The sequence below is a fragment of the Galeopterus variegatus genome, unplaced genomic scaffold (assembly GCF_000696425.1).
Source record: "Galeopterus variegatus unplaced genomic scaffold, G_variegatus-3.0.2 Scaffold1795, whole genome shotgun sequence".
Taxonomy (NCBI): domain Eukaryota; kingdom Metazoa; phylum Chordata; class Mammalia; order Dermoptera; family Cynocephalidae; genus Galeopterus; species Galeopterus variegatus.
In genome coordinates, this window is record NW_007727906.1 from 88,481 (window position 1) to 159,681 (window position 71,201).

At 45.4% G+C, this 71,201-nt stretch overlaps 4 protein-coding genes across 4 annotated transcripts in view; 2 read left to right on the top strand and 2 right to left on the bottom strand.

Moving 5' to 3' along the window:
• Nucleotides 1-10,386: 10,386 nt before the first annotated feature.
• RBM14 (RNA binding motif protein 14) lies at nt 10,387-35,954 on the bottom strand. Its single transcript, XM_008579001.1, has 7 exons — nt 35,485-35,954; nt 28,352-29,816; nt 27,371-27,574; nt 18,275-18,428; nt 17,060-17,483; nt 12,691-13,384; nt 10,387-10,820 (listed from the first exon to the last, which is right to left on the bottom strand). The coding sequence occupies exons 1-6, from the start codon at nt 35,819-35,821 to the stop codon at nt 12,699-12,701; spliced, it is 3,270 nt and encodes a 1,089-aa protein (XP_008577223.1). The 5' UTR covers nt 35,822-35,954; the 3' UTR covers nt 10,387-10,820; nt 12,691-12,698.
• Nucleotides 35,955-51,862: 15,908 nt separating this feature from the next.
• On the bottom strand, nt 51,863-61,704 carry CCS (copper chaperone for superoxide dismutase). Its single transcript, XM_008578991.1, has 8 exons — nt 61,636-61,704; nt 61,279-61,351; nt 57,674-57,811; nt 57,288-57,465; nt 56,703-56,763; nt 52,452-52,529; nt 52,276-52,379; nt 51,863-52,182 (listed from the first exon to the last, which is right to left on the bottom strand). Exons 1-8 carry the CDS (start codon nt 61,672-61,674, stop codon nt 52,029-52,031), a joined length of 825 nt encoding a protein of 274 aa, XP_008577213.1. The 5' UTR covers nt 61,675-61,704; the 3' UTR covers nt 51,863-52,028.
• Nucleotides 61,705-61,933: 229 nt separating this feature from the next.
• CCDC87 (coiled-coil domain containing 87) lies at nt 61,934-64,519 on the top strand. Its single transcript, XM_008579002.1, has one exon. The coding sequence runs from the start codon at nt 61,934-61,936 to the stop codon at nt 64,517-64,519; it is 2,586 nt and encodes an 861-aa protein (XP_008577224.1).
• A 5,458-nt stretch (nt 64,520-69,977) lies between these two features.
• Nucleotides 69,978-71,201, top strand: part of CTSF (cathepsin F) — a 22,630-nt gene continuing 21,406 nt past the window's right edge. The window contains exon 1 of the mRNA XM_008579003.1: nt 69,978-70,163. Within this exon, the coding sequence (XP_008577225.1) occupies nt 69,978-70,163 (186 nt within the window). The remainder of the gene's footprint in view (nt 70,164-71,201) is intronic.

Consider the following 71,201-nt stretch of genomic DNA (forward strand, 5'->3'; position numbering starts at 1 on the left):
TGGTGGAGTTTCCATTAGTTAGGGTTGTTAGGATCACATGAAGGAGAAACCACCACACAACCATTATGGACATGTGGCAGGAGCAAGAAATAAACCTTAATCTCTTAAATCAAAAAGAAAAATGACATGATTTTACAATGTGAAATCACTAGCAACTGTTCCTGCAGTGGTAGAGGTAGAAGCCCGATTAAAGGTTTGAGAAAAACATGGAAGGTGATAATTGGAGACAGAAACTACAAAAAAATGCTTTTGAGGAGTTATGCCACAAAAAAGGACTGAAGAAATGAGTTTTGCTACAAAAAGGAGTGAAGAAACGAAGTGGTAAATGGCAGGGTAGGCAACTGGAGTGAAGAGATTTTCTTTAAATGGGAATAACACAATGTTTGTATTGCTGATGAAACTGATCCAGTAAAGAGAAAAAATGGAAGACACAAGACGGAAAGAACAGCAGGAATAAGAGGATGGGCCCTAATGTGTAAGCAGAGCAACTGACCACAGTAAAAAGTTAGGAGGGAATATGACGGTAGGTGCAGATGTTGCAAGGTGGGTAGACGTGCTAAGACTGCTAGATTTTGCTACAATTCTCTTTTGATTCAGTCTTCTCAATGAAATTTGTAGCAGGTCATTAGCCCAGGAAGCACAACAGTTCCTCTCCTGTTGTGCAAACAAGAGAGCAAATGGACCAGGGATCCATCTTCCGATGCCTAGCAGAATTATAGGTCTATATAAGATACGAAGTTTGTGATCATTTATTTAAAATGAGACCAGTCACTGAAATTTTTCTCCACTCACATTCAGCCTCATAGGGAAGGTGTTTTAATCCGTTTTGTGTTGCTATAACAGAAATACCTGAGACTGGGTGATTTATAAAGAACAGAGGTTTATGTGGCTCACGATTCTGGGACAGCTACATCTGGCATGGGCCTCAGGCTGTTTCTACTCATGGTGGAAAAGTGGCAACAGCCAGTGGGTACAAGCAGATCACTTGGGAGAGGAAGCAAGAGAGAGAGAAAGAGAGGAGGTGCCAGAGTCCTCTAAACAATCAGCTCTCACAGGAACTAACAGAGTGAGAACTCATTCACTACCCCTCCTTCCCCAGGGAGAGTATTAATCCATTAGTGAGGGATCCGCCCCCATGACTCAATCAGTTTCCAACACTGCCACATTGGAGATCAAATTTCCACGAGTTTTGGAGGGGACAACACATTCAAACTCCACCAGGAGGCAAATGAATAGGTAAAGAATTCGGTTTTATCTGGGTTGCAGTTTTGCCAAGTGAATGAATATGATGAAGCTGAGGGGCTAAGGTAGCTTGCAAGGGAATTGATATTGTAGGCAAAGGAATGACAAAGATTGGCCGCGGGTTTCTTTTTTTTTTAAAAGATGACCGGTAAGGGGATCTCAACCCTTAGCTTGGTGTTGTCAGCACCACGCTCAGCCAGTGAGCAAACCGGCCATCCCTATATAGGATCTGAACCCGCGGCCTTGGTGTTATCAGCACTGCACTCTACCGAGTGAGCCACGGGCCAGCCCTTTGGGTTTCGAGTTGGGTAAGGAAGGAAGTGAGGATATTAAGAAGGTCAGGGATAGTGAAAAGTTGGCAGGATCAATGGAGTGGAGGTTACAGTGGAATCAAAAGGATTGTTGGAATGTTAAAAAAAAGCAATCTGGAAAGATAGCTTACTGAGGTAAGGAGCACAGAATAACTTCAAGAAATTAAGAGGCTGCCATTTTGAAAAGGATTGTCTCCAAAACAGAAAACAAAAAAAATCTCTTCCACATCAATTGGTTTAAGAATGGTGCACCAATGATAGGATATACCTATTCCCTCTTGGTAAAGGGGGTAAATACTGCCAGTCCAATTTTTTATCCATCTGCCATCTTAAAAAACGTCTAGCAGTAAAACCTAAAAGAAATTTGTTTAAAGAAACTGTTTAGTGACAAACAGATTTTTGACGATGCCCAGCTATTGTTTTTATTTCATTATTGACTTTGGTAAATCAAATCAATATGGTCCTAACATGACTCTTTCTAAATTGGAAGTCATATGAGTTACATAAATTAGTCTTTGATGAAATATTGGACCAACCAGTGGGAACACTGGTCTACACACATTCAAGCCATGTTGTCAGCCAAATGGTTTAGTGAAATCAGGAAAACATAAGAGGCTGTTCTTGTCACAGCATGAGAATGCATCAGGGGCCGGACCATGGCTCACTTGGGAGAGCATGGTGCTGACAACATCAAGTCAAGGGTTAAGATCCCCTTACCAGTCATCTTTAAAAAAAAAAAAAGAGAGAGAGAGAGAATGTACCAGAATTAGACCCAAAGAGGGGAGAATTTAAAACAAAACAAAAACATGGCTTTGAAGTGAAATAAGCCAGGCACAGAAAGAGAAATACTGCATGTTCTCACTTATTTGTCAGAGCTAATAAAAATAAATATACAAACAAATGGGGGTTGGGGGAAGACAAAACAATCACAATTCCTTGAAGTTGTTAAGTGAGCACATATGATGCTGATGTGGAGGAGAGAGGGAGGGGGGAAAGAAGGAATTGGTAAAGGGACATGAAAATCAACTACATTTGGGGCCGGCCCGTGGCTCACTCGGGAGAGTGCGGTGCTGATAACACCAAGGCCCCGGGTTCGGATCCCATATAGGGATGGCCGGTTAGCTCACTGGCTGAGCGTGGTGCTGACAACACCAAGTCAAGGGTTAAGATCCCCTTACCGGTCATCTTTTTAAAAAAAAAAAAAAAGAAAAGAAAATCAACTACATTGTATATCGATAAATAAGACAAAAACAAAAACAACACATGGCTTTAGACACCCAGAAATTGAGAAATCTGCTAATATACAAGCTATAACTTGACCTACAACCATTACAGAAAGCCAGTTGAGTAAAGGTTCAACAAATCTGCCACCAAGAAGGAAACCTGGGGGTTGAGACCTCCACTTAGGTCAACATACTGAGAGCTCTGGGTCAAGTCTGAGGTGAGTTCTGCAACCAGATAATTTACACAGAGGCTATCAATGGCCTTGATTCAAGGAAAAGATCATGGGACCTGAGTGAAGAATAATTCCTTATGGGGTAGACGGACATAAGGATAAGCCAAATATGGCAACGCACCCAGATGGAATGGAATATTGATTGCAAATCAAATATAATGAACTTTCACCAAATATTAGGAGATTCTCAAAATCACAAGTAAACTTTATCTTGGATTGGTAATGTGGCTAGTTTGCCAAAGAAAATTGTTTTAAAAGGGGTTAAAAACTTACGTGTCTACCCCAAATTTGATTTGCATGTTGTCCACCAGAAATATACACTGTGTTACAGGATGGAGAAGGAATAATAGGTGAGAAATGTCATTCTCACCCATCTTGACTAAGAGGCAGTGTGGGCTCATGTAGGTTCAATCCTGAGATAGAGAAGTCTGGGCACTGTCGCAATTAGATTGAAGAGCGTCACTGGTTCTTCAGCAGATTCTGTAGGTTGATCCTACAGTTGGAGTCCTTGCAAGAGACAGGCATCCCAAACCACAGCACATCTGATTGACACTCCATAAAGTAAAGCATAAGTATATTATTCAAAGAACTCCAAGCCAATTTACAGCCAGGGTTGATTTTGCCCCTAGGCCAACCCCCAGAAACAGTGATTTAATTGGTCTAGGTTAATGGTTCCCCCTGGGTGAGTAGGGTTTGAGATATCTCCTGCTCATTTCAGTCTTTTATCAAAAAGAGTGTTAAAATTTCTTGTTTCATTTTGGGGTTTTTTTGGCAGCTGGATGGTATAGGGCTCAAACCTTGGACTTTGGTGTTATAAAATTTCTTGTTTCTTATAATCAGAAGAGGAGATATGATACTGTCCTAATATCGTTTTTTTTTTTTTTTTTCCCACCCACTTGGTTTCACTGCAGTTAATATTTGTTTAAATTCAGTCCTCAAATGAGTGGTCATCTAGAAAACAAAGTCAGACACCTACTTCATTCACACTTTATATCAAATAAATTACAAATGGCTCAAAAATATAAAGCTAAAAAGTGAAACGGTAAAAGTACCCCCCCCCCCAAAAAAAAAATGTTGTTGTATGCTTGAAGTGCATAATATAACTTTTCTGCATGGCAAAAACATCATGAAGTAAAATAACAAACTGAAAAACAGTAGCAACCCATGTCACAGAGCAAATCTCTTTATATATACACTGCTTCCACAAATTAATAAACATCCAATTAAAAAAAAAGTCAAGGGCTAAAGATATTGACAAAAAGGAAATATATGTGGCTCTTAAAAATATGAAAATGGTCAATCTTACTCATTGTAAAATTAGATGCTAATTATAACTACAATAAGATATTAGGCAACTTAGCTTGCTTGGAAGAGCATGGTGCTAATACCACCAAGGTCATGGGTTTGGATCTGTGTTATCGGCCAGCCACCAAAAAATAAAACAAAGGAGATACTGTTATGGTCTAAATGTTTGTTTCTCCCTGCCCGCCCCCCAAATTCATGTTGAAGTCCTAACCCCCAAGGTGATACTAGGAAATGAGACCTTTGGGATAGGGATTATTTCATAAAGGCAGAGCCTCCATGAATGGGATTTAGTGGCTTTTGTGACCAGCGGTACCGCGCTCAGCCAGTGAGCGCACCAGCCATCCCTATATAGGATCTGAACCCGCGGCGGGAGCGCTGCTGCGCTCCCAGCGCCGCACTCTCCCGAGTGTGCCATGGGCTCGGCCCAGATTTAGTGGCTTTCTAAGAGATCCCAAAGAGCCCTTGCCCCCTTTTGCCATGTGAAGACACAGAGAAGTTGGCAGTCTGGAACCAGAAGAGGGCCCCTACCAGTTGACATCCTTCAGAACTGTGAGAAAAATTTCTGTTGTAGTTAGCCACCCAATTTATGGTATTTTGTTATACCAGCCTGAACAGACTAAGACAGATAGCATTTTTGTTCTTTTTTTGGTAGCTGGCTGGTGCTAGGATCTGAACCCTTGACCTTGGTGTTATCGGTACCACACACTAACCAAGTGAGCTTACTGGCCACATGATACCATTTTTAACCCAAACCTATCAGGTTGGAAGAGATCAAGAAATGCACTGATAAGGGTATAATGGAACATTCTCATACCTAGCTGGTGGGAACATAAACTGGAACGACTTCTGAGGACAATCTGACATATAGCAAAATATAAAATGCCATTCCACCTCTAGGAAGATAGCTTACTGACATATCTACATTCATGCCAAATAACCATTTTTCTTTCTTTTTTTTACTGACCTGTAACGGGATCGCAACCCTCGGTGTCGCACCCATACCGGGGACCGGCAACGGGATCGCAACTCTCGGTGTTGCATCCGCACCGCGCTCAGCCAGTGAGCGGGAACCGGTCTCCACATGGGATCTGAACCCTCGGGATCTGAACCCTCGGCGGGAGCGCCTCCGCGCTCCCAAGCGGCGCACTCTCCAGTGCGCCACCGGGCTGGCCCCCAAATAACCATTTTTCATCTAACTCAGAATGCAACTTATTTTAAGGTACATCATTATTTTATGTGCTACTAAAAATAAACAATTAAACTGTGAGATGCATGGGTATCAAAACACATTCAAATTTCAGACACATTAAAAAATGTGAAAATAGAGGGCTGGCTGGTTAGCATAGTGCTCATAACATCAAGGTCTGGAGTTCAATCCCTGTACCAGGCTAGCCACCCCCCCCAGAAAAAATTGCTTTTGAATGTGAAAATAATATGTCTAAAAACTGATGAAACATTTGTGGCAATAGGCATGCTGATAGTATTGATCTGGCGATCACATCTTGGGCACAAGTGATGATGGTCAACTTTGTACTCCATGAATATGCATAACCAATAAAATAAAAATTTTAAAAAAATACTAATTCAAATGAAGTGGTAACATGAAACCATAGCATGTAAGATGCTGGTTTCTACTTGTTACCAGATGTTGCCATCACTTCAAACCGTTAAATGCATCAAGAGTTTCAGATATATTCGTGTGTGAAACATTTTCTGACTTCTACTTTATGTTAGAGACAGGTCTCAGAAAAATCGTTGCCTCACTGTTTAATAAAATGTCCTTAAGATTGCCAATAAAAAAGTTAATAATTGATGAAATATATTCTATAACCTCATATTAATTTCATTGCATAAACCTTTTAATCGAGGCATATATTCAAAGTTTGGTTCCCTATTTTCTCTGGGCCTTCTGCATTTTATAGGATCTACCACGTTGAAATTCTGCAGGGAACTTTTCTTTTTTGGGCCTCTTATCCCCCAGGCTGCTTCTCTGGCTTTCCAGGAAAGACACTTATTGTTCACTAACATCTGCTCTTCAAACCATTTTGAGTCTATAAATAAATCAAGACATCCTAGTTCATCTCACCAGTGAATAAAAGGCATTTTCCTTCCCTTTGCAATAGCTTGGATGAAAGTGATTGGACTATACTTAGTTCTACACTAAGGAAGCTCCCAACTCATAAATTTTGTGTCAATATTCCTTATCTCGTTTCATACCTAAATACAAACAAATCAGTGGGTTGGACAGAGGTACTGAAGGAAACAGCAGGCACAGTCCTTAATGGAAGCACTACCCCCTAGTGGACAGAGCACTAAGGTTCCCTCTGTTGGCCTTGAATATCTGCACAAAACTAGAGATTTTAAGCTTCACTTATCACTAACTAAGCACTTCCTCTTTTTGTGTCTTGACAAAGAGCACCATCCCTGCTTTAGATCTCAGGGGTGCTATTTATCTACCAACAAGTAATATAAGTCTGTACTCCTGTCAGAAGATATGCATCTGGGGAGAGGCTGCAAGATTCAGTGTATATTAAGCCATCATCATCTGTCTTAAGACTGAAAAGGGAGAGGTTAGCATGACAAAAGTTTTTAATTGAAATAATGCACAAACATGGTTTAACAAAGCAAACAGTATGACTTTTTAAGAAGTACTGTCCCACCCTCCCCAGAAGCCAACTATCTCTTTTTACCTGTTCCTTACCTTTGTTTCTGAATAAGATGCTCATAATTCTCCATTTGCCACTTTAAAAAAATTATCTCTTCTACGAGTTTTGCTGACACATACTGCCCAACCGTCAACACTTCATCAGTTAGATGACAATTTTATTAAATTAATATTCAGTGCTGCCATGATTGTGTCCCCCCAAAATTCATGTTGAAATCCTAATTCCCCAAAGTGACAGTATTAGGAAGTAAGGCCTTTGGGAGGTAACTAAGTCATGAGGGCGGAGCCCTCAAGAACAGAATTAGTGTCCAAAAAGAAACCCAAGGGATCCCTCAACCTTTCTGCCATATGAACACAGTAAGACAAAAGCCAGACACCAAATCTGCCAATGCCTTGATCTTGGACTTCTTGGCCTCCAGAACTGTGAGAAACAAAATTCTGTTGTGTATAAGCCACGCAGTTCATGGTATTTTATTGTAGCAGCTCAGACTAGGACAAGCCCCATATATTATCAGTCGTCATTTACTGTAGTTAATATTCACCTTAACTTTTTTGCTCTTCTCTGTACTTGACCAGTAATTAAGCTCTGTAAGCCAGAAATTTCCTCAACATGCTCAAATACTGTAAGCTTTTTGTCTCTGAGACATCCCCTCGTGGAACTTTTTCTCCTTCAACCTGGACTGTTGTTCTCAAAGCCCACTGCAGAAAAGTAGTCCTGAGCTTTGCCTCAGCATGGGACCATGTGTTAAGAACTCAAAGTACTGAGTTGACTAACCCCAGAAATTTAAAACAGCACTTAATACCCCAGCGCAAATGGTCTACTCCTCACTACTCCACTCCCCCCCGCCCCAGTCTACTTTAACACTGAGGTAGCTCTAGGGTAAAGGAGCCTTGTTTAATTTAGCATTCTTCAAAGTCAACTGAAATTTTGAGGGTGCTCAGAAAACTTTTAAGTTGAGGTTTAACACCTTTTTTTTTTTTTTTGCAGCTGGCTGTTAAGGGATCTGAACCCATGACCATGGGGTATAAGGCCCACTCTAACCAACTGAGCTAACTTGCCCGCCCGTAAGAGGTTTAACACCACATCAAACTACAGATCACCCTGAAAACTCTCCTCTCATAGGTCCCTTGACCCACCCAGAACCAGGCTGGGCCACATGTCATCACTATGAAACAGTGTGACCATTCCCATCCTCACCTGATTTCCAAGGATACATCAATCATTTGTACACCGAGGCAACATGTTCTATTCATCTTTATATTCTTTACCTGGTAACCTTCACCAGAGAGTACTTAGTAAAGTGCAAGGCCAGCTCTCAGGTGGCTACTCATCACATTTTACTGAACAGAACGAATGGTGGAATGTCATGAAAAATCAGTGTATTACAGCATTACTCTTGAAAAATTATATCACTCCTGAGTTAAGTGATGGCAGTACAGCCTTGTCAATTACATAGACCAGACTGTGTAGTTGCAATTCAGACATACATTACGTTGGAAGTTTAAACAAAAAATAATCTCAAAATGCCTTCATGTTGAAAATCATTGATTTTCAAGTCACCTCTTCAAAATAATTTTAGGGGCCAGCCAGTTAGCTCAAGTTGGTTAAAGCATGGCGCAGACAACACAAAGGTCAAGGGTGTGTATCACTGTACCAACCAGCTGCAAAAAAGTAGTAATTTTAGAATTCACTATCTTCCCATTGTTCTTATTTGTTTCTCCTTCCAACAAGTCAATAGTTTAAAAAAAAAGACCTCTAGTATAAATTATAAATGTGGCACTAAGCTGGCCTAGATTGAGTCATGAAAAAACTGCTCTTAGGCTGTCTGTTAATAGGTAGACGAGGCTCTCAAAGCAGAAAACAAAAATGATTTAACAGAATCAAGGAGTTAACATTTTAACCACAACTTATTTCATAATGCAAAAATACATTACACTCATTTTTAATCTACTATAACATGTCACTTCAGAAAAGCCTTCACTAGCCATCCCCATCTAACCAGTTCTCTACTTGACATTTATGTATTTGATCTCCTCCAAAAACACATGTATCCCAAACACCAAATATTTGTTGAATCAATGAATACTCTCCATCTTTTGAAACTTGCCAGCCCCACCCACCCGATGAAGGGCTGTGTGTATGTGTGTATATACATTTTTTTGGATGGATGGCTGGTATGGGGATCCGAACCCTTCACCTTAGTGTTACAAGGCACTCTAACCAACTGAGCAAACCAGCCAGCCCCCAAGGGATATACTAATAGAGTAAGAGTGTGGACAGTGATGGGTCTGTCCTTTAATGAAAAAGGGACCAAAGCAAGTACAACCGTCCTAAGAAAGGTGGCAGTGGCAGTGAGGGAAGGACAAAACTGACAAAAATATGTGCTAGGGGAATTTTTTCTTTTTTTTGCTAGGGGGATTAAACAAGAACACATAAAACACCTAGCACAGGACCTCACATACAGAATATATTCAATAAATTACATGTTATATAGATACAGAGCTGTTCCAATCTTGGCAGTTGAAGAATTATAATGCATCAATCAGGTAGAAGTGTTCGCAAAATCTGAAAAATCATTCAGCCCCTCTATCTTCCATCACTGCAACCCACCTTTCCTGAAAGCATAACACCTGGCATAGAGTAGATGTCCAATATTTGCTGACTGAATGATTTGAGAAATACCCTAGACACAACTCTATATATACTGAAAGTGGAGCAAGAAGGTACAGACAATAAAAATATACGAAAGACAAACACTACTGGTTTTGGTAGAACATGGAACTAAGAGGCAGTGGTTCTTCCTTGCACTCAGCCCCCATCCTCATTATTCAATAAACTAATCTAAAGCTCGCTATTGGGTCCTTTGTGCCTATCATTTAAAGGCTATAAGTAGAAGTAATGAGGTACTAGTGGTACCATTCAGGATTTTGGCAGAGCTAAATGCTCTGTTGGAGCTGCAGTTTCATTTTTCCATATGGCATGAAAAGTGGAAGCTGACCTCCTCTTCCCCCAGATCCCTCCTTTTCCTGGAACTCTTCCCTGGAAATAAGTCAGGCTACATATGTTGACCGGGTGGTTGGAATGGTAGTCATAGGAGTAAGGTGATGATTTTTTCTCTAGCAGAGAAAAATCTACATCTCTAAACTACTAGTAAATAGCTGATTTTATAACAAAGGTGGACCAGTGGGAGAAGTCTTCACTGGAATAATGCTGCTTTGCTTGGGTTCTTCTGTATAACCTCTTTTTACTTTTGGCACCTACAAGTCCTATCTACAATAAAATAACCACAGTGATGTTCAACCAAAGTTGAACATCTTAAAGCTTTACATCCTCCCCTTTGCTTCAAGGTACAAATAAAGAACCCAGAAACAAGCCCGAGTAAGAACTCTCTCAAAGCACACATACCCTAAGTTGAAAAACCATTTATTTTACTGGAAAGAAAAAAGTGATCCAACTCTATAGGTCTAGCCTTTGGGCCAAAAAGAGACCCAGGAGCAGTGACACTCTCAACAAGGTCATTCCCAAATCCAACAGCCACAGGAAGCAGGAGGTGGGAGGACATAGCACAGCTCCCACCACAGTTTCTGCACACAATGAGGCCTGCTGGGAGAATAGAACATGAATGGGAAGCTACAGAAATATTGAAGGACTGGAAGAACAGGAAAACGGGCAGGAGAGAGGAAAGGAAGAGAAGGTCTGAACTTAGCAAGGTAAATAAAGGTCCATGGTTCCTGAGGGACTGAATGCACAGAGCCGAGAACGTCCCGGAGATGGGGTACCACGAAGGGTGTATTCTCATGCACAACCGCAGCTTGGAATTTCAGCCCACACACATCCCACCTGAAAGAGAGCACAATACAGGGGCTTTACAGAAAAGCTCAAAAGGGCTTTCCCACTTAAAACTTCAAAGAACATCTTTACAAAGTCTGATAACTTGACATTCCTTTTAAATTTACTTGTACCCTTCCCAAGTATAATAATCCCCTAAAGTGAAAAGAGCTTGAAAGCCAGAGAATAACTGAACTGGGAAAGCAAAACTATCCCTTTCTCTAAATTAAACAGCAAATCTTCTTTCATGAGAGTAGGCAAAGACATTCCATTGCTCTTGATGTAAACATTAGCATTCCTCAGGGAAGGTAATTCCATATCACAAACTGTCATCAGAGAACAGGAAAAAGGTAAAGGTTCCAATTAGCTCTGTGGGGTAAAAAGTCAATGACATGTTTCAATCTGGGGGTTATTGCCAAGGTCCAAGGTAAAAATCATTCAAGGTCTAGACATTAGTAGTATCAACTAAACAAGTTCTAAGACCTAAGGATATCCAATTCTGCCTAGGGAAGAAACTAATTTTTGAAAGAAGGCAAGGAGGGCGTAAGCTACGTATCAAGTCATCACTCATGTTTCTTTTCCAGACTTATCAGTGATTTCCTATCCAATCTCCCTGGGCAAGTCATATACCTTGTGTCCTAACTGAAAAAGTGACAGAACATCACCCACACTGTTATAACAGGATTAAAGATCAATGGTACTGACTGGGACACACTGGGGCTATTCAAAACTAAGGGTGTTGAGAATTACCCTTAAGTACAACAGTAATCTCAAACACATAGAGTCCAAAGCTGGCAAGCATCAGAAGATAATACATTCAAGTAAAGCCAAAGGGATCATTTTCAAAATGTATGGTAGCAGAAAAAGCCAGAGGACTCAAGGTAGAGCTGGTGGCTCAAGAGTATTAAATGACCATAACAAGTAGTGAAAAGATGAAGGGAGTGATCTGCTTATGGCAAAGCTCCCAACCCTGGATTTCAACATTATCAAAAAGAGTAAAATTAACAGGTGGTGTATACATACTCATATTACCATATACCTCAAGGAGGTGGAGGATGTCAAATCTAGCATTGTAGGAACAGGTAAAAATAAACAACAACAACAACAAAAAAACACAACAAACTAATAAGCTGTTACAGGACAGATTCAAAGAATAGCAATAGAATGGGTACTCTTCAGGGAATGAATCTGACCTGAGTAGAGAAGTTTGATTTTGGAGTCTATGCCCAGACTTCCTTGAACTTTACGAAAGAAGATAAGTTTTCTACTTCTCTCTGCCCCAACTTACCATCAAGTAAGTTTATAAACTCATAGGGGCTGAACTGTTCAGGAACCTCAGAAATACGCTTCAAGATTAAGATGATGCCATTTTGGTAGTCTTCATAGTAACTGGGACCTGAACAGTGATAACCAGTTAGCTACAGTTATGAACTTTCATTAGAGGTCATTCAGACCTTTAACAGAGTACCAAGCAGAACAGCAAACTTGAAGACCTTAGTAATGTCGCAAACCTAGGAAAATCAACAAAGGCTCTGAGAAACAGCACACCTGAGTCTGAGTATCTGGGTCCCAGGTGCAGTTCAATTATATCACATAGGTGTGACCCAAGATTCACCAGCACATCACTCTTTGTTTTTCCAGGCACAAATAGAATCAGATTGACTTCCACTACCAGGAGCCCTGGAAAAATAGCCATGAGGGCCAAGGACGTTTATATATTTCAGTTTAACAGTTTAAGACTTCTCCCTAGCCTCTAAACCATGCTAGTCATCTCACCCCAACCCTGCAAAAGCAAGCAAGCAAGCAGGGCAGCCTAATTGGAGCCCTTTAGGCTGAAGGAGGGATGGCAAAACCAGAACAGGGGACACCCCACCACTCTCACCTCAAGCTTTAAAAGGCTGAGTACCGCGCCCGATCCGCATACTGCTCCCGCTCATACCGGGCCATGTCGTACAGGGAATTCCGCGCGGCTGCTGAAGCTTGGGACAACTCACTCTCATGCCCGTAACCGTAGCCCTCTCCAACAGTGGGGACTGGGGCTGTAGCACGACGCAGGGGGCTCCGATCCCGCCCGTAATATGAAGTGGAAGCTGCAGTAACAGCAGCAGCGGCTGCTGCAGCAGCAGCAGCTGTGGCAGCAGCAGCTCCTGAGGTCGGCAACAGGTGTCTATCGTAGGGATCGAGAGAGGTGGAGGTGAGGTGACTGGCCATGGCTGTGTTCTGGACTTGTGGCAGCTGGGACAGGGTCTGCTCTGCGTAATTATACGCGGAGGCAGCTGCAGCCGCCACTGCCTCATAGGACCGGGCAGCACGGCAGCGCTTGTAGTAGGCATCGAGCGCTCCGTACGCGTTGTTGTAATACAATGAATCCCCATAGCTCATGGTGTAAGGTGTACGCACTGCTCCATATTGGTCATTATATTGCTCGGTCAAGTCTGCCACGCGGCCCGAACGATCTATTGGACACTCTTTGGACCAGTGCCCCTCTTTCCCGCACCGATAGCAGCCGCTCTGGTCTCCCATCCCGGGCGCAGTCCTAAGCCGGCTGGTGGACAACTGCACGTGCATTCGTTTGCCTTGAAGAAACAGACGCAAGAAGGGTTGCTATCACTCTTAGTCACAGCCCCAGCCCCTACCCCAGACACTGGTCATAGCAATGGCTTTACCTAGACAAATGTAATGCAGGACTCATGATCGCCAAAAAGATTTTTTTAAAAAAAGCCCTACATATACATTCAGTATAATGACCTGACTACAGGAAAAGAACAATTAGATGAAAAAACGTTTCAGGGCCGGCCCGGTGGCGCACTGCGCTAGTACGCCGCTTGGGAAGCGCGGAGGCGCTCCCTCCGAGGGTTCGGATCCCACATACAGACCGGTTCCCGCTCACTGGCTGAGCGAGGCGCGGGGGCAGCGCTGAGGGTTGCGATCCCGTTGCCGGTCCTGGTCCGGTACGGGGGCAACACTGAGGGTTGCGATCCGTTGCCGGACACGGAAAAAAGACAAAAGACAAAAAAAAAAAAAAAAAACGTTTCAGCTATAATGCTAGTTTAATGCTTAAGGAAGAAATTACTCTTGATCAAAAACAAGCATCTTATACTCTGCCAAGTAACTGTGGACACAAATCTACTCCAAACAGTGGCTCAATGTCAAAAGAAACCAAAGTAACAGTGCCCCACAAGTTTCTGACACCTCCAGTCTTCACTAGGAAGACTGATTTCATTAAGCAGGACAACTTAAAGACCAGTTTTCCCACCCCCCCCCAAAAGAAGTCAAAGAGAATGGAATAAAAGACTGTAAAGTTACCACCATTAAAGAGTGCTCTAGACTCGAACCATGGCTGAGTATGGCAGGCAAGTTTCAGAGTACATCTTCAGAAAACACACTCGTGAATTGGGGAGGTAGGGGGACACAACAGAAGTTGAAAGACAGTCTTCCCCCTTAACTGGGTCCTTTAAATTGCTGATTCTGAATATGATGCTAACAGGGATTCCTTACAATCTGACAGCTACTTTTAGTGACCCCACCCCCACCCCCACCCCGGTCAAAGGAAAACAGAGCAGACTGTTCACAAAACGCCTGAATTTTTAGGAAGAATATTATAAAAACCATGGAAGGGGGATGAGAAAAGTGAAGATTAACCAGTAATGTAGACAATGGACCAAACTGCTCAGTTTAGCATGATCAAAATACTTTTTCTCCCTAAACTAGGGATCAGAGATCCTAAAAACATGCACCTATTACTAATTTTTCCTCTGAAAATACAATTTGTATTCTGAAAATGAAAAAATACTACTTCCAAAAATCTGACAAAGGAAAAGCAGAATCTTCTTTGGGAAAGTTACAACTAAGTTTTAAATCTCTTCACAAAACAATTTCTACCTAAAATGATCTACCAATTTACCTGTAAGCAAAGTCCACAAGGGATCCAAAACCAGCAAAAACTTCCCAATGCAATTGGCTATGGTGCACCCAAATAATTGAAAAAAGTTAACAGAAAGAACCAAGGGAGAGTCAACAAATGGGTCCTCTGACATTACAGAAAGTGATAAACACACAATTTTACATGCAAAATTAAAGTCAAGTTCTGGGAGACTAAACACAATGAGAAAAGAGGGTGAAAGAACCAATATGGTTAAAAAAAAAATCTGGTTTAAAACATTACCTCTGATAAGTTTAGGTTGCAGGTTATTAAAAGAGATAAAACATGCAATTAAGTACTTAAATGCTCTCTCTGGCATTTATTTGCCCAGGGGGCCACTTTGTCATCTAACAAAATCAGAGAAAACAAGTGCAACCAAGAAACCAAATGCACATTCAAGACATAAAGATCATTAATAAACGTCCTGATCTAAGGATTTGTCGATTCTAATGCCAGAAAAAGCTAAATCTTTAAAAATATCTAAAATACATTTTTTCTTTTTTTTTTCTTCTTTTTGCAGCTGGCTGGTTCGAGTATCTTTTAGTGTTGTAACACCATGTTCAATCAACTGAGCTAACTGGCCAGCCCTAAAATAGACTTTAAGTGGGCAAACACTGAGAATAAATCCTACTAATTAATATTACCTAGTAAATATTACTATTCAACATACACATAGGAACTCTACTAGAACTTTATTAGAAATGAGAAAAGCTAACTTCTTTTTTTTGCAGCTAGCCAATACAGGGATTAAAACCTGGATACTGGTGTTATGAGCACCACACTAACCAACTAAGCTTACCAGATAGCCCTGAGAAAAACTAATATTAGGGAAAATAAGACAAAATAACTTAGCATCAGAGCACCTAGAGTTCAGATGCCCACAATTATGTTATGTTGTAAGGATAATCTGTCCTGAATCAGACCACAATGTCCTCCCCTTACTCATTCAACTGCTACAAGCGAACACCACCTCTTCTATAAACTGGGTTAAAGTATGGAGGAGGGTCCAAAAATTAGGCATCACATCACGAACCCTCCACAACAGCAGCCTTTGCTCCGAATTAAGTTGTTGACAAAATAATTCTCAACTTGCCAATTAAAAAAAGAAAGCAAACTAGACCTGGGAGACCTGTGACACTTTTCTTTAATAATGCACAGCAATGCCCATGATACACAGCACCTATTATGTGAGGGAATGATGATCAGACCTATGGCTCTAAGAGAGGCCCAATTTAAGGGAAATGTACACCAAATAGAGCAGTAATGACTCTTAACAAGGGAAGTACTCAGGAAAAGAATCAGCCATTATCTTGTTCGTATAAATATGGTCAGAATGTAGGTTTGAAATACAACAAGGAGTTATGAAAATGCCCCGTAATTTGAAAGCTAATTACAACCATAGGGAAAAGGCTCTTTTGACACTGGGGACCCAAAGGAAGTGGGAGAAGAGTTGAGAGTTCAGCTGCAATTCACCATGGTTACCACCTCCTAATTGCCACCCTTGCCACAGTTTAAAGCTTAAAACAAGAAAAGATAATACCTTCCAAATAAAGTGACAATCCACATCTTCACCCATGCTGCCCCCTCCAGGCACAAAAACCATTATTCTAGTCAAGGCTCCAAGATAATGTCCATCTAAATGCTCTATTCACGAAGGTTGTTAAAGTCCACCCCCCAAACCAATGAAAAAACAAGTCATTATTACCCAAAAAATCCTAATGCCTCCTCCCCAGAAACTCCTGAAGTCAGCCTTTTAATTCTGCAGTGACCTTATCCTCAAAACACAAACCTTTTGTACATGTACAATACAAAAGCAACAAGAGGTATAGCCCTTTAAAAACTATCCTTATAGAGAAGTTAAGAGTTGGGGTAAACTGGGGGGACCTTAAACAGGATTCTACCCCTAAATGTGTTGAACTGCTTTGTCAGGTTCTTTGTATGTCAAATAATAAATAATGTTGATACTGTGCTGAGGTGATATATTCTGAGTAAAGCATTCTGCAATGTGCTCTACTACCAAAAAAACCCCAAAAAAGATATAACAACTTGGAAAGTCTTCAGAGAAAAGGATTTCTGCACTGATAGGCACAAAAGCCTTAGGGGCTCCAAATGAAAGCATAGTAGTTTTTCCTCAGGACACCTACTTTGCCTAAGATAAAGCCTTTAAATCCCATGCATTCTCCATCTTAAGAAATCCATCACCCATACTTAATCCTTTACCACCAGCCAGCCAACAGCTGTATCTCTACCCAAAACCCTTCCCTTTACTTATCCAGCTATTTTCTGCACATAGTCTTGTGTAACCCTCTACCCAAAGAGGGTGGTTCACCTTGAAACTCTGTGTTATCAAGGCCCCTGATGGCCTCCACTGCATCCTCTGCCCGCTCCATGTGTACAAAGGCATAATCTTTCACGATGTCACATTCAATGACTGGACCATACTCCTCAAACTTGGCCCGAAGCTCCTTGTTGGTGCAAGTGGGACTGATATTGCCTACATGCAACTTTGTTGAGGTTTTACTCTTATTCTTGCTGGCTTCCACGTTGATGTTCACTCCGTGAAGCTTGTAGTGATGCAGGTTGCGTATGGCATCCTCAGCTGCAGTTTTGTCTTCAATGTGTACAAAGCCGTAGTTTTTAATGATGTCACATTCCAGCACCTTCCCATACTGCTCGAAGAGTGAGCGGATCTCCTGCTCCGTGGCCTCCCGGGGCAGGTTTCCGATGAACAGCTTCACCATCCTGACAAGAGCCTGCGAGAGAAGAAACAAGATTTCTAACAAAGGACCTTAGGCCTACATCAGTTATTAAAAAAAAAAAAAATCAATACTGCCATTTCCTTTTACTCTAGCGTATATTCCAAACAGTCTTCTCTCTCTCACACGCCCACCTTCGCACCAAAGGGAAGTGGGAGTGAAACAAGGAGGCCAGCTATAGTACAGGCCATAGAACCTGTAAGAATGAAAAAACGTCTCTAATAGGGGAGTTCTTAAACAAAGGGTTTAGTAATAGTTGGATACTTTCAAAGAAAAATGGGAATGAACTGAGCGCATAATTGAAGAGCTGAAGGTACTGGGCTTTTCTAATCCACTATGAGGACAATCAGAAAACAAGAGTCTAACAGACTGCCTGAAATTATGAATTGGCTCGTCCTCCCGTACTAACCTTAGCAGCCACCATTTCCGGAAATGTGGGCCTTCTAATAGCTACGTTTCGGGTTTCCTTTGGAAGTAGTGAAAGCACGACTTAGCCCAGATAGCGAGGCACGGAGAGTATAGGACGTGCTGGAGGGGAGAACGCCTCTCTCGGGGTACCGTCCTACAAGCTCCCGCAGAATGGAGAAATGCAATAAAAAGGGAGCTTCGGAATCACTGACCAGACAACGATGTCCCAGGGCCCTGAGAAATTCTCGAAACGGAATTGCTAAGCCTAAGGGCAGCGCGGGTACCTCGGTGGAAACCTCGCGGCAGGGAGCCTGGGCAGGGTGGGGAAGGTAAAGTATTCTCGAGGGGAGATGGTGGGGGAAGGGCCGCTTCAGGCTTACCGCGCAATGCCGAGGACTGAGGTCAGCTCTCAGTGACAGGTGCGGACGCCACGACCCCGCTACGACACCCGCTACGCTCAAGAGAGTGAGGTAAGATTTAACAGAGCAAAAGAAAGACAGTGTAAGGACTCGGAGTCTCTCACCCGCACGGAGTCAGCAGGGACTCTTCCTCGCGGCGCGGACGCTTCTCACAAAACGCTAAAATGGCGGCGGCCGCAGCAGTGACTCTGGGTAGAGGGGGAGGTGAGCCGACCACCGGATTGGCCGCTCGACAAAGAAAAGGGCAGGCGTTCCCGCAGATCCTCCTCCTGATTGGTTACCACGAACGCCCATTACCTGAGAGGCCGGGAAGAGGTGGAAACGTCAGTAAGCCGGGGCTTATATGCGAAAGCCAATGAACACCAACGTCGCGAAGCCGAAGTCACTGATTGGGTAAGGGTCGGAGTGAGGGAGGAACTACAAACGTGGGCTTCGCCGGCGGGGTGCGGCCCGCCATTAGGCGGAGCGAGCTAGGGTCCGGTGGGGCCGCGCTTCGCTTCATGGCGGCAACTTTGTTAAGCTTCTACCTTTCGCCATTTACATGTGCACACCCTGACGGTTTTCCGCGCTCCATTTTGGCTTCTCCTCCAAATTCCTCCTCTAAACTCCCTAACGCCACAACCCTCGCAGCCAGGATGCCATGGACAGTAGCTTACGCAGACGCCAGGTAAGAAAAATAGCGAAGCCCCCCACCTGAGGAAACCAGCCTTCTCCTTTGGTGAGGAATCCACACTAGCCCCGAGAGTCCTGGAGCTCCCCCATATTAAAACTACTTTCATAGGTGGTGAAAGGAACTCTGAAAACAGTCAATGGGCCCGACTTCAATTAGGGTGTAATGGCCAGAAGTAGGCCCAGCCAGAGACTTGCACTACCCAGGAGGCGCTGGGGACAAGTTCCTTCTAGGAACCGGCCTTCCAGGGCCCAAGATGAAGAAACGTCTGTGTGACGATGGGGACTGAAAACACACGCCCACCCCACCTTGAGAGAAAGAACTGGAGCAGCAAAGTTTTTTTGTTTTGTTTTATTGGGTGCCATCAGCCAGAGCTGTAGTTTTAAACCTCCTAGAATCGACCTTAGAGGGAAAAGCCTAGTCACAATCAACTACAGACAAAATACGGTCAAAATAACATTCTCTAAAGGGTCCGGCTCCCTCGTCACATTTTTTTATTATCCTCTGGCTGCTTCACATAATCCCACATTCACTAACCAAGCAACTTTACTGAGTCAACAAGACCCTTGGCAAAGCAGCTTTGAAGAGGGAGTTAAAGGGGGAATGGGGTAGTGGATGAAAGAACTTAAGACATGAACAAAACAGGCTAATAGCAGCGAACTGTTTATGAGGAAAGGCATCATCAGGAGTAGAGATGACATAAGTAGACCATACCACTATCCAAAGCAGCACCCCCCTACCCAAAAGAAAGGGAAGGCTAAAATGGCGGCGGCCGCAGCAGTGACTCTGGGTAGAGGGGGAGGTGAGCCGACCACCGGATTGGCCGCTCGACAAAGAAAAGGGCAGGCGTTCCCGCAGATCCTCCTCCTGATTGGTTACCACGAACGCCCATTACCTGAGAGGCCGGGAAGAGGTGGAAACGTCAGTAAGCCGGGGCTTATATGCGAAAGCCAATGAACACCAACGTCGCGAAGCCGAAGTCACTGATTGGGTAAGGGTCGGAGTGAGGGAGGAACTACAAACGTGGGCTTCGCCGGCGGGGTGCGGCCCGCCATTAGGCGGAGCGAGCTAGGGTCCGGTGGGGCCGCGCTTCGCTTCATGGCGGCAACTTTGTTAAGCTTCTACCTTTCGCCATTTACATGTGCACACCCTGACGGTTTTCCGCGCTCCATTTTGGCTTCTCCTCCAAATTCCTCCTCTAAACTCCCTAACGCCACAACCCTCGCAGCCAGGATGCCATGGACAGTAGCTTACGCAGACGCCAGGTAAGAAAAATAGCGAAGCCCCCCACCTGAGGAAACCAGCCTTCTCCTTTGGTGAGGAATCCACACTAGCCCCGAGAGTCCTGGAGCTCCCCCATATTAAAACTACTTTCATAGGTGGTGAAAGGAACTCTGAAAACAGTCAATGGGCCCGACTTCAATTAGGGTGTAATGGCCAGAAGTAGGCCCAGCCAGAGACTTGCACTACCCAGGAGGCGCTGGGGACAAGTTCCTTCTAGGAACCGGCCTTCCAGGGCCCAAGATGAAGAAACGTCTGTGTGACGATGGGGACTGAAAACACACGCCCACCCCACCTTGAGAGAAAGAACTGGAGCAGCAAAGTTTTTTTGTTTTGTTTTATTGGGTGCCATCAGCCAGAGCTGTAGTTTTAAACCTCCTAGAATCGACCTTAGAGGGAAAAGCCTAGTCACAATCAACTACAGACAAAATACGGTCAAAATAACATTCTCTAAAGGGTCCGGCTCCCTCGTCACATTTTTTTATTATCCTCTGGCTGCTTCACATAATCCCACATTCACTAACCAAGCAACTTTACTGAGTCAACAAGACCCTTGGCAAAGCAGCTTTGAAGAGGGAGTTAAAGGGGGAATGGGGTAGTGGATGAAAGAACTTAAGACATGAACAAAACAGGCTAATAGCAGCGAACTGTTTATGAGGAAAGGCATCATCAGGAGTAGAGATGACATAAGTAGACCATACCACTATCCAAAGCAGCACCCCCCTACCCAAAAGAAAGGGAAGTTTTAAAATCCAACATGATCCAGGAATCCAATGGTAGAAACTGGTTAAGAACTTATTCTAGGGTGGAAAAAGGACCTAAAAAAATCAAAATATAATATTTACAGATGTGGTGGTCACTAATCTTGGTCCGTTTCATTGTGGATTCTGATGTGCCTCCGACTGAGTAAAGGCTACAGTGATGAGGAAAACCAATTCCATGTAACAGTCAGTTTTTATGTGCCCTTTGGATGGGGCCAGCAGGGAAATGCATGTGGTATAGAAATCCTCTCATCTCCTTTCAGTTTGATCTTCCAAATTGTGTGTGTCCCAACAGCCCTGGAGATAAAACCTTCTTTGAAAATACCAAAACAAATGAGGTCAACTCATTCTGTGAAACTAAGAATCTCTCTAGGTCCAAAGGAGAGATGGAATATAAATCTCAGGATCACAATTCAAGCCACTGTGCAGACATCAAGACTACTGAGCTCCCCATACCCCCAAAATCTACTTGATTGCCTCCTGAAAGCCCATTAGGTCCAGTTATAGCTCACTATGCAAGCTCATCTAACTGAAACACATTAAACCATCCTGATTTTTAAAACCCATTGCAACTGGAAAAAAATTCAAATTTCTCTTCCCTACCTAATCCAGTTCTTGCTGGAATATCCCAGTCTGTTTAACAACCACCTCTCTTGTCCCCTAACTGTGCTTCAGACACACTGGTCTTCTTGTCCCAAGCTCATTCAGACTGGAATATTCTTTCTTCAGGTCCTTCATTGGCCACCCCATCTAAAGACATCCTCCACTCCACTCCTACCTTAGAACTCTATACCATCACTCGATGTTATTTTTCCAAATACTTACCATCAGTTGAAATCCTATTTGTTCGTTCATTTTCTGCCCTTCCCTTGTCCCTGGCAAATACTTATCCTACAAAGGCAGGAACCTTTTCTTATTCTCTACTATATCTCTAGTGTTAGAACTGCATTTGGCACATTGTAGACACTCAAATATTTGTTGTCTAAGCTAAAAAATAAATGAATGGATGTATGCTTCATGATACCCACATGGAGGGAAATGACTTTGGATTTTCAGTCAATATCAGGTTAGGAACCTGGACACTTACCAGTTTTGAGAACACACACCTTTACTCATGTCACCTAGTACATTTTCCAGTCTCCCTCAAACAGAAAATCACATGGCCCCAAACCAGACGTAACTTATGCTAACAGCTTTTGATCACCACTTTAACAAATGTGGCAAAATGAAGCTTTAGGTAGAGGTGTGTAGCTTGAACATCTTCATATGGATGTTCATCTATCCAACTGTATTCTACTGAGTACTAAAGGAGCTTAATGTTTGTCCCTTAAAAAACATTAAAGGTTTTCAATTAATGGTCAAAGACATCTGAGCCAAATCCTCTACCTTACCACCCCAACTACAGAGAATGGCACTGAATGGACTGTTTTAAATACATTGTCAGGGCCGGCCAGCGCTTGCTCAGGAGAGTGTGGTGCTGATAACACCAAGGCCATGGGTACGGATCCTACATAGGGATGGCTGGTTCGCTCACTGGCTGAGAGTGGTGCTGACAACACCAAGCCAAGGGTTAAGATCCCCTTACTGGTCATCTTTTTTTAAAAAATAAAAAATAAATACACATTGTCTAGGGCTTGCTTGCAAGTTAGCTCAGTTGATTAGAGCACAGCCTTATAACCCCAAGGTCACAGGTTCAGATCCCCATACCAGCCAGCCACCAAAAAGTACTAATAAACAAATAAATGCACTTTGTCTGGAACATTTTAGTGATTCTTAATTTGCTGACCAGGCTTGCAAGCTCCTTAGAGGTAAAGTGACTTGTCCAGTCATCTAGAAAGATGACATTTTTGTCAGAGCCAAACATAAATATGTATTCTGGCTCAGATTTTCAACAAAAGGGATAGTATTTGTGCATATAATAGATCTCAGGGCCTACACTCTTGAAAGGAAAATAAGGGACAAATCCAACTTTAGAGGTAAACACTGGTGTCAGTGAAAACTATTTAGACACGAATAAGCAATCTGTATTAGCATCACATTCTTAGGGGTGAATATATATAATTTATACATCTAATAAATAACACTGGCTCCTGGTCCAGAAACAAGTTACAGGTCTGATAAGGGCTCAAATTAAAAGCCAGCATTCTCCTATGATGTTCATAGGGAACCAGTAGGCCAAACAAGCTGGCTTCCTAGGCCTCCAATCCCACTGCCAGCTCACCATCTTAGACTTCCCTAATGTCTTTGCAGGTCCCCTACTCTGTACAGTAACCTTTCTTATCTATGACCACAAGAATTTGACCACAGGATAGTGCTGCTGGAGACTGGAAGTGGCCAAAACTGGTGTGGTCCAGTAGCCTAAGTCACTCCTAGGTACCACTCATTACAAAAATTCACTGTGTTCACTGTTACTTATTATGTGCTACACTCACACCTACACCTGAAGTCCTTCGCTCAGTTGTGTGCTTCACTAGGCCATCCCAATCTTCTCAGAATATTCTAACTCCTCATTTCTAAGATGGCTAGCATTTAATGAGCAGTGACTATATGAAGCCCTACACTTGTCACATGTTCTCATTTGACCCTCTCTGCAGTAGCATAACATAGTGATTACAAGCAAAGCCCTGCATGGTTCTAATGGCTAGTTCAATTCCTTGAGCCACCACTTTGTAGCCATGTGCTCTTAAGAAAAGTCATTTAACCTACAGCCTTAATTTCTCCATTTGTAAAATAGGTTTAGAAATATTTAATGCATTTGGTTGCTATGAAGTTTCAATTAATAAATGAAAGGCACTTTAATAGTGCTTAGCACTAAAATAAGCATTAGCTATTATCCCCATTTTATAGATGACAAAACTGAGGCAGAGTTCCTGACATATCCAAGATCATAGAGCTAAGAGGTAGAGCCAAGAACTCAAACTCAGGAAGGCTGACTTAAGAGATAACAGTCTAAATCATTCTGTGCCAAGGTAGTTTTCAAATCAAATCCCATCTCCAGAAAATTTTCTCTTAACTACTAGGACAGCCACATCATCATATCCTCCTTCCTTACCTACCACTTATCTAGCATTGCTCATTAACTATATACTAGTTCATTAAGGTAGATCCTGCCTCCCAGACTGTAAATTCCTCAAGGTCATCCCAAGGGCTCAGCTACCTGAGCACTGCATTTCAATCTCTATAGACATATTTCAAATGATATGGAGCTAGACCTGAAATCCAGTTTTAAGAATCCCTTTTCCTGGAAAACTCTAGACTCTAACCTTTTATGACCTTTTTAAAGGTACCTATAGAATTTAGGTGAATATGAATTTTCCATATGCTATACATCTTTTCTATTACCCAAACTCCTATCACAAAGCATACTAGTCCATAAATCTAGCAAATTTATTTTCATTATGACCTCACCCATTCCATGTTACAGTCCACTTACTTGGCTTCATGGGGCTGGATTGGACAAACTGCTGGAGAACCAACAGTCTGTGCACAGACTTTGGCAGAGCTTAACTGATGGGTTTGACTAGAAAGGTAGCCCACCTGTAGAGGCTGAACTGTCAGTGATAATCCCTTTACCTACATTACAAGAAATGGGGCTCCAGTCCTACCCCAGATAGAACTTAAAAGGTCCAAACCTCAGAAGAGAGCAAGGCTGACAAGGCTAGAAGCCTCTACGTGGTCTTGTTCCAGGAATAAACCAACTAAAAAACTTCCCCAATGAAGGCCAAGTTGAAGAGTAATAGGTGCAAAAGTTGAATGATCTGAAGATACACTGAGTCCATTTTCCCGAAACATATATTAAATGTCTGTCCTTCCATTCACGCAACCGAACTTTCCCCAAGTTATAGGACACTGGAAACCTGAAATCTACTAAAAGCAAAGTATGAGGAGTGGGCTGTACAATTAACACAGGTGGCATAATTTAAAAACAAAAGAGGGGAGGGAGATTTTTAAACAGTCTACAAGAGAGAGGAAAATGACAGATGATTTAGCTTTGTAGCTCCTTCTGGCTTGAACAAAAAGAAGCCTGAGAGCCGAGGCAGCAAGAGTATCAGTACCTGAAGATGACAGGCAGTTAGAGTAATCATGTAGGCCAGGTCACTGTGAAAAGCTGGAACTGCAATAAAGAACATCAACACTGGCCCTGAGAGCATATTCTGCTGTTTTCTGCAGGAACTGTGGGATTGGGGCAGTAGCAGTGGCAGTGGCAAAACCCTCACTGGAGAGAATGAAAGATGACAGAAAGCCACATTGACAAAGAAATATTGCAAATACACAGACCACAATCATGGCCTTACTTACAATCAACCCCCAATTTCCCAGGGCAGTAGCCAAAGCTCGGCTTGTCAGATCACCCCACCAACACGCAGAAAAGTAACAAGAAACCTATCAATTGCCTCCTCCCGTTCTTCCCAGTCCTGCAAAGAAATGAAAAGGAGCAGCAAAGCACCTAAAGGTAAAGCAGTGATCAGAAAAAGAAAAGCTATGGCCCCAGTATTCCCTGAGATTATCCCAGTTAGCATCCACAAATAAGAGCTGATGGTCGTTAGACTGTATGCTTTTGCATGCTGGGCAGAGAAGAGGACACCTGGAGCAAACCACTCTGTCACAGGCAATTCCACATGAAGCCAGTGGAGGCACAGCGACCCACCTGAATTCCACCTGACTGACACATACACCTCCCCAAAGTCACCTTGCCCCAGCAGGCTCCCAAATCAAGTTTTTAAAGCTCCCTTTCCCAAAGGAGCATCAGAAAGTTTTCCTGTTATCACCCCACTCAACCAGTCTTCTTCCATTCACCGATGATTAAGCCCAAGCCTCCATCTTGTCCCTGGCTGGAATTATCATATATTTTGCTCAAGTTCTCAACCCCCAGCCCTGGAATAAAAGTATAGAAAGAATTCTCAATTCCTCACTCAATCTCAGCATCCCTTCTTGGTTATGCGTGCACCCTTCCCAGAGTCTATCAAGACGCCTTCAAATATAAATACAGCAGACATCTAAAAACCCTAACAGATGGGGATAGGGAAAGGAGTCTTGGGTTGACTTATAATGGCAGGGGTTGGCAGGACGCAGGAAGGATACTCCACGGTGAAGTTCGACAGGCGAAATACCAGGTCTATAGCCAGAGTGCCCCATACCTACTTCACATTTTCTCCGCCCCTCCTGGAGAACCACCACAGGGCAGTACCAGACACTGACATCACCTCCCACTCCACTACCGCTTCTTTCCAGGTCCTAGGCCTAATACTCACTTGAGCCCACTGCCTGAAGGATACACTAGCCTTGTAAACACAGCGGTCCATTCCCCACTTCTTGAGAATTCAAACCCCGGAATCACTCTGCTGGAGCACAGGTTGTTTCTGAACTGGGCAAAGTCAGGGGAAATGGTGAAGCATAGGTAGAGAAAAATGAGCATTATTTACTGCATTTTAGTGTGATTAAGTTGAGGGCTGAGGAAGTCTAAGCCACTAGGTTTGGACTCTACAGTCCTAAAGATGGCAGGCTAGTAGGGCGACAATGTGCTAAATCCCTCTGGGCAGCAGGACAGTCATTCTAATTCCCACATGCAAACCCCTTTCTTCACCCGCCCTGAGTTCTCTGGCTGCATTCCCATTAGCTGTCATGCCTTCCTGGATGTCACCTGGCTCCTCTGACACTGAGTGCAATCAAGACAATGACAACCAGGTTTCCAAACTGCAAATTGCCCCAAGTTTTATTTGTAGTCCATACAAAAGGGAAAAAAATTAAGGTTTTCTAACACCACCTACTTGGGGAAATGGGGAAGTGGGACTGTGCTGCTCACCATCAGCTAGAACATCAGTGGTCAGTAGGGATTTGGACACATACCAACTGACTGTCCCAACAGGAACTCAGTCTCAACACAGTCTACAGAGGGACAGTCAGGGCCCCCTGGACTGCTGGCACAGCTTGGCGCATAGGAAATGGTTAAGCTAACCCTTTCCTGGCCTCTCTCTCAGCTGAAAAGAAAAAGGCGCCGCCGACCTCAGCTGCAGGTTGCTTCCCCATCCAGACCTTAAATACCGCGCACAAAAATAAAAGGGAGCCAGGAAAAAGTAAAAACATAAAAGAAATTCCCATTCTGTGGAGATGGGAGGCAGGGTAGAGGGGAAACCGCAGACCTAGAGCCAGTAGCAAGATTTGCTGCTGAGGCGAAGGAATAAAGCAGGTTACTGCCCAACACTCAAAAGGACCATCTCCTGGGGTAGGCCCACATGGTAGAGGGGATGAAAAACCGCAACTGGGAGAGGTATGGGCCAGAGCAGTTATAACCTGGGTCTCCTCTCCCTCCCTCCCTGTGGTGCCCCATCCCCAGAATGGCCCTACATGCGGCGCTGGTAGCCAGAGTGCATCTGAGCTGCCCGCAGGTAATCATTATAGGAGCCCGAATAGCGTGCGTAATCGGAATGGGCATCGGGCAGGCGACGGTAATCCAGCGAGGACTTTGTCGGCGAGCGGCGGAACGAAAGCTGCGACTCTGATAAACGGCGGTAATCAGAGAGCTCGGCTAAACGCCGGTCGGAACCATACCTAGTCGAGAGAAGAAGACAGTTGGTGAATGAGACAATTGAGGGGAGGGCTCCGGGTGGGCATGGGGGAGATGCCAATGGGGACAAGGGAGGGTGTGATCAGATTGGTCTCCAACAGATTGGTCTCCTTTTGTCAGAAGGCTCATCACTCTATCCAGGACAAGAAATCAAGCCTGGGTTCAACTCAGTGGGGAGCCAAGTCCTCCACTGAAGCCCTCCCTTCCGAACTGGCCAAGGTGAATTTTGGTCTACATTCACAGACCACAAACAATCCCCATCCCTGGGCCCTTCACAGAAAGACTTTGGTTGTTTATCAACAGAACGGCGGATAAAAGCAAGGTCCCCAACCTCCCACAGAGTGGACGCACCTCATAAACTTGCCTTCAGCCAGTGAGTGCCAAAGGGACTATTCTCTCACACCCACCCCTACCAAAGCCAGGACAACCACATAACAGGATCCTTGAGACAGTGGGAAAGGCTATGGGCCACAATCCTGCAGACAGTAGCTCCAATAGCACTTGGGTTAGCCTAGACAGGTGACACTTTTCTCAGCCTGACTAGCTGGTACCACATCAGGCTGGCTGAGCACTATGCTCCACCTGAACCCTGGTGACCAGAAAAGTTCACAGACACCATTCCCCTCAGCCTCTGGACATCCCATGGGGGTAAAGGAGAGAAGACTGAAGGAGGGGCCAATGGCTCGTTTCCCTCCCATGCCAACCTCAGCCCCTTGCCCTAAGCCCCAGCTGGGGGCAGAGGCGGGGGGGGCATACAATACCTTTTCGACATGGCGACAGCCTTTTTGTAGGGATCGTCGTAGCTGGCCCGGGGTGGGGAGAGGCGGGTACGCTCATAGGGCGGCGGGGTGCTGTTGGCGTTGGCAACGGCCCCCTGGGACATGGACAGGTAGGCTGCAGACGGCTGACCTGCCCCGTCGTAGGCATTGCCCGGCTGGCCACGGTAGGAGGCAGCAGCCTGTGGATGCTGCTGGGCAGCATAGGAAGCAGCCAGTGAGGCTGATGACTGAGTGCGGTAAGGAGCTGCCAGGGTGGCAGAAGGCTGGGCCCCGTAGGCAGCCGCGGCACCATAGGAGCCAGTGGCCGCAGCAGCCGACTGAGCCCCATAGGAGCCTGACAGGCCCATTGATGCTTGAGCCCCATAACTATTCAGCTGGGTCTGGACAACTGGCTGGGCCCCATAGGAGCCAGCCATTGGGGTAGTGGCTTGTGCCGCATAGGCGGCTGGCTGGCTGGCATAGGCAGCAGCTGTGGCTGGTTGTGCCACATAAGCAGCAGGCTGGGAAGAGTAGGGAGCAGCCTGTTGTGCAGCATATGGGGCAGACTGGGCATTGTAAGAGGCTGAGGGCTGGGCATTGTAAGAAGCTGCCTGGGCTCCATAAGCTAGAGAGGAGGCTGCAGACTGGGCCCCATAGGAGGCTGCCTGAGCTCCATAGGAGCCTAAGGAGGAAGCTGCTCCCTGGGTGTTGTAGGAGGAAGCAGCTGCACGAACCCCATACGAAGAGGCAGCCTGGGCGCCATAAGAGGATGGCTGGTTACCATAGGAGGCAAGGGAGGAGCCCTGAGCCCCATAGGAGTTGAGTGAAGAAGCCGCAGCTGCCTGACCCCCATAGGAGGAGAGGGCCGAGGCCGTGGGCTGGGCTCCACCATATGGGCCGAGTGAGGAAGCTGCGGCAGACTGGGAACTAGGGCTAGCCAGCTGGCCCCTGTAAGGGGCCCCAAGGGAGACAGAGGGCTGAGCGCGGTAAGAGGCTGCCTGGGCTGTCATGGGCTGAGTCCGATAGCCAACACCCAAAGAGGCAGAAGGCTGGGCTCTGTAGGCAGCTCCCAGAGACACTGAGGGCTGGGCCCGGTAGGTGGCTGGCTGGGCCGTCAGAGGAGCCACATAGGAGGCTCGGGGAGGTGAACGGCGCAGGGGGCTGCGGTCGCGACCAAAGAAGGGTGGTGTGGGCTGACGGGCTTGCCCATCAAAGCCACCAGTGCTGTTGCCAAAAGCCTGCTGGTAGTCGAAGGTGGCAGAAAAGCCACCAGTTCCAGGGAATGCCGTATCCCCAGCCCCTGGTTTCTTGGTCTTGTCCCCAGACTGGATAGCCAGGCCAGGCCCCTTCTTCTGACCCTTGGTTGAGAGTTCCACGTTGATGCGCTTGCCCTTCACTTCTTTGCCGTTGAGCTGCGCGATGGCGGCTTTGGCATCTGCTTCCTTCTCCATGTGAACAAACGCGTAGTCTGATAAAGCAGCAGACAGAGGGTTAGCAATTAGGGGGGCAGGGCATGCTACCCGATGGGTCCCAAACTGGACACACAACAGCACCCAGCTGTTGCCATTTACCTCCAGGCCTCCAAACCCTCCTCTCCAGGAGTATGTCATAAAATGTGGCTCCCATATAAAAAAGCTTCTCACTATCCCAAGAAGTCACCTTCGCCTATGGCCTTCTCCCCATTCTCCCCTTTCCCCCTGCCACCTCACCCAACTTCCTGGTGAGAGAATAAAGAGCAAAGATGAACTGCAACACAGGATGAAAATCTTCACAGCACCTGTAAGTATAAACCAGCAGACAAAACGCAGAAAGAGTTCCTGGATCACTCAATTATTCAGTGTCCTCACATTTAGGGCTTAGCTCTCAAGCACTGGAAATATCACTCCCACCTACATTTTGGCATGACCCATCTCTAAGCTTAAGCCCAATTAAGGCAAGAGAGTTAAGACTGCAACAAGCAAAAAGTTCACAAAATTCCTCCAATATAATCTCCCCCCTTTTCACAGTTACTTCTACTTTTCAAAGCACTTTCATGCACAGGACCTCACATGGGCCTCACAACAATCCTATGAGTTAGGCAGAGCAAAGGATCCTTATCTCCATTTTATAGGTGGGCAAAACATGCTCAGAGTTTGTATATGGCTTGCTCCAAATCAAAGTGTGTTACAGCGAGGACCAGAATCTCAGCTCTTCCATGCTCCTTGCTATACCAGTCTACTCCTGAGAAGTCAATGTATAAGGCAGGAAAGACTGTGTAACATGACTAAAAATTTAAGCTTAGAAGGGGAGAACCTGGACTCTGTGTAAGCCAATGAGTTGTGGAAACAGAAAGTAAGCCTCCTGGTTGAGTTCAAGCCCAAGCCCCCTTCCCCAGACCACATTACATCCTCCATCATTTCCTCTTTAAGGGACAGAGGTATAGCTTACCCCTTAGGCTTTTGTTCATAGAGCAGACTGTTGACAGAAAGATCTGGTTTCTCAGTTATAGTAAGAAGCTGCAATTACTGCCGTTAGCTGGCTCTGCTAAGTAGGTTACCTCTGAAGCTCTTATTCAAGATCTGAATAAGCTGTGGTGGGAGAGGATCTAAGACAGGATATTGCTCTCAAAGTTCTACTCATCTACCACAGAGGAGATATGTGGGGGGAGGAATGGGAAGAAATTCTTGTTCACGTCCATACTTACAAACCACGATGCAAGAAAGATCTGAAAAACAGTGATAGGATCCTGCCCCTGGGAAATAAGGTCCTGCACTTAACCCCATTCTGGACTTGTGGCTACTTTAAGATGGAATCCAAGTGCCAGGATCTGGTCTCTGTCACATCAGTTTTATAAATGAAGAGCTACCTGGATGGAATTACTAAGATTCCATTCTCCATGATAACAAATCCTTTCAATGGCCTCCAAACAAATGTCCTAATTTTTAGAAACTTTCATACTGAGATGTCCTCTACCTGATCCTACAGAACAAGTCATTTTTCTAGATTTGAGGATAATGTCACCAACCTCATAATAACAGGAATAAACATACAATCAATAGGTAGAAGTCAGAAGTGTGGTGTAGCACACAGGGATCCTGGGCTAGGAACTAATTCTAGATCTAGGTATCACTGACTTGTGATAAGATCTTCAAGAACTTAAGTTTATTTCCCCATCTGACAAATCTATCCTACCTACCTCAAAGTTAGGAGGTTCAAGTGAGAAAACAAAAGTGCCTTGTAAGGTATAAAGAGCTATAAGATAATAAGGAATAATGATGTTTATTCAAACTAGGAATAACCAGAATATTTCCCTACAGAATATTACCTTTCATCTCTACAAAAACACAATGCCATCTGTACATGCAAACTTGGAACCTGCCAGAGATGATATAAGAACACAATAAACTATCAAAACTCTCACTCCTCAACACCCACAAAGCCAGAGCCTGATTCTATATCTATTCACTGTGAAAAGCTAAGCGTTCCTTTCTCCTTTTGGCCTAATCATGGGGCACTAGAACTGTCCTCTGATTTCCCATCTGAGCAGAGTGAGCAAAACACAGCAGCTGGTGGTCTAAGATCTCTTTAAAAGCAGAGGCTGAGGGCCAGCCCAGTGGCAAACTGCTACAGTACGCCGCTTGGGAGCGTGGCGGCGCTCCTGCCGAGGGTTCGGATCCCACATACAGACCGGCCGCTCACTGGCTGAGCAAGGTGTGGGCGCAACACCGAGGGTTGCGATCCCATTGCCGGTCCCGGCCAGGTACGGGTGCAACACTGAGGGTTGCGATCCGTTGCCGGCTACGTAAAAAAAAAAAAAAAAAAAAAAAAAAAAAAAAAAAAAAAGCAGAGGCTGAGCTGACCCTCTCAAATGGCAAAACCACGTGGAGAATGCCACAGCAAGCAGAAAGGCCCACTGAAAGTGAAGAGAAAGCAGGAAGAGTTGCTGGAGCTTGTAGGCAGATTGGGGGAAGGAGGTGGGGAAGACAACTTCCAGGCACTGTGAGGGAATATTAAGTCATACTATATTCCTGATTATTCTATCCACAAATTCCTTTGTATTTTTTCCCCCACAAATTCCTGAGACTGGAATGAGCTAGAAAAAACAAAAATTTCAGTGGGTTTCACAAGAGCCATTGGACATTTCACTGCCAACTCCCTATTAGGTGGGTTTTGAAAATTGAAATTTCATAGGTACATCTCACCTGACCGCTCAGATGAGCTGTATAACTGATTCTCCCCCCACAACAAAAGCCATCTAATACAATTATAACCAAATCATATTAAGAAGTTTCTAAGCCTGCTATCAGAGGGAAGTATGAATAGGTTGTCCAGCTGTCTCAATCACATCAAAGCTAACTAAGCCCCATCACAGTGAGTGCCAAACTCAGACCCAACCCCATCAAAGATGCCCAGAAACGCAACTACTCTTAGGACAAGAAAGAAAAACTAGAGATAAGAAGAACTCCTGGGATCCACTTGCCTGGAGAGCTACTTCAAAGAAACCTCTGAAAGAAATCATTGCACTGGTACTACCAAGTCATGTTTTGCACAGATCTCCTAGTGGTCTGGTGCCATCACAATTCCCCCAGTACTGAAGTTAACAAAACCCAGAAAAATGAATTTTCCTATCCTGAGAACACAAAATCTTGATCTTGAAACTACAGAGCTCTATATAGGAAGAAAAAACGCTCACCCACAAGAAAAGCAGAGGAGGTATTCTCTTCTGCCTTTTAGACCTCCCCTGAAGTCTCTAAGTGGTTCCTGATGCTGTTCATCTTTGGCCATGCAATAGGATGTAGCTATGGAGAGTGGTTACAATCCACTGTTGCTATGGAGATTTTTGCTCTACAAATCATATCTAAGCTCTTGGAGTAACCAAGCAACTATGTTTTTTTCCGTTGTGAAGTAAAACAGAGCTGGTTGTCCTGTGCAATACCAAGTTTCCATGCTTTTCAAAGACCTGACAGCCAACACGAGCAGACAATCATATGCCCATTCCCAGCCCAAGAAATGAGTAAACTATTTACAGAGCCAGAGCCAGTCCCACTACACTCCCAATTTTAAAACCTCACTTTCCTTCACCGCAAAAACACAGAAAAGTACCAGTGGAGGACATGATGCTTAAACCTTTTACCCACATCTCTTACATCAAAGTATATCAGGAACTCTGCTACCAATAAGCATAACTACAAGTTAACAGTTGAACACCACTCCCTGAGGAAGTCAATGCATTTCTGCTAATCAAATGTTTACAAAGGGACAAAATGCACAAAACTTTCAATCTAACTCTCACAGGGAGTCAGCCAGGAGTTCTAGAAACTAGGTGTAGTTATTATGCACTTCATCCCCACCATCACTTGGTGTCAGTCCCAAGCAAATTCAGGCAGGTTTTTGGCTTTCTCTACCACCTGAAAGCAAGCTTCTTCACCACATGAGTTCCATGGAGACTGTTCCCTCAGATGCTGGATTCCAGACTCCCAATCTAGTAGCCACCCTGCCTAAGAACCACAAAAGAAACTTGGTAGGTCAAGTAAACACAAAAGTCTCATGAAGACTCATACCCAATTCATTTGCTGGCCAAGTACCCAATCTGAGACTCTCCCCACTATTTTACTCTAAACAGGGCAAAAATCCATGCACCATACAGCCTGCCTCAGAGCACCCAGCAGGAAAGCCCGATTCCGGATAGTCGTGGAGTTGCATAACCTGAGTTGAGGAAAATAGAACGCAGTATTAATGCAGAACAATGAATTGTTCCCAGTAGTGGAGACTATGACCCTTTTACTTCCCCCACTTATAGAAAGGACAAGGAACGGCCCAAAAGATGTGCCTTTCCAGGTCAGCAAAGATAATATCTTGGTGGAAAAAAATAAGCACCTGCACCCACATTTATTTCTTATCCTCAAAACTTCTCACACAGGGGATGAGCAGGTTATGAATCCAACACCAGGAGCAGGGCATCAAATACTTCCAGGTTGCATCCTCAAAGCTGGTAAGGCAAAGTTAACTCTGATCTGTTCTCTCAAGTGGAACAGAGACGCCACATACACAAGGGCTGTCCCACAAATGTTGCCAACATAAAAGAAAAAGAGCTTAGGGGATAAGAACCCAGACTATGAAATAAGTCAACTGGGTCCCAAAAAGGAAGTCAGGCCTAAATTACGGTGACACATTTTACTCGAAGCAAAGGCAAACCAGGGATTTGCTCTGAGAATTAGACTACTGAAGCAGTGTCGGCTACCGAGTAAATCGTGTTTAGCCAATGTTTAACGAAGACCTCACACACCCCTCCCCATGTCACTCTTACCCAGAGTATGCCCCCTTGAAAAGTCACCAAACTAATAAAAGAATGACACTACCCTGGGGCACGGACTTGGCAAGTAAAGGCTATCCAGAGGGGCCTTCATAAAGCAAGTCTCCTCTCACATGCGAAAAGTCGGGGTTTCCAGTTGATAGATGTAAAATCGAGCCCAAAGAAAAAAAAACCCAAGTTTGAGGCAGCTGGAAAGCACAGAGCTGCCACGCCTAACCCACCTAATATTGAAAGGCCAAAGTGGTTCGGAAGGGGCCCCTCCTGTACCCACGAGTAATTGTACCCATGAGAAGACCCATGCCAGACAACACTAAAAGATCCCAGCCCGAGAAACGTCCAAGGGCCCCGTTACCTTCCGCTTAGGAGCATTCATCGGGAGGGAACACGAGGGCGGCCTTGGGGCATCAGCCCCCACCTTTTCCCTCTTCCCTCGCTTTGACCGACGTCTGGAGAGGAAGTGGGGAAGTGGCGAAATCTTCCCCGCTCCATGATCCGGCTTGTGCCCGTCACTTCCCAATTTCCGCTCGGTGCCAGGCCCAGGAGACCAGAAGAAGGCGCGCCCCCGGTACACTCGCAAGTCTCTGGCGCGTCCCCGGCCCCGTAGCACGGCTCGCAGTGGCCGCCGCACCCACCCAGAGCCGCTTCCTCCCACTTGGTGAATGGTGCCTGGACGGCAGGGGAGGAGGGTGGCTCTACCCAACGCGCCCCCAACACCTCCGGCCTCGCTCCCGCGCACTTCCCCACCCCTCCCAACCGCGCAGTGACCGACCCCCGGGTAAGGGGCGTGGCTAACAGGCAGAGTGCCCCGAGCGCGCCCCCGCCCCCGAGCGCGCCCCCGCGTTACCTTTCACCACGTCACACTCGATGACGCGTCCGCGGCGCTCGAAGAGGCTGCGCAATTCCTGGCTCGTGCATGCAGCCGACACATTGCCCACGAAAATCTTCCAAGTGTTAAGAGGCCTTGGGCGCGACATCTCCACCACGAGCGCGCGCCCCGGCCGCAGCTCGTGGCCGTGCAGGGCCTCGATGGCGCGCAGCGCGCCTGCGTTCTCGCGCATGTGCACGAAGGCGAACTGTTTCATGACGGCGCAGCTCATGACTGTGCCATAGGGCGCGAAGAGGGCTGCCAGCTCCTCTGGCGTCGTGTCCGCCCCGTCGACGTTACCCACGAATATCTTCATTTTGCCGCCCCAGCCGCCTTTCCGGAGAGTCGAGATCTCTCCTCCAGCGACAGGCGAAACGTCCGACCAACCGGCAGTCCTCCTCAGGAATGGCTGGCGACGGAGAACCCCGCCGCGCAGGCGCCCTTACCTGGCCAATCGGGACCCGCATCCCGCGCGTCCAGCAGCCAATCAGAAAGGCTATGGGAAGATGCTCTCGGACGCAGCCAATCCCAGAGGGCCTAGAGCCCGCTCGTTAGCGGAGGGGGTGGGAGCAAAACGACGGCGCGCGACCAACCGCCGCCGCTGGGGGGAGGGGGAAGGAGGGTTGGAGAGGAGGGAGCGCGCGCGGGCGGCACCGGCGGCGCAGAGGCCTACTCGGTGAGGCGGCCTCGCGCCGGGGTGGGGCCCGAGCCCCAAGGAAAAACTTTGTTCAGTCGGAAATCGGGGCTTCTCCCATTCTGGCAGCCTTGGCCACACTAGCGCCTGAAGGTAGCAGCGTAAGTGTCCACGGGAAGGCCGGACCTGACGGGAGAAACCAGGACAAACGCCTTCAGGCTGCAAACGGCTCCAGGGACTGCAGCCTCTGGGACCGTGCTGGGCGGTCCGAGGAGACCCGAGAGGCGTCTGCCCCGGAAAAGCCCTCGTGTCGTTATTTCGTTCTTTGGAAACAAAGTCCCTGGGGCTGCCGAGGTCCAGGCGGACACTACAGACAGTAAAAAAATCATAGCTTGTCTCTGCCCTGATGGAATTTCCAGTCGAGAAATAATGAGAAGACTCTGTTGTATGTCTGAAATTGTTCACAATAAAAAGTTTAATGAAATAAAAAAATTAAATCAAAACGACTATCCTTGAGGAGACAAAAGTGGAGCCTTAAAAAAAGAAAAATTTGGGCCTGCCCGTGGCTCACTCGGGAGAGTGAGGTGCTGATAACACCAAGGCCACGGGTTCGGATCCTCTATAGGGATGGCCGGTTGGCTCACTGGCTGAGCGTGGTGCTGACAACACCAAGCCAAGGGTTGAGATCCCCTTACCGGTCATCTTTTAAAAAAAAGAAAGAAAGAAAAATTTAATCGGCAGATTTGGGTATGTAAATAAAAAATTCTGCATGGCAGAGGACATCAAAAACGTAAAGATGCGACAAAGGCAGAGAAATATTTGCCCACACTTTCATTCAACAAATTTCATTGAGCACCTACCACGTGGAAAGCACCGTTAAAAATATAGCAGTGAACAAAGTGACAAAAATCCCAACTTTCTTGGAGCTCATATAGTGGTGGGGAGAGACAGACAATAAGTAAAACATATAGCATGTTAGGAGGTAATAAAGACTTCAGGTAAGCCATCTTCTGAAGAACATTAGGGCAATAAAGAACAAGTCAAAAAGTCCTGGGGCAAGAATAAGTCTGGCTGGTTCAAGGAGGAGCAAAAAGCCAGTATGGCTGGAGCCTGAAACAGAATAGGGAGAGCAGAAGGGGGAACCAGTTATGTAGCACCTTGTGGGCCACTGAAATGACTAGCTTTCACTCTGAGTGATGCTGGAAGTCTATGCACAGATAGGACAGAAGGGTTGATCTGATATGACTTACGTTTCATAGTTTTATAAGTATCATTCTGGCTCCTCTCAAGATGGGCAAATACAGAACCAAGAAAACAATTGTTTGTTCAGAACAATTGCTGCTACTGCAAAAAGCTCAGTTGCTAATAGCAAGCAGTAGAAGTAACCTGAATGTCTATAAATAAGAGAATTAGTTATTGCCTTATGATGGAATATTATGCTGCTATTAAAAATAGTTCAGACTTATTGATATGGAAGGATGACTTAAATTTAAGAGGGAAAAAATCAATGTAGTTATGTAATATTACATCTTTTTAAGTGATAGAGGGGAAAAAATCTCTCCATATACATGCATATTTTTTTCAGCATAGAGAAATACGGGGGTGTTTTTGGTATACTTTTTTATGATTAGACTTTTTTTTTTTTTGGCAGCTGGTCGGTACCAGGATCCAAACCCATGACCTTGGTCATTAAACTTTTTAACAATGAGGATCTAATTCTATTCTAATTTTAAAAATATATGTTTTAGGGCTGGCCATGGCTCACTTGGGAGAGTGTGGTGCTGATAACACCAAGTCAAGGCTTGAGATCCCCTTACTGGTCATCTTATAATACATATATATATATATATATATATATATATATATGTTTTAAGAATGAAAAGAGGGGCACTACTTTTATATTTCCCCAAATTCAAACTGCTGGCAGAATTCCCAGAGCAGGATATCAGCAAGCACCTAGCTATCCAATAAGCACAGCCGTTTTAAGGGTATCACAGGGGCAGTTCCACGTTTGCTTCAATAATCCTGGTGGGGTTTAGAGTCAAAACACTGTGCAATAGAAATATGAGACCCATATGTGCTTTTACCCTTTCTAGAAGCCACATTTTTATTTATTTTTTATTTATTTTTATTTTTTTAAAAGATGACCGGTAAGGGGATCTTAACCCTTGACTTGGTGTTGTCAGCACCACGCTCAGCCAGTGAGCGAACCGGCCATCCCTATATGGGATCCGAACCCGGGGCCTTGGTGTTATCAGCACCACACTCTCCCGAGTGAGCCACGGGCCGGCCCGAAGCCACATTTTTAAAAAGTAAAAAGAAACAGGTAAAACTAATTTTAACAATATACTTTAACCCAATATATCTAAAATACTATAATTTTACCATATAATCAATATAAAAATAATCACTGAGATTTTTTTTTTTTTTTTGTCTTTTGTCTTTTTCCGTGTCCGGCAACGGATCGCAACCCTCAGTGTTGCCCCCGTACCGCGCCGGGGACCAGCAACGGGTTCGCAACCCTCGGTGTTGCTCCCGCGCCTCGCTCAGCCAGTGAGCGGGAACCGGTCTGTATGTGGGATCCGAACCCTCGGGTGGGAGCGCCGCCGCGCTTCCCAAGCGGCCCACTATCCAGTGCGCCACCGGGCCGGCCCAATAATCACTGAGATATTTTATATTCTTTTCCTTGTACTAAGTCCTCAAAATCCATGTGCACTTTGGGCCGGCCCGTGGCTCACTCGGGAGAGTGCGGTGCTGATAACACCAAGGCCATGGGTTCAGATCCCATATAGGGATGGCCGGTTCGCTCGCTGGGTGAGCGTAGTGCTGACAACACCAAGTCAAGGGTTCAGATCCCCTTACCGGTCATCTTTAAAAAAAAAAAAAAATCCATGTGTATTTTATATGCACAGCACACCTAATTTGAACTAGCCACATTTCAAGTTCCCAGTAGCCAAATGTGCCTAGTGGCTATCATATTGGCCACCGCAGGTTTAGTCTTCCTCTCTGAATGGTCTTCAGATACTGCAGGAACATTCTTTGGAAAAGCAGGGCTTCAACCTTGGAGATGCATCTGATTTTAAAAATAGTCCTGTGTACTTCAGAGCCAAGTCAGGGGGATGAGATTGCAGCAGGAAAATCAAGCTGAGAATTATCTATCAACACATGATAACAAAGCGTAACACCATGGTCAAGGGTTCAGATCCCCATACCAGCCAGCCACCAAAAAAAAAAAAAAAAAGAATCAAAGCTGCCAAAGATTCTTCAAGATCAGCCAGGCCAGGCCAAGCTGATCACTTTATAGTAGTGACCTTAGAAATTCACTGAGGGCCAGAGAAGGGAAGGGAGTTTCCCACTTTGACCCTCAAGCCAGTGGTAGAATACTCTTTCCATTACCCCAGATCAAAGAGTCATCATAATTCAAACTCTAGTGTCCAGATTTGCCAGCTGTGTGAACACTGGCAAGATTTTTGACGTCTATGAGCATCACCTTCTTTACCTAAAAAATAACTGGACTTACCAAATTTTTGTTTTCTTTTTAAATATAATAAGATTTTTTTTATGGTGGTAAAAAATATACATAACATAAAATTTACCATTTTAACCATTTTTAAGTGTTCAGTTCAGTGGTATTAAGTATAGTCACATTGTTGTGCAACCACCATTACAATACTTCCCCAGAATATTTTTACCTACTCCAACTTAAACTCTGTCCCCATTAAACACTTGTTCTCTATTCACCCCTTTCCCCAGCCCCTGGCAACCACCACTCTACTTTCTTTCTCTATGAATTTGACTACCCTAGGTACTTGATATAAGTGGAATCACATAAGTATTTTTCCTTTTGTGACTGGCTTACTTCACTTAGCATAATGTCTTCAAAGTTCATACATTCTGTAGCATTAAGTGAGAATTTCTTTCCTTTTTAAGGAAGACCATAATTTGTTTATCCTTTCATCTGTCAATGGACATTTGGGTTGCCTCCACCTTTTGGCCATTATGGATAATTCTGCTATGAACATGGGTGTACAAATATCTGTTTGAGTCCCTGCTTTCAGTTCTTTGGGGTATATACCCATAAGTGAAATTGCTGGCTTTTGTTTGTTTTTTTTTAATTGAAGTACAATTGACACCTGAATGATACTCTTTTTGGCATACAGTTCTCCGAGTTTTTTGGTTTGTTTTTGTTTTTGGTGGCTGGTCAGTACAGTGATCAAACCCTGGACCTTGGTGTTATCAGTATCACACTCTAACCAGCTGTACTAATTGGCCCTCCCCATAGTTCTTTGAGTTTTGACAAACACATACAATCATGTAACCACCACCACAATTGAGATATAGAACAGTTCCATCACCCTAAAAGGCTTTCTCATGCAGTCCCTTTGCAGTCAACCCCTGCCCCCCAAGCCTCTGGCAAATACTTCTTTTATTTTACTATAGATTTGCCTTTTCCAAAATGTCATATAAATGTAGTCATACGGTATGCAGCTTTTTGAGTCTAGTCTTTTTCACTTAGCACAATGCATGTGTTATTCATTAATGTCTTCGCCTGTGTCAGTAGTTAGTTCCTTTTAACAATCATTTACATTGTGTGGCTGTACCACACTTTGTTTTTCCATTTCCCAGTTGAAGGACATCTGGGTTATTTCCAGTTTTTGGCAGTTATGACTAAAGTTTGCCTACAGGTATTTGTTTAAACAAAAGTTTTAATTTATCTTTGTAAACATCTGTGAAGCACAAGGTCGTTTTGAGCACTAACATGGTACTATAAAGTGCTGAGCACTATTTAAGGCACATAGTGAGAAGCTCAATAAATGGAGCTATTAGGAAAGTTTGTTACAGACTTCTATTATAAGTCAAATGAAAATAATCTATTTATAGCATCCCAATTAGAATTTTAGTAAGCACGTACTATCTGCCAGACATCTTTCTAGTTTCTGGAGGAACATTGGTTTAGAATCATGACGTCCTGTATGTGTTTACATTCAAAAATACAAATCATCAGGCCGGCCCGTGGCTCACTCGGTAGAGTGCGGTGCTCATAACACCAAGGCCACGGGTTCGGATCCTATATAGGGATGGCCGGTTTGCTCGCTGGCTGAGCGTGGTGCTGACAACACCAAGCCAAGGGTTGAGATCCCCTTACCGGTCATCTTTAAAAAAAAAAAAAAAAAAATACAAATCATCGCTCTCTGTTTTCGCCATACCTCATACCCGCAATTTGACCTACTTCTCTGGTAATGATGCTAGATTGTCTCTGCGGCTTTTCAGTTCAAGTTTATTCCCTGTTTATATTGTTCTTTCTTTCAGTAAATTTCTATAACTAATCCCTCATTCTGTTTCTTCCTATCTGACTTTTAAAATAATGTCTCTGGCATAAAAGTCAAGCTGTGTGTCTAAGGTTTTTTCAGGATCATTGGGGTTAACTTGGCCCAAAACAAACCAGACTAGGCTGGCTGACCCTGCAGACAAAAAATGTCTCACCTTTGAGGTCAGAGAGCCAAGGGCTCCACCTCCAGATCCTGTTAACATTGCCGTCTTCTGAACATGCAGACAGCCTGCACCAGGGCAGACAACTGAACAACCCCTTTAAACCCATTGACCAATCATGATCCCCCACACCTCCCACCACCTCTAACAACTTCCCCATAAATGTACCATCCTCCTCATTGGGGGTAAGGTGGATCTGACATGCAAATTTCCTGCCTTCTCATAATGGTGCGATTTAACTTTCTGTACTGCAAAGACATGTGCTTTAGTGATTGGCTTTCCATGGCATGCAGGCAAATGGACCCACTTGGTTTGGTAACATCTGGTCCTTCATCTCTACCCATGTTGTAGCCCAGCAAACAGTTTTCTGATGGATCAATGACAAAAGGTGGTTTCAAACAAGACGGTGATTGTGCTAAAGAATAGGAACTATGCCCCCTATCTCTCTAAAACCCTTCCTTGTACTTTTGTACAAAGATTCAAAGCTTCAGTGAAACATATATTGCACCACTTTCACAAAAAGAACTGAAATAACTTATAATAAAAGGAATTTTTACACAGTCATTAAAGTATAAATTATAGGTCAAAGTCATGAAAAGAAAGAAAAACATGCTCACCAGTGGGCTTGATTTACCTATTAAAGTTTCTCAACCCTTTTTTCATTATCACCCACCTTGAGGAGCCTTCTTACTTATTTTTTTTCCTGTTCACCTCCACTCTCAGTAACTGTTTTTTGTTTTGTTTGTGTTTTTGTTGTTGGTCCAGGGATTGAACCCTGGACCTTGGTGTTCTCAGCTATAACTAACTGAGCTAACTGGCCAGCCCTAGATAGACAAAAATTTCAAGGGAAGTTCAGAGTTTCATGTAGGTTTTGAAACGGTAAAAAGCACATTTATTTAATTCAAATTTCTTGTAAACTACAGCATGGGAGACACAATAGGTCAAGCTGCTGTTTCAAACTATGGTAGAGCAAAGCTTAAATTTTCTTAGCTCTAGATAGGACAATGAAAATAAAATTCAGAATTCCATTTTAACTTAATCTACATCTGAAGAAATTCACACACACACATATTCACTATTTCTTACACAGGCTAAGTTCAATGATTCTCCACAAATATATTAAACAGTGGTTCTCAACCCTACCAGACCCACATCCCATTTTTGTAACAAATATTTTTATAATGCTCTCTGGATATGCTACAATAATAATGTAATCTACCTTCACCCACTTAAAAAAATCATATAATCCTATGCTTACTATTAGTGCTGTTTACCAAATATTTTAAGCTCTCTGCTTTTGAAGGACAAGCATCTTACTTTGAAGCCAGGCATGGCCATGTGACTTACCTTGGCCCATGAAAAGCTAGTAGAAGTACTGTTTGTCACTTCAGGCATAAATTTTCAGAGCCAGCACACATGGCCAAGGTCCCTTCCTTCTGCTGTGGTGATGGTGGAAATACTCACTGAAATGAAGCTTCTGTCACCCTGAATGACTTCCATAGGCAGAGCCCTTGCCGCCCTGCAATTGTGTGTGGTTTTTGTGCTATAGTTAACTTATAGTTAAGTCACCAGCCATGATAGTGGATAATAAAAAGGAGAACTAAACAGAAAGACTTTTCTAATAAAATAATATATATTTCCCATGAAATATGTGTTCTGGTCAGCTACAAATGCAGACTGATACAGACGTGTGACATCTGCATTGACAACTCAAATGGCACTATTTCCATTATCAGGGGTGGTAATTTCCAAAATGGTGAACAACAGGAAAATTCAGTGTATGTTAAAACTGTGCCAAAAATACTTTGTTGCTTATAGGTAAAATAAGTTAGGTTCTAGATGCTAATAATTATAAATGTGTTTCACCTACAAGGGTATCTCGTGAGACATTTGGTACAGGACCATCCTGCACACTGCAGTTTGGCAAGTATCCTAAGCCGTCCCCCAATAAATGCCAGTAGCATCCCCACCCACACCAGCATTGTCACAACCAGAAAAAACTCCCTTACAAACTTCCTAAAGTTCCCTACGGGCTAGTACCGCTCCCATTGACAACCGCTCATCTAAACTTAATGTGGAATAAATTTAACTTTGGGTAAAAATAATCTCTGTAATAAAGCAACTCGATAGGGAAAGTCCTTATCTGTTTACAATGAATGGAAGGAAGAACTAGAGAGAAATTCTATTGTATAAACTAGAGAACAGAGTCCAGTCAAATTTACTTATGAGACCTTTGCCTCAGTTAATTTTATCAACTAACCTTTGGTTTACTAGGCCATTATAGTAGGCTTAATAATGGTCTCTAAAGATATCAGGTCCTAATCTCTGGAACCTGTGAATGTCAGTGAAGATGTGATTAAAGATTCTTGAGATGAGGATATTATCCTTGATTATTCCAGTGGGCCCTTAATACAATCACATATATCCTTGTAAGAAGGAGGCAGCGGGAGATTTGATACAAATACAAAGAGGAAAGGTAATGGGAAGACAGAGCAAGGAGAGAGATTTGATGATGCTGCCTTGAAGATTAGAGCAAGATATGGCCACAAGCCAAGAAATGCCAGCAGCCATCAGAAGCTAGAAGAGACAAGAAAAGAATTTTCCCCCAGAGTCTCTGGAGGGAGACCTTGATTTCAGCCCAGTGATACTAATTTTAGATTTCTGGCCTCCAAAACTATGAGAGAATAAATTTCTGTTGTTCTAAGCTACCCATTTTGTGGCAATTTGTTATAGCAGCCACAACAAACTAATACAATCATGAGTTAAATTTTCTTAGTAACACAGATGAAGACATTTTCACAACATGGACTTACATTATTTTATTCTCTAGAAGTTCCTCCGTAATAAAGGGCGAGAGCTTTTCTCTTTTCAACTCCCCTCCTTCCTGCTTTTGACCCTGTCGTGTAAATGTGTGAGGATGGGAGGCCTGGGGCTGTGGCAGCCACCTGCAACCAGAGAGGGAAAGAGAATGCTAAGAGAAACGTACAGTTCATGGTGACACAGTGTCATGACATCACCAGGCCACTGGACCCACTCTGAATTCTCAAACCTCCAGACTGCTTATCTCGTGAGATAATTAAATAACAAGTAACACTGTTAGGACTGTGTTACTTCCTGCAGAATTCATACTAATATAGAACTCCACAGACTATATCGATACTGAAAATAAGAAATAGAAATTACAGTCATGTTGTCTAAAAATATGGAAGTAAATCCCAGAAGAAATGGCTAAGAGTTGAAAGCAGTTGCCTCTGAGAAGTGGATTTAGGGGAGATGGGAGGGGGATTGCTCTTTTTCATTATAATCCTAGTAGTACTCTGACTTTTTTTTTTTTTTTTGTCTTTTTTCGTGTCCGGCAACGGATCGCAACCCTCGGTGCTGCGCCTGCACCTCGCTCAGCCAGTGAGCGGGAACCGGTCTGTATGTGGGATCCAAACCCTCCATGGGAGCGCCACCGCACTCCCAAGCGGCGCACTGTAGCAGTGCGCCACCGGGCCGGCCCGTACTCTGACTTTTTAAGTTGTAAACATATATTACTTAGATAAAAATAAAAATAAAATTTTAGATATTTTGAATAGCCTTAATGAAAATAAAAGAAAACCCACAGGTTAAAATGGGTATTTGAAAAACCTTTGAATTTCATTTTTAAAGTACTCTGCTGGGCTCATTCTTAAATGAGACAAGATTGGAGAACATTTTTTTTTTTTTTTGAGACGACTGGTAAGGGGATCTTAACCCTTGACTTGGTGTTGTTAGCACCACGCTCTCCAAAGTGAGCTAACCGGCCATCCCCATATAGGGATCCACTCCTGTGGCCTTGGTGCTATCAGCACCGCACTCTCCCAAGTGAGCTATGGGCCGGCCCTAGATTGGAGAACATTAGCATTCTGCTAACCTTAGAATCACAAGAACATGGGCATCTAAAATTGATTTTAGATGCTAAAAACAGTGGGCAAGGGCTGGCTCACTTGATTAGATCATGGTGCTGATAACACCAAGGTCAATGGTTCAGATCCCTGTACTGCCAGCCGACAAAAATAAATAAATAAATAATAAAATAAAATCAGTGGGCAAAGGTATCAGAGTAGCTCCCCATAAGATATTTATTAATCGTAAAAGGGAAAATGCTAACATTACAGTGGAGAAACTCAGAAGACATCACCTTAACCAAACGATCACGGTTAATCACACCAGTAATAAGATATGTCAACATGATGTACTGAGAAGGGCACAATATTACTTCTGTGGTATTCACACCCAAAATACATACTAACCTCAATCTAATCACAAGAAAACATACACAAACGCAAATTGCAAGAGAGTCTACAAAATACCTGACCAGTACTCTTCAGAATTGTCAAGACAAGTAAATGAAAGAAAAGACTGAGGAAACATCACAGACTGGACACAGATTGTGTCCCTAGGGAAACACAACAACTAAAAAGCAAAGTATGATATGGGATTGGATCCCAAAGAAAAAAAGAGATCATTAGTGAAAAATGGGTGAAATTTGAATAAGGTCTCCAGTTTAGTTAATAGTATTATCTCAATGTTAATTTACTAGTTTCGATCATTGTACTACACTTATATAAATTGTTGGGAACAATTATACTATTTTATGGAATAAAGAATTGCCTGATTGAAGAATTGCAAAAAAGCCTGTGAGATCTTCAAATAAATTAGGAAATAAGTAAATAACTCAGGGCCAACAATAGCATCTTTAAAATGTATAAAAAGTAAATAAATTGTTAACTTTAGGAGGAGCTAGGTGAAGACTGCAGTGAGCTCTACTATTATTTTTCTATGAAAATATTTTTTATATTGAAATATAATTCACATACTATAAAATTCAACATTTTAAAGTGTGCAATTCAGTGGTTTTTAGTATATTCACAAGGTTGTGCAACCATAAGCACTATCTAATTCCAGAACATTTTCATCACCCCCCAATAGAAACCCCATCCCCATTGGCATGTACTCTCCGTTCCCTCCTCCCAGCCCCTAGTTACCGCTAATTTTTCTGCATCTATGGATTTGTCTATTCTGAACATTTCATATAAATGGAATCATACAATATGTGGCCTATTCTATCTGATGTCTTTCACTTAGCATAACGTTTTGAAGGTCCATCAAAATTGCACCTTTTTGTTAGTCTAAAATAATTTCAAAATAAAAGGTTTTTAAAAATTGATTTTATGGTTTGATCCCTGTACCGACCAGCTACAAAAAAAAAATTGATTTTAGGGTTGTGATTTTTACCTGAAATATATAACCTTCTTTTTTTTCTTTTTTTTGGAGGGGGAGGAAGGAGCTGGCCAGTACAACAGTCTGAACCCCTGACCTTGGTGTTATAACATCATGCTCTAACCAACTGAGCTAACCAGCCAGCCTGAAATGTATAATTTTTTAATAGTTTGTAAACAGTAGTAGAATTGTTTCACTGTAGGGCCGGCCCGTGGCTCACTTGGGAGAGTGCGGTGCTGATAACACCAAGGCCCCGGGTTCGGATCCCATATAGGGATGGCCGGTTAGCTCGCTGGCTGAGCGTGGTGCTGACAACACCAAGTCAAGGGTTAAGATCCCCTTACCGGTCATCTTTAAAAAAAAATAAAAATAAAAAAATAATAATTACTTTAGTTCTAATTGGATACCAACAAAATTGCTAAAGATCTAACGAGAAATTGGAATAGTGATTAGGCCTTTCTAACTACTCTGCAGAATTGTTTCACTGTAGGGCCGGCCCGTGGCTCACTTGGGAGAGTGCGGTGCTGATAACACCAAGGCCCCGGGTTCGGATCCCATATAGGGATGGCCGGTTAGCTCGCTGGCTGAGCGTGGTGCTGACAACACCAAGTCAAGGGTTAAGATCCCCTTACCGGTCATCTTTAAAAAAAAAAAAAAAAAAAAAAGAATTGTTTCACTGTATTTGTAAGTTTATGATTTGCCAGGAATGGAGCTGGCCAGTTAGCTCGGTTAGTTAGAATGCAGCTTTATAATGCCAAGGTCACACGACTGGCCAGATGCCCAAAAGAAAAAAAAAAAAAAGACTTGCCAGGAAGTATCTTGAGAAGTTTAAATTTAGGCCAGGCATCTTTGGTATTTAAGAAAATTAAATATATTAAAAGGCTGGCCAGTTAGCTGAGTTGGTCAGAGCATGGTGTGGATAACACCAAGGTGAAGGGTTTGGATCCCCTTACATGCCAGCTACCAGGAAAAAAAAATTAAATATATTAAATATACAAATGCAAATTTAAAAGTTTGCGGGAACTTAATGAAATTGCAAATGGATATTAAGATTTAAAGGAATTTAATGTATCCAACCTGTATTTTATCAAAGAAAAATTTATTAGATTTATAAATTTAGATTTATAAATACAACAATGAACTTTGTAGTTTGAATTTAAAGGCTTAAGGAAAACTAGATTTTAAATATTTTACTTTAACAAAATTATGCAGTAATTATATCAGTTTCCTGTGGCTGCTGTAACAAAATACCACAAACTGGGTGACTTAAAACAATATAAATTTATTCTTTCACACTCATCAAAGCCAGAAGTCCAAAATTAGTATCAATGTGAAGAAATCAAGGTGTGGGCAAGGCCATGCTCCCTCTAGAGACCCTAAAGAAGAATCTGTTTCTTGTCTCTTCCAGCTTCTGGCTGCTGCTGGCATTCCTTGGCTTGTGGCCATATCTTGCTCCAATCTTCAAGGCAGCATCATCTAATTTCTCTCCTGCTCTGTCTTCCCATTGCTTTCTTCACCGTATATTTATGTTAAATCTCCCTCTGCCTCCTTCTTATAAGGATATATGTGCTTGCATTTAGGGCCAATCCAGATAATCCAGGATTATCTCCCTATATCAAAAATCTTTAACTGTATCATATCTGCTAAGACTCTTTTTCCAAACTGGGTAACATTTACAGGTTCCAGAGATGAGGACCTGATAAGTTCAGGGGCCATTATCAGCCTGCCACAGTAATTTTTTAAAAAGAAAGTAATTATGAATAATCTTTTCTGTGCACGAATACTCGCATCCTTTGCTGCTGAAATCGTTGACTGCATTATTAGGTAGTGAGAACAAGTGAACCTAGGGCACTTTCTTCCTTACCTTACAGTTGAGCTCTCTTTTAGTTATGGTGTTTCCCTCTCCTGGGTTTTCAGGTATAACCTCCTATCTCTGGCTAAGTTATATCAAGTCCTTTTTGGAAGTAGGTGACATAAATGTTTTTAAATTAGAAGGGAAGTTTTGGAGGCCCGAGTATGGTCCTGAACTCTACTCTGACACCAGGACAGGATGCAGCAGCAGATATGCCTCTCCTGAGAGGATGCCAGGCCCTGAGCTAACATTTATATATTTATCTATTTATTTTTTGAGACTAGTACTTCTCAAACTTTAGCATGCCTCCAAATCACCTAGAAGCCTTTTAAAAACAGATTTCTAGTTTTTACCCCCCAAGTTTCTGATTCGGTTAGTCTGGAGTGAAGCCCCCAAATTTTCATATGAAACAAGCTTCCAAATGAGGCTCATGCTCTGGTCCAGGGACCACAGGGGCCCAGACTCAGAGCCACTGGTGGTGGAGAAGTTAGGGAAGACAGAGAGAAGCAGCAGAGCTGCACTTGCCCGTCACGCCATGGGGCCCTTTGGACACAGCCCTACATCTTCCAAGGACCCCCACCAGGAGCCAGGACTCATTGGGCAAAGGCTCTGCTGCTGCTCTGAAGATGGACTCCAGTTGGACCCCTCTGCCAGGATTCAGTGAAGAGAAGATCTCCCACCTGGACAAGGAGAAGCTTCTTCAGATAGTATGTGCAGCTCTACAAACTCGCAATATGGAATCCCAGGCAGAACTGAGAATAGGCAGGGGAAGGGAGAAGAGCAGAAAAGACAGGAGGTCCCTAAGAAATGGATAATGAGGCCGGGGGCCTCTGAGGAAACAACTTCACAGAAACCACTGGAGGTAACATGATTTTGGGCAGATCATGATGAATGATTTTTATTTTAATAGCTATGCATTTTTTTTTCTAGCAAACTTCTATTTTCAACAAATGAATCTTTCTTTCCATACTTTCCATACCTTATGAAAAATGAATCTTTCTTTTCATACTGGTTAAGAGCATAGACTTGGGGGCCGGCCCGTGGCTCACTCGGGTGAGTGCGGTGCTGATAACACCAAGGCCACGGGTTCGGATCCCATATAGGGATGGCCGGTTTGCTCACTGGGTGAGCGTGGTGCTGACAGCACCAAGTCAAGGGTTAAGATCCCCTTACCGGTCATCTTTTAAGAAAAAAAAAAAGAGCATAGACTTGGAGCCAGAACACCTGGGTCTGAATCTAGACTCTGCTATGTTCCTAGCTTATATGGTCTTGGGCAAGTGACAGAACCACTCTGTGCTTCAGTTTCCTCAGCTGTAACATGGGATAATAACAGTACATACCCCACAGTATTGTCATGAGGACTAAATGAAATACTACATTTAGAGTTTTTAGAAAGGGCCTGGAACTTAATAGCACTATATAGTATATATTACCATATAGTAGTACTCAAAAGTGCTATACATGTATTCACTAATATGACTTAAATTTCCTTTTTAAATAAATCTAAAAAGGAATCAATTACAAGATCCAGGATTCAATCCCTGTACTGGCCAGTTGCAAAAAAAGCAACAACAAAAACAAAAAAACTGAATCGATCTAAAGAAAAGCACTTGGTAAATTATAGTACGAATGGTTTGTGGACAGGGCAAAAAATACCTGAACTTGGCAAAGATTTTCAGACTTTGCTCCCTGGAGCTTCAGGGCTTTGGGGGAGCCCATGGACAGAGCTAAGCATCTCTGGCTGCAGATCCACTTCTGCTTTGCAGGTGGGGCTTCAGGGTGTTTGAACAGTGTTCTGTGATTTAAAAATAAAATTTGAAAACCACACAGCTAAGAGTTCAGACAAGAGAGAGGCTAATGCGGGGGGTTGATCTCTTACAAGTATTAACAGAGTGGGAGGGGGCGGAGATCAGTTTAGACATGAAAGGGTTAAACCCAGGTATAATTCCAAAATGGAGATGAGAGGAAGTCAGGGGTTGGCTGTGGGCAGAGTCCAGGAGTTTCTGCAGTGACCCAGAGGTGGGGAAGGACAGCTTGGGCTCCAGTTTAAAAGTTTTGGCTCCCAGGAACCAAGGGAAGCTGGAGAATGACCATAGGTTTGGAAAGAAAGAGCAGGGTCCAAGGGTTGGGGCTAGAGGTGGAGCCAGCAGCCTTGAAGTGATAAGCAGGCAGGGCCTGGGGAATGGGAGCAGAGCCAGGGGCCTTGAAGCCAAGGCCAACTAACTGTGAAACCACCCACCTGGTTCCAAGCAGGCAGCATACGGGCAAAGTTTGTAGTCTGACAGCTCACCCTGTCATAAAAGCAGCTTTGCCAAGGACAAAGCCTTGACATGGTCTGGTGGGGGTGGGGGACAGAATAGATGAGTAGGGAGGTCCTGAATCTGAGACCATACAGTTTCCTGTTTAGTGGCTATCTGTATGAGAGGGGAGCGCTCATGTGGCCTCAGGATCACGGTCACTACTCCCGTAACTTACTGTGTGCCAGGCTCTGTGCCAAGCACTTTAGTTATTAGGTTAGTTAAGAGTCTTTCACTTGTAAGTAAAAGAAATCAACTCAAGCCACATTAATTTCAAAAAGGGGTGTGGGGGAAATGCATTGGGATTTAGGAGTGTCTCTTGGATCCCATGGCAGGAGGCAGCCGGTCTCAGGGAAGCCCCGCACAGTAGACTCCTGAGCAGCAGGAATTCTCCAGCACCTCTTGGTTCTCTCTGAGCATCTGCCTCATTCCTCTTCCTTGGCAGACTGGCTTTTTCTGATCCTCCGTAAACAAGGCAGTGAGGAGGACCACCTGAAGTTCCCGTATTCCCATGTTATGGGTCCAACCACAGGAAGAAACTATGGTTGGATTTGCTTTGATTCCTCAGGGAAAGCATAGCCCAGCATGGGTCAGGTGTCCATTTGGCTTCCAATTAGCCAAAGTGAGGGGAGGGACTAGGCCACAAGCAGAAACATGACTGCTGAGACCCTTCGTTATGACGCCAACGAGGAAGAGGGGCCCTCGGCACTTGTGTGGATTTGAATCCAGGTTTGTTTGGCTCTGAAGCTAAGGGGTGGCCCTGGATGTGGAGGGCAGGGGCAGACAGACGATTTTCAACAGACTCATTAAGGGACACAGAGACACAGCCAAAACACAAAGTTCCATATGAAAATAAAACTTTAATTTGCCAAGGGAACATCAGGGCAACCCCTGCATACCCTGTACCTAGTTCTCCTAGGACTGGGCAACGAGGACCCTCCGCTCCCTCTGGAATTGGAAAGTGCTCAGCTGGGAAGACGGCAACAGACCCAAGCTGAGGCCATGCTCAGAGGTGGGCAGGGGGCTGGGCCGACTCCTTTCGGCCCTCACCTGCGATGGGCCGACCTCGCTCCTCCCAGATGGTGAGGCCATCACAGGAGCAAATCTGCTTGGGGTTCTGGAAAAGGCCAGAGGAACGTGCGATGATACCACAGGCCAACCTGCAGATGAACATGTGGTCAAGAGTGAGCACTTGTCTGGGCCCCTCTGAGGTTCCACGTGCACCACCTCCTGCTGGGGGCAGCAATACTCACCTGTTCCCGGAGTTCCCTGTGATCTTGGATAAGGGATGGCCACCCCGGCCCAAGTCGTCCTCTCCCTCATCTATAACCAGGCTGCGGCCAATCACATCCCATACCTTTGAGAGTAGACAGCAGCCTCAGACACTGGACCCCATTAGAAAGGGTCCCCACCTTCTTTCCCTCCTTACCTTCAGCTGCTCATCCTCTATCCTGAAGACGGCACGGCCTTCGGCATCAGCATGGACGTTGCCTAGGTCTCCGCGGTGCTGGAATGAGACCCCATGATGGGGAAGGGTTATGTGGGGGCACAGTTCCTATCTTCTGGCTTCCCAGTATCTGATGCCTCTTCCCACTTCCCCAAAGCACCAATTGCCTCTTGTGGATACCGTGTGGTAAGATAAAGGGACAACCCACGCCTCAAGGAAGGCAACTGGATACTCCCTCCCTGGAAATGAAATCCTGGGGAGGATGGTGGCTTGCTGAAATGGCCAGAAACTCCCCTTCCTCTACAGTCATCCCCATGGGACCAGACTGTTTCTCCTTCGAGGCTGTTGCCCACCCTGCTTCCTGGCCTCCAGTGAGCCCAGTTCTTTCCAAGACCAGTACTCCAGCCTCCTGTGGGCTCCATGAATGCTCGGCAGTTGGCCAAACCTGGCTTTCCTGAGCATCACAGGCAGCCGGCATTATTTCCCTGACTTCCCATCTTGAGGAACAGAAAGAAGAAACATGAGGGGGCAAAGGGCCTGTCCTGGCCCCCAGCAGCTGGCTCTGCCCACCGTCTCCCTTGAAAGTAATAAAAAGTGTCCTAACACATCCACTGAGCACCTCCTAGGTCAGGCACACTCTGCCAGGCATGGCAGGGAGTATATATGGTCACTGCCTTAAGGGACTCACAACACAGTGGGAAGCCAGAGATGGAACAGACTAGTGATTATGAAACAGGGCGAGGACAACAGTTGGTGTGTTTTGGGTGACAGGACCTTACTGAGCCTCAGAAACCCACATCTGTGCAAATAAGTTGTCCCTAATCAGACACTTTGGGCAGAAGCAAGCGCCTGTGCCCAGTGACGGCTGGTCTGCATGACCTCACTGTGAATGATAGCACTTCCCTGTGCAACGGGCTGATGAGCATGTGAAGCACCAGTTCTGCTTTATCTTGTTTTCCAGAGGGACATCTGCAGCATGCACCTGGCACTTTTTGTTATGCCCTGTGCTGGGGACTTTAATGTAGAAAGATCAGGGAGCGGGAGTGACACAGCCTTGAGGAGGTTTTTGAAGCTGGGCTGAGGGAGCAGCCTGGGCAGAATGGCTGCAGGCATGACCCAGCAGAGGCTAGGGGACAGGCTGTCTTTTCAGCCCCTCCCCTCAGCAAATAGGCAAGCAGAACATTGGCCAGGGGAGGCCTTGCAGGTGACACCAAGAAACTGGGCCCAGCCAAGACCCTCGGGCATTGGAGCCAAGAAGGGTTTCAGGCAGGGGCATGGCATGGTTACTCTACCCTCTAGTACAGTGTATGAAGAAGGAAGACTGGGGGCAGGGGAGAAGAGAAGGGAAGGAAGTTTGGAGACCAGTTAGGAGACCTGCAAGGGACAATCAGGCTTGGATATAAATTCCTACACTGAATTCATTCCATCTGGGCAAAACCCAAAAGGAACTGGCCAGTCATCATGGCAGCCCTGGCTGCTCGACTCTTCCTCAATTCTTCCTCTGTCTGTATCAAGGGCTTGGGTGCCAACACAGATGCTGACTCCAGCCCCAAGCAGGGTCCAGGCAGAAGGTGGCCTCTCGTGGCACTTCAGAAACACTCCCTGCTGCTTCCTGCCTTGAGGGCTCCGCCTAGGTCTCCTCTGCGGGGCCTGCCATTCCCTCTCTCTCACCTGCCTAGTTCCCCACTATCACCTTCCAAGGCTCAGGGAGGCAGATGCACCTCCTTGTACTCACACTCTTGTGTGATCTACCCCCCCTTGAGCATGGGCTGGACCTAGTGTCACTTCCAAGATTAGGTTACAAAAGGAATGTGGCTTCAGTCTTGGACGCCTTCTTGCTCACTTGCTTTGGGGGAAGCCAGCTGCCAGTATTGTGAGCTGCTCTAGGGAGAGGCCCACGTGGCAAAGTACTGATGTCTCTGGCCCACAGCCAGGGAGGACCTGCGGCCTGCCAACAGCAACACGAGGAAGCTTGGAAGCAGACTGGCCCCGTGTCCAGCCCTGAGATGACTGCAACCCCACGAGAGAACCTGAGCCAGAAGCACCCAGCTAAGCCGCACCCAGACTCCTGCCCCAGAGAAACTGTGAGATAATAAATGTGCTGTTTTTGGGCCGGCCCGTGGCTCACTCGGTAGAGTGCGGTGCTGATAACACCAAGGCCGCGGGTTCGGATCCCATATAGGGATGGCCGGTTCGCTCACTGGTTGAGCGTGGTGCTGACAACACCAAGTCAAGGGTTAAGATCCCCTTACCAGTCATCTTTTTAAAAAAAAAAAAAAAAAAAAGATAAATGTGCTGTTTTTTATTTTTTGTTTTTGTCTTAACGGTGCTAGTTGTTTGTGGTTTTAAACCTCCAACTTTTGGGCTGGCCCGTGGCTCACTCGGGAGAGTGTGGTGCTGATAACACTAAGGCCACGGGTTCGGATCCCTATATAGGGATGGCCGGTTGATTCACTTGGGAGAGCGTGGTGCTAACGTAGCCAAGTCAAGGGTTAAGATCCCCTTACTGGTCATCCTTTTAAAAAAACAAAAAATCAGTTACATGAATTAAGAAATACATAACATGGCTTCATTTGTTTTGTGGCAGAAGGTTGCAAACTTTCATAAAGATGGATAATTTTTAAAAAGTCCTGGTTCTTGAGAGGACGTAAAGAGGAGCTAGCAGTTTCCAAGGATCAGCAACCAGACCTGCCCTGGGACTGTATCTCCAAGTGCAGGGGGAACACACACCACCAGGATGAGGGAGATGCTACTAGGTGTGGGACATTAAGTCACTGAGCAGGACGGCAATCCTCTGTTCAATCATGTCCCAATCACTTGGTAGACATCAAGAAGAAAATCTCTTGAGTTAACAGGTCTTCAGCACCTCTCTAACATTTGCTAATCTTCATTTTGACAAAGATAAGTAGGCCTCAGTCCCCAAACCTTGTGAGCCAGTTTCTAGAAGGGTATTTTTTTTTTTTGTTAAAAGATGACCGGTAAGGGGATCTCAACCCTTGGCTTGGTGTTGTCAGCACCACGCTCAGCCAGTGAGCTAACCGGCCATCCCTATATGGGATCCGAACCCGTGGCCTTGGTGTTATCAGCACCGCACTCTACCGAGTGAGCCACGGGCTGGCCTTCTAGATGGATATTAATAACATTTTTTTTTGGCTTTCATTGATTTATTTTTATAATGATCTTCTTTTTTTTTTTTTTAAAAAAGATGACCGGTAAGGGGATCTTAACCCTTAACTTGGTGTTGTCAGCACCACGCTCAGCCAGTGAGCGAACCGGCCATCCCTATATGGGATCCGAACCCGGGGCCTTGGTGTTATCAGCACCGCACTCTCCCGAGTGAGCCACGGGCCGGCCCAATGATCTTCTTCTTATGGCTAGAAGTGCTGGTTTTTCATTCTCTATGGTAATATCAAGTTTCTTATTAAAAATAAACCTATCTTAATTACATGAAATGATGTCTTGATTTGCCTCAAAATAATGGTGGAGAAGAGCCAGGGGTATGGATGAAATAGGACTGGCATGGATTGGTAACTTGAAGCTGAATGGTATGGACATGGGAGTTCATGACACCATTTCCTCTGATTTGGAATATGTTTGAAATCCTCCATGATAGATTAAAAAAAAAAAAAACAAAAAACACCCAGCTAAATTTACCTAAGGAAAAAAATGAGTCTACTAAATCAAACAATCAACTAACAGTACAACGAGTACTCAGATAAGGAGGAAAAATCATTAAGGCAGCATGTGACTCCCTGAAGATGGAGAAACAATTCTCTGGTAAAAAATGAAACTCCAGGACCAGGGGTTATAGCAACAGGGATGGCCTTTTTTTAGTTCAGGTAAGACCCTCAATTTCCATACCTTCACCTCCCCAGGAAGCTTCCCCCAACTGCCCCTGCACCTGCTCCTCAGGCTAGATCAGGTGCTCACTCTGGGCTCCCAGGGCCTCCTGCAGACTCCTGCAAGGATTATCTCACGACACCACAAGCAACTCAAAGGCAGAATTCACTAGACTGTGAGCTCCTCGGGGGCGGGCCCTGGGCTGTACTGTGTTGTATCCCTAGGGCCTTGATCACAAAAAGTGTCAATAAATATTTCTGAACTGAACAAAATAAAGTGAGAGGAAAAGACCCCACCAAAAAGCAATCACACTCTAAAGCCCAAATAGCTGCCTGCCTTACCTCTAACTTTAAGTTCTCTCTCAGCCCAAGACCAGCCCAGCCCGACACTTACCCGGTCAGAGTCCTGGGGGCCCCCATGAGATGTTCCATCAGGGTTAAAGTGGTCCCCACAGCTAAGAAGGAAAGGTAGCAGGTGGGCAGCAAAACAGCAGCTCACAGACCAGATGGTCCACCCTCTTGTCTACCTATATTTGTTTAATCAATTAATTCATTCATTCAACAAACAGGCCTACTCTGTGCTGGGCTTTGGGCAGAGTGTACTGAGAAGAATCAGACATGGGTCCTATCCTCAATAAGCTTCTGGTCCAGGGGAAACACAGATAAGTAAACAATAATTACATCACAGCATGACAAACACCACAACATGGGGACCCTTCCTGCATCCAGCAGTTGACTTCCATCTCAGAGGCAAGAAGGTGGTTACAAGCAGGAGCTCAGGGTCAGATCTTGATTCAAATCCCAACTCTATCTTTTACATGCTCTAGAGCCTTTGGCAAGTCATCTAACCCCTCTTTGAGCCTCAGTTTCCTCATCTGTAGATTGGGCCTGTGTGTATGTGTCTCCCATGGTACTTGTAAGGACCAGCTGTGAGAACTCGTAGCTGAGGATGCTACCAGGGAGATTAGAGATGACTTACCTGCTGCAGTTGTTTGTGAGATCTCCATACTGATGGACATGGAATCCATGCAGTCCAGGCTCCAGGCCGTCAATGGTTCCCTCAATAAGGCAGCGCTCAGGGGTCAGCTGTAGGAAGCGCACTACCCCCTGCACAGTGCCAGGGCCCCCCAGAATGGCCACTGCTGCCCCCAGATTCTCTGCAAGGTATTAGACATTCGGGCTGGCTTGCCACCTCACCCGACCCCACCCCTTCATCAGGTCAGGAAGGGCATGGAAAGAGTCTCACATAACTTTCACAATTCCCCAAAGCCACTCCAACCCAGAGCCCAAGAATCCTTTGGTTAGATTTGTACAGCTCTTGGCCACTTCCCACCCGGAGAGGCCAAGGCCATAGTGGTTACTCACGCAATTGGCTGCTGCCCATGCCTTTGAGTACTGCCTGCCGTCCCGTGCCTTCCAGGAGGGCCTGTACCTCCTGGCTGGGCAGAGTAGTCTGCACCAAGACCATCTGGTTCTCCAACTGCACCTCCACACCCTGGACACCTGGGAGGAGAGAGAAGGCAGAGGGCAGCAGAAGGCTGGCACCCCTGTGCTAGAGCCAGGGAATACAGAAACAGGAATTCCCCATCTCCATCTCTACCAACCTTTCCATGGCCAGAGGCAAGCTCAGAAACTACCTTCTAGCTGTGTAACCTTGAGTAAGCCTCTTAACCTCTCTGAGTCTGTTTCTTTACATATCAAGTGGGGATAATGCCACCCCGCACCCAGGATTTTTGTGAGTCCTTATTACATGCCAGGCATTATTAATAACTTTTGAAACACAGATCCTTCTTTTTATATTTTTTATTTTATTATTTGTGGTAGCTGGACAGTAAAAGGAATTGAACCCTGGACTTTGGTGTTATCAATGCTACACTCTAACCAACTGAGCTAACTGGCCAGCCTAGATAATTCTTTTATAAAATGGTTTTATAAAGTGGGCTATGGGGCCGGCCCGGTGGCGCACTGTGCTAGTGCGCCGCTTGGGAAGCGCGGAGGCGCTCCCGCTGAGGGTTCGGATCCCACATACGGACCGGTTCCCGCTCACTGGCTGAGCGAGGCGCGGGGGCAACACCGAGGGTTGCAATTCCATTGCCGGTCCTGGTCTGGTGCGGGGGCGACACTGAGGGTTGCGATCCGTTGCCAGACACGGAAAAAGACAAAAAAAAAAAAAAAAAAAAAAAAAAGTGGGCTATCCATAGCAGCATTATTCATGATAGCCAAAAGGTGAAAACAATCCAATGCCCATCATCTGATGAATGGATAAACAAAATGTGGTATCCACACAGTGGAATATTATTCAGCCATAAAAAGGAACGAAGTACTGATACATGCTACAACATGGGTAAATCCTGAAACATTATGCTATGTGAAAGCCAGTCAGGGAAGACTGTATATATTTCGTGTACATATTTCATGATTCCATTTATATGAAGTATCCAGAATAGGCAAATCTATAGAGACAGAAAATAGATTAGGGAGTGGGGGTGAGACAATAGGAGGGTGACAGCTAAAGGATACAGGATTTCTTTATGAAGTGATGAAAATGGAAAATTGATAGTGGTGATGATTGCAAAACTCTGTGAATATACTAAAAACAACTGAATGATATACTTTGGGGAATTTTATGGTATGTGAATTATATCTCAACAAAGCAGTTACACATATAAAAGGGGAGAGGGGGTTATCACCATCATCACGAGAGCTAACATTTACTGAGCACACACTGTGGGCCAGGCCCACTTTTATGTGTTTTATCTGTATTGACTCACTTGATACCCATTGTAACCCCGTGAGTTAGATTATCTCTATTTTACAGATGAGGAAACTGAGGCACAGAGAGATTAAAGAAACTTGCTGAAAGTCACACTATAGTAAGTAGTGGAACTGGAATTCAGCCCAGACGGCCTAGTGCCAGAGCCTGAGCACTTAACCTAGACATTCTGCTCACCCTAAGCAAGCAGCCCGTAGCCTCCGGGCTGGGTTGGGACGCCACCTGGCCCCCAATTCCACGTTGTCCTGTAGCAGCTCTCACTTCCCCAAGTAACTCACACCGCATTGACTACAGTCCTCTGTTTCACTTGCTAGGCTGCCAGCTCTGTGAGGGCAGGAGCTCAGTATGATCCACAAGGGTCAAGTTCAAAAGTCAGTGTATCAGAAAAAAAGCCTATGGAGTCCCTGTTGCCCTCGAAATCCCAGAAGTCACCCCTGTGTACACAGCCTGCATGGTGATTCTCATACACACTCATGGAAAGTGTCTCATAACTTTCAGGCCACATTATCTGAGGTATGATTTTTAAACACCACTCAGCTTTTACGTGGAAAAGCTACTGGAGGGGGCCACAGAGGCAACAGGGAGCCCACAGATGAGGTTCTTGTATGGGTCTGGGAGAGGTGAGGAGGCCTGAGTATGTTTTGCACACACAGCAGATAAGACTTCCTGATGGACTTGAGTCAGTGTAGGTGGCTTCCTGACCTTGGGGTCTCCAAGAGCTGATTCTCTGTTCCTCAAGTGGGAGGGCCCCAAGTGGGAAGCTCTTTGTAACTATGTACCTCCTGAATTCTTGACCCAAGTCTGAAGAAAACTTGTTCTCCAGTTAAGCAGCAGTCCAGTTTGCCTGGTGAACCTCAGAATGTGGCCAGGCCAGGCCTTGGTTAGCTCAGAGCCCAGTGAGGGAGGAAAGAGGCCATAGGGAACTCCAGGATGAGTGATAAGGGTTCAAGGGGGTGAGCCTTGGCCTGGGAGTTCCTCTTATCCTGAGAGGAGAGCAAAGCCCTCTTTCCCCAGGCCCCAGGCCTCCTGGAGAGGGCAACTCCCTCTCTGTGCATTCTGAGAAACTACAACTTTCCTGCCCAGCCCATGAGAAAGCCAGGCTGGTTCCAGCTACTTAGCCCAGAAAATGCAGAGTCACTAGAAGTCCTTATCTTGTGCCTAAGAAATCTGATGAGGGCTGAAAACTGCCCTATGTCCAACAGAAAGCCCAGCTGTCTGCTCTCCAAGCAAGAATGTTTTACAGGAAGAGGAGGGCCCTACATCCTGAGAAAGCTCTGGTTAGAATACTCCACTCATAGTGGAATGGCTCAATCTCCATCAGACCCTCATCCATGACCCCAAAACACAAAGTCTCAGTAAACCCAGCTTCAAGACCTGAGTCCTCACACCTTCCCCTGACCAGATCACCTGTGCACCCTTCCTTCATAATCCCCAAAGATTTATTGGGCTCTCACTATATGCCAAAATCTTTTCTAAAGTGCTATTTTGTATGTATTCACTAATTTAATCTTCATAGCAATCCTCCAGAGTAGCTCCTATTATCGTCCCCATTTAAACACTAAAGAAACAGAGAGACCAAAAAGTAACATGCATGAAACCTTAGTGACCTTAAGCAGCAAAAAGGGGATTTGAACTCAAACAAGTCTGACTCTAGAGCTCATACCCGTAACCACTAGGCAACCCTATACAGAGACCGGCGCTACCACTGCCCAGCTTCAGAACCTCACCTTGTTCCCTCTCAGAACTGCTCTTCCATGAAGCGTTCTGTGAATGCCACCCAGGTAACGCTTGCCTGATCATCTTTACCTGAGCGCAGGGGCTGCGCCCAAGACCCCTGTGAACCCTTCTCCCTAAAAAGACCTTAGTGTCAGGTCCATTCCTGCTGAATGACTAGATGAATATTTAACAGAATCAAAGGAAGCCAGTTCTCAGAGCCATGCGGGTGGCTCTGCCTTCTCAGATCTTCCGATTGTACCAGGTCACCTCCGTATCTGCTGGCCTTTTAAAAACCAGAAGCTACCTAAGATGGTACAGGGCCAGGGGTACTGTTTTCTTTGGGTTTCAGCTAATAGATAACTGAAACTCTGGGTTTCAGTTTCTGCATCTGCAAAATGGGAGTACGGCTGGCCTAAGAGATCTGCCTGGTCCCTCCCAGAGTCCTCTGCACTGCCCACAGAAAATCTTATCCGGTTCTTACCTGCTACTCCTTGCAGGGACTTGCGTACCGCGTCCACGCAGCTCTGACAAGTCATCTGCACGGCGAACTCCAGCTGCAAGGGACCACCTTCCCTGTGACCACCCCAAAGGCCTGGGGACTCGCCCCACGTGACCCCTCTTCAAACGCCTTCTTCATTATCACTCACGATCATTCCACGGCCGTGGTCTCACCCCCAACACTCACGCCGGGAGCCCTGCTACCCTCGCACCCCAGTTTCACGCGGGGCTCCAGACCCCGCCCCAGGTGCCCGCTCTTTCCCCTGGTGCCAAGATAACAATCGCCCCAGGAGCCGAGGCTCTCTGCCGGCGAAGCTCCACGCGAAACCTCGACCCTCACCGTGCAGAGCGTCCCGCGGTCTCCAGAGTCCGAAGCCATCCTGCACCCAGTCACCCGCCAGCGGAGCCCAACCGCTCGGGTCTCGAAACGCCAAACGCCGCACCGCGTCGCGGGGGGCGGTGCCGCGGAAGCCACCCTTGGCCCCGCCTCCTACCGCGTGCGCGCTCAAGGAGCTGCCCCCGGCGTCCAGGGGGCGGGGAGACAGGAGCGCGCAGGCGCACTCGGGCCGTCGACCCCCTGTTGCCTTAGCAACCGTTTGGTTTCCTCTGCTTCTCCGGCGGACGCCGCCTGCGCCAAGATGGATCTCCAGAAGCCGGAGTCTGAGCTCCAGCGGTTTTACCACCAGTTGCTGCGTCCGCTGTCGCTCTTCCCCAGCAAGGCGACGCCCCCAGAGCCTCAGAAGCGCCGCCCGCAGGAGGTCGAGATACTGCGGTCCCTGACGCTCGCCAAGCTGACGGTGGCGTCGCTGTGCCGCCAGGTGACCGAGTTGCTGGCCAAGAGCGGTCTGGCAGCGCTAGTGCCTCCCGAGAGCCGACTCCGCCTCACCGAGGTCATCCTGGACGAGCTAAAGTGCAGCTGGCGGGAGCCTCCCGCTGAACCTAGTCTGAGCTACAGCGACAACCTGAAGCTGCGGAAGCGGCTCGAGGCTCATGTGCTGCTCAGCAGTGAGCAGCTCTTCTTACGCTACTTGCACCTGCTGGTGACCATGTCGACCCCCACAGGCGTCTTCACTGAATCAGCCACCCTCACCCGGTTGGCCGCCAGCCTTGCCAGGGACTGCACACTCTTCCTTACCAGTCCTGAAGTCTACCGTTGCCTGCTCGCCGACTTCCAGGCCCTGCTGAAGGTAGAGCAGGCCCACGGCGACTGGGACAAGCTGCGCCCTGTCGTCCCCCCCGGGTCGTTCAAACTCTGCCCTATCCCCTGGCCTCACAGCACCGGCTTCGCCCAAGTGCCATGCTCTAGCCTCAACCTGAACTACCTCATCCAACTCAGCCGCCCGACAGAGTTTTTCAGTGAGCCCGAACTGGATCCAGTGAAGGAATTGAGGTCCATCCCCTGGCTGAAGAGGAGAAAGGCTCTCCGCTGGCTGCCCTCCGTCAGAAAGAAGAGAGAAGTAGACTTTAGTTCTTCACAGATTGTGTCACTGCCTACCTACTCTGTGACTCCCACCAGCGCGGCTCCCCCCTTATCCCACTCACCTCTCTACTCCCAGCTCAGGAGAGGCCAGTCCATGCCCTCTCTACGTGAGGGCTGGAAGCTGGCAGATGAGTTGGGTCTTCCTCCACTCCCTGCTCGCCCCTTAACCCCGCTGGTCTTGGGTGCAGAGAACAAACCAGAGCTGGCTGGGGACACTGTGGCTGAGGATCTGAAGCAGATAATGAAGAACATGAAATTGGAGTGGACTCGCTCCCCACCGCTAGACTCAGGTCTGCCCCCACTCCTTGGGGTTGTGACTCGCCGCCCAGCTGCAGAGCATCATCTGGAGGAGCTGCAGAGGATGTGGAGGAGCCTCCAAGAGGAAGAAGCCTGTGGGCAGTGGGACCTCCAGCACCCCAAATCCCCTTCACTCCAACCACAGCCAGTGACCGTTACATTGGAGCTAAGAAATCAGGCTGTGGTTCAGGCAGCTGCTGTACGAGTCTCTGATAGAAACTTTTTGGACTCTTTCCACGTTGAGGCAGCTGGAATCCTGTACAACCACCTTACTGATGAACTAGACTCCAAAGTCATTGAAGAAATGGATATCAATCGCTTTGTTGGCACTAGCATCAAGGAGGTCTACAAGGAGTTGATGAGCCGAGTCTCTACTGACCACTTTCGTTTTGACCAGGGTCCCCTGGTTGAGCCTGCAGCAGATAAAGACTGGTCAACCTTCCTGTCCTCAGCTTTTTTACGTCAAGAAAAACAGTCTCGAATCATCAACCCTGAGCTGGCTGGGCTTTACTCCAAAAGAGCAAACACTTTACAGTCCAATCCTGAGAGACTGCCCTCCCTCATACCAACCCAATCAAGCAAAACCTGGGAGAGGCGGTCAAACAAGCTCTCATGGAAGAACTGGTGGCAATCCAATTTGTCTGTGGATGACTACTTCAAATACCTCGCCAACCATGAGACAGATTTCCTCCACGTCATCTTCCAAATGTATGAAGAAGAGGTTCCTGTGGAGACAGTGACCCCTGTCAAAGAGTCCCTAGAGATTCAGCATCCTCCTCCCCTGCTAGAAGACGAAGAGCCAGACTTTGTGCCAGGAGAGTGGGATTGGAACACAGTGCTGCAACACAGGCTAGGACCTGGGAGGACCCATCTCCCGGAAGAACCCCACAAAATCCTGAGCCTGCAGAAGCGTCTGGAACAACTATGGTCCATGCTTGAGGTCCCCAACAAGGATCGGCTGGACATGGCCATCAAGTACAGCTCCAATGCCCGTCTGAGACAGCTGCCTTCATTGGTGAGTGCCTGGGAGCAGGTTCTGAAGCCCATTCAGCTGCGGGAGACATTGCTGGGGAGACTAGAGTGGTTTGAACGACAAGCCTCCAACCCCAACCGCTTCTTCCAAAAGACTAACTTGGGCCTGAATCACCTCCTGGAGGAGAATCAGATCCGCAGCCATCTCTACAGGAAGCTCAATCTAGTTGAGTCTTCTTTGGTTCCCCTCCTGGAGGAAATTGAGTTAATCTTTGGTGAGCCAGTGACTTTCAAGGGGCGGCACTACCTGGACAAGATGAAGCATGACAAAGTGGAGATGCTCTATTGGCTGCAACAGCAGCGGCGGGTTCATCACCTGGTCCAGGCTCAGAAGGCCTCCCACCAGTCAGTCCTGTTCAGGGAGCTCAGCAGCCAGCCTTTAACAGCTCCTGGGAATACTCCCACTACCCTTTGACCAGGCCAAATGCCCTCAAATCCTTTCCTCACCTCCAAACACCCAGAAGCTCATCCAGACCTCTTCACTGCTTTGGAAGAAGAAATATATATCTATACTGGGGATTGCAGGGTTCAGGAATGCTGTGCTTCCAACTACAAAGGGACTAAGATTAAGACTTTGTTTTTGACAATGAAGTTCTCATAAAAGAATCCCCAAGCCCAGTATTCCCATGTCTGTCAAGCTTTGCAGAATACAACCAAAATCTTTTATATGAAAAGAACTGAAGTCATCCCTTGGAGTTCATTGTAATGGGAAAGGTCAGACATAAGCAAACCATGATCTTTGGAACAACTTAGTTTAGTATTCCTATCACACTACATTAAACCGGCTGATTAGAGCCCCAAATTGAGAGTCTCTATGGCCTAATGTTTAAGAACTGGGGCTCCAGAGTTAGTAGAAGTGGGTTTAAATCCTGGCCATGTGACTTTGAGCAACTTACCTAAGGTATTAGTCCATTTTTGTTGCTTATAATAGAATACCTGAAACTGGGTAATTTATAAAGAAACAAAATTTATTTCTTAGGGTTTTGGAGTCCACAGTCCAGGGGGCTCATCTGGTGATGGCTTTCTTCTGGGTGGTGACTCTCTACAGTGATGCAGGGTATCACAGAGAGAAAATCACAAGAATGAGAGAGATAACCTTCTTACTCACTTTCCTTATAAAGCCATCAGAACCATGTCCATGACAACCCATTAAACCGTGCTTGAATGGATCAATCTATACACCAGGGCACAGTCCTCAAGATCCAATTACCTCCCAAGGGCCCCACCTTTCAAATATCATAATCGGATTTCCCACCCTCTTAACACTGTTGCAGTGGGGATCAAATTTCCCACACATGAACTTTTGGGGGATATATTTGGCCCATAGCACCTAACTTCTTTGCACCAGGATCATCATATGTCATAAGAAGGGGACCCGAGTTGTCATTTCTTCCAGTTCTCGCATACTATTGGTAGGGCTAACATTTTTAATTTAAGTTTTAACAGTTAACAAAGCACACCAGGGTATATACCAAAAAGTAAGTCTCCTTCCCATACCTGCCTCCAATATCTCAGTTCCTCTCCCTGGGGATGATAGCTGTTACCAGATTCTTGTATATCCTTCTATTCCCTTATTCAGCAAAAACTTATTGAGCACCTACTAGGTGTTAGATGCTTGGTCTATATCAGTGAAGAAAACAAAAATCCCTACCCTTTGTAGAGTTTACAGGGGGGAAACACAATAAACCATAAACATAGTACCTAAGCACATTGAATAATAGAATGTTAGAAGATGATAAGTACTGTGGACAAAAGACAAAGGTAGAGTAGGGTGAGGGGCAAGAGAGAGTGAGGGATGTGGTTTTAATTAGGAAGGTCATGTAGACCTCACCAGGAAGGTAAGATTTGAGCAAAAGCTTGAAGGTGGTGAAAAAGTAAATCCTGTGGACATCTGGGAGAACTTTTGACAGCCATTTGTAGCTGTTGGGGTGTTCCAGGAACAGCAAGGTGGCCGGTGTGAGTAGAGTGGAATGACAGGGAGAGATGAATCAGAGGGGTCATGACAAGGGGCAGGTTAGATTAGGTAAGGCCTTGTAGGCCATTGTATGAACTATTTCAGAGATAGCCTATACATATATGAGCATGTATTACTCTGTTTTGTGTTGCTATAACAGGAATACCTGGGACTGGGTAATTTATAAAGAACACAGGTTTATTTGGCTTACCATTCTGGGACAGCTGCATCTGGCATGGGCCTCAGGCTGCGTCTACTCATGGTGAAAAGTGACAGGCAGCCAGCAGGTAAAGGCAGATCACATGGCGAGAGAAAGCAAGAGAGAGGGAGGGAGGTGCCAGGGTCCTATAAACAACCAGCTCTCACGGGAACTAACAGAGCGAGAACTCACTCATTAATCCCCCCTCCCCCAGGGAGAGCACTAATCCACTCATGAGGGATCCGCCCCCATGACTCAACCAGTTTCCAACACTGCCACATTGGGGATCAAATTTCCACATGAGTTTTGGAGGGCACAACACATCCAAACTCCATGAGAGTGTATGTGTATATATTACCTACATTACAGGCACAGGCAGCTGTTGACTGAAGTTCCCCCAAACTGATACTGAACTCACAGGTCTGTCTGCGTGCCCCAGACAAAAACCAAAATCAAATGTTGGTGAAAATGGAAGTCAGCTTATATTCAGGAATACCAGTGACCTGAGGAGAGATGTCAGGCTCACCCACCTCCCTATGGTAAACCTGAAGGAGAACAGCCAGGCTCAAGCCATTAAAGACTCAGGTTTACTCAGGTTTAAAGAGGGGGCTGAGGGAATGGAACGTGGGAAATGAAAAGCAGGAGGGAGGGGCACGTGAGCAGTGACGGCTTTGCACGAGGTCTCAGGTGTAAAGTCTCACCAAGACTCCGTCTGGTTTCTGCTCCCATCTTTATCTCAGGGCCTGGATAGTACATGCAAGTTTGCAGCTCCAGCTTGGCTGGAAAACAACTTATGGTCATGTAAATAATGTCACCTTGCCGGCCGAGCCCGTGGCGCACTCGGGAGAGTGCGGCGCTGGGAGTGCAGCAGCAGCGCTCCTTCCGCGGGTTCGTATCCTATATAGGGATGGCCGGTTTGCTCACTGGCTGAGCGTGGTGCTGACAACACCAAGTCAAGGGTTAAGATCCCCTTACCGGTCATCTCTTAAAAAAAAAAAAAAAAAAAAAAAAAAAAACTTCTACTAAAGTACCCATTAGAATGTGGAAAAATAAACAAGCATCTTGGTCAGGGATGAGAGATTGGGAGGGGTTGTTGGGGGGTGGGGGTGGAAGCAGTGCTAGCCTAAAAGGACTGGGAAATTTCTTTAAGGCCTTATATTTCCAAAATTTATGCAAAACTTGCATTCTACTTGGTGATGTGTCCATGTTTGTTTTAATATAAAAATGATGCTTGAAATTACTGATCTTTGAGTTAAATGGACCCTCCAGGCAGATCTATTGTGGCTTCATGTCTCTCCTGGCATGCACCTGCACACTGCTGAATCCTCCAGAAGTTACACATAGCTCAGGTGAGAAATGCTTTTTCTGTAAAGGACCACTACAGATGCAAATAGGCAGGGCTGTGTTCCGATAAAACTTTATTTACAAATACAGGCAGCTAACCAGATTTGGCCTTGGCCTATACTTTGGTAACTGATGCACTACAGAATCAGCCCCTTTGAAAAGCAAACACAATCAGGATGAGTAAGACAGGAAGCTTAGTGCAGCAGTGTAGCATCTCCCAAAGTGTGTTGCATGGTAAGCTAATACTGGGGTATAGCCCTGGAAAAAGGGTTCCATGGTCAAACAACTTCGGGGAACATTGTGTACTGCATTCCTGTATTTCCTGAGAGATTCAGTGCATATTAGCATGTTGAAAGCTCTGACAGGTCTTGCAAAAAATAAACCTGTTTAACTTTGATCAAAGAACCATTTTGTTTCTTCATAGCTATTATCGTTACTGGGACGTAAGCTTTGGGAAACAGTGCCTCACTGTGAATTAGTCCTGGATGGGGTTAGAAAAACAGAGATGGGACAGGGAGGGTATGGTCCTAGACACACAGGCCTAGTTAGGGCATCTAGGTCTCAGAGGTGGCATGAAAGAGCATTGTATAGCCGGGACAGGCTTTGGAAGGGGATCCACAGGAGCCTGGAGACTGTTAGGCCTGCTTTAAAACACTGCCTCAGCAAATCCTGCTTTCCGTGCTGGTTTTTGAATATGGAGATCTATAGGATAGGCTTTCCCACAGTTCCGGACCTAAATCCCATAGCTGTGTGATCCCCCACTGTTGATCCTATTTATGGGTTCGGTGAATGTAATAATAATGATAATTAATGTTCACCTGTGCTGTACTGATTACAAAGTGCCTTTCATGGTCATTCAACTGAGAACCAGTTGAATGTAACTTGCTCCTGAAGGTTGAAGTCATGACTTAATCCCGGGTCTGGAGACTTTGCCCTGCGTGTCTTGCTATAGTTTGGGCCCGTGCCCGTCAGGCCTCTGTGCTGTCAGAGGCCCCTGGTTCCATCCCAGCAAACCCAGTTGTGTTGACAACGAACTCTTTACAAGCACCATGCTAAGGTGCTTTAAGGATATTATTGCATTTAATCCTCACAACGATCTTGCAGAGCAAGAAAAGGCATTCTCTGAGGAAACTGGACTCTATGATAATTGGATGAAAATCAGTTCTCTAGGCCGGCCCGTGGCTCACTTGGGAGTGCGGTGCTGATAACACCAAGGCCACAGGTTTGGATTCCATATAGGGATGGCCGGTTCGCTCACTTGGGAGAATGTGGTGCTAATAACACCAAGGCCATGGGCTCAGATCCCTATATAGGGATGGCTGGTTAGCTCACTTGGGAGAGCGTGGTGCTGACAACACCAAGTCAAGGGTTAAGCTCTCCTTACCAGTCACCTTTTTTAAATAAACAAAAAAAGAAAAGAAAATCAATTCTCTAAATTATGGAGGATTTTTCTGGAAGTTTTAGTGTTGTTCCTGGCCTGGATCCAGACAAATATTTTAAATCTGGGTTGGGATGATCTGCTACAGCCCTTTCGCTGTAGGGCAGGGCCTACATCCATAAAGCCCAATATCTTCTCTATCTGCTAATACATTAAAGAGACAGCTCATTTCTTTGCATATTTAAAAATGCTTAATTCACTTAAATGAACACAGATATCATTATATGTTAACAGAAATTGTCTATTTTTTTGAAAAATAACTGTTTTCCAAAACAACAAGATGTATGGAGGAGAGTGGCTGTTTCACACTTTTGCAAATCTCTTCAGTGTCTGGCTTAATAGAAGACAGTGATTCTCATATCTGCTTCTGCATGCAGTCTGCTGCAGTATTACAGATCATGTAGCCTCTGGAAGACACTCTACACTCAGGGGGGAGTGAGGGTAAAGAGGCAAACAATGTATTATGAAAACAGTTTTATGAAAATATTTTTATTATGAAAATAGTATTACGAAAATAGTTTTGACCCCATGAAACCCCAGGCAGGGTCTGGGGGAACCTTATTATTTGTTTGTTTGTTTTTAACAGGCTTAATTAACTTTATTTTTCTTGTATAAAAACCTTTTGTTGTAGCTACAGCTGGAGCTACAAGATGGTCTTTACAAGATGGTCAGTGAGTTCCTAATGGGAATACTTGGTGAACACGGTATTCTTCCAGAGGTCAGTGGTCAGACAGCTGTAGGTCTTGGAGATGGCACAAAGGCGGCCTTGGTGAAATTGCCCAAGGTGGCCATGCAGCCCCTGGCTGAGGTGTAGCATTTGTCAGCACTGGCCATCAGCAGCAATTTCTTGGGTAGGAGGACTGAGATACCCCTTTAGGGGCAGGGACAAGGTGCACCAGCACAGAACTGCAGCGACCTATCACCTTGCAAGGAACAGTATGGGGCTTGCCAATCTTGTTCCCCTGGTAGCTTCTCTGCACAGGGACAATGGAGAGCTGGGCCAGGCTGATGGCCCCTTGGATGGCAGTGGCTACCTCCTTGGAGTACTTAACACCCAGACCAATGTGGCCATTGTAGTCCTCAATGGCAACAAACGCTTTGAGCTGGAACGCTGGCCAGCACTGGTCTGCTCTTGCACTGGCATAATCTTCAAAACCTCATCCTTGAGGGATTCCCCCAGGAAAAAAACAACAATCTCAGACTCCTTGATAGACAGGGAGAAGAGATGGATCTCCTCCAGGGACTTGATCTTCATGTCCTTGACCAAGCAGCCAGTTTGGTGACAGGGATCCACTCCTTGTCCTCGGTCTTGCCTCTGCAAGCTCTGCTGCTGCAGCCCCAGCCCCAGATGCCGCTGATGAAGCTACTGTGGAAGCCGCAGATGCCTCCCATTCCAGTGCCTTCCTGCTGCACAGGTGTCACCTGCCATGTGGTGTTCTCGGAGAAGTAGCCCTATTTATTTATTTATTTATTTATTTATTTATTTATTTAAAAGTTGACCGGTAAGGGGATCTTAACCCTTGACTTGGTGTTATCAGCACCACGCTCTCCTGAGTAAGCCACAGGCCGGCCCTATTTATTTTTTTTTAAGTAGAGGAAGGGGCAGAGGTGGGGGCAAAGGCGGAGGTGAGGGTGGTGGGTAGGGGTAATGGGACATGCTGGGTCAGGGGATTGGGCAGTAGCTGGGACAGGGGCAGTAAAAGAGGGGAATGATTGGTTGGCTAGGAATGCTTGTTCACTTATAAAATGTCAAGGGCAAAGCCAGAGATAAAAGTACAACTTAAAAGTACAATGAGTAATTCTGTGAACTGTTCATCGAGTTGCCAAATGAGCAGACTGGCTCTTTGGTGATCTGGCTGCTCTGGGAAGCTGAGCCAAGTGCCAAAGGGCACCTGCTGGTGAGAGCAGCTGGGAGCCCAGGTGTTTCTGACTCTGCTAAGCCACTAAGCCAACAGGCCCCAACTCCTCCTGGCCCCAGGGGTTTCTGTGTTTGGGCCACCTTTACCTTGTATTATCGTTTTTCTTAAATTGATTCATTTTCTAAACTTACAGTATTTAAAAAAGAAATTTTAATCATATTAGTTAATACCTTCATAGTGATTATTAAGTGTCAGGCTCTGTCCTAAACACTTTATATGCACTAATTCACCTAATCCTCATGG

What these genes read in the sequence shown, in the direction of transcription:
- RBM14 (XM_008579001.1), bottom strand. Translation starts at nt 35,821, where the DNA reads ATGAAGATATTCGTGGGTAACGTCGACGGGGCGGACACGACGCCAGAG. An exon ending in CGAGTGTGACGTGGTGAAAG is followed by an intron (nt 29,817 to 35,484) that starts GTAACGCGGGGG and finishes CTGCTTTATCAG; the next exon opens with ACTACGCGTTTGTTCACATG. An exon ending in TCTGGCTACCAGCGCCGCAT is followed by an intron (nt 18,429 to 27,370) that starts GTAGGGCCATTC and finishes GAGTCCCTGCTG; the next exon opens with ACTCCGTGCGGGTGAGAGAC.
- CCS (XM_008578991.1), bottom strand. Translation starts at nt 61,674, where the DNA reads ATGGCTTCGGACTCTGGAGACCGCGGGACGCTCTGCACG. An exon ending in GCCCCCAGGACTCTGACCGG is followed by an intron (nt 52,530 to 56,702) that starts GTAAGTGTCGGG and finishes GTCTCATTCCAG; the next exon opens with CACCGCGGAGACCTAGGCAA. An exon ending in ACAGGGAACTCCGGGAACAG is followed by an intron (nt 52,183 to 52,275) that starts GTGAGTATTGCT and finishes GTTCATCTGCAG; the next exon opens with GTTGGCCTGTGGTATCATCG.
- CCDC87 (XM_008579002.1), top strand. Translation starts at nt 61,934, where the DNA reads ATGGATCTCCAGAAGCCGGAGTCTGAGCTCCAGCGGTTTTACCACCAG.